Source organism: Populus euphratica, unplaced genomic scaffold (assembly GCF_000495115.2).
Source record: "Populus euphratica unplaced genomic scaffold, PopEup_1.0 scaffold9.1, whole genome shotgun sequence".
Classification (NCBI taxonomy): Eukaryota; Viridiplantae; Streptophyta; class Magnoliopsida; order Malpighiales; family Salicaceae; genus Populus; species Populus euphratica.
The window spans coordinates 489,842-551,172 of NW_011499857.1; the positions used below are offsets into that span (position 1 = coordinate 489,842).

The 61,331-nt window shown below is 31.6% G+C and overlaps 5 protein-coding genes across 13 annotated transcripts; 2 read left to right on the forward strand and 3 right to left on the reverse strand.

Annotated features, from left to right (window-relative positions):
* Positions 1-14,215: 14,215 nt before the first annotated feature.
* On the forward strand, positions 14,216-19,857 carry LOC105123550 (glutamate dehydrogenase 1-like). Of its 9 annotated transcripts, XM_011023179.1 has the most exons (12): positions 14,216-14,395; positions 14,732-14,805; positions 15,760-15,904; positions 16,784-16,909; positions 17,014-17,127; positions 17,346-17,567; positions 17,707-17,781; positions 18,089-18,205; positions 18,319-18,569; positions 18,759-18,834; positions 18,915-19,001; positions 19,302-19,857. In XM_011023179.1, exons 3-12 carry the CDS (start codon positions 15,803-15,805, stop codon positions 19,485-19,487), a joined length of 1,356 nt encoding a protein of 451 aa, XP_011021481.1. In that variant the 5' UTR covers positions 14,216-14,395; positions 14,732-14,805; positions 15,760-15,802; the 3' UTR covers positions 19,488-19,857. The 9 variants fall into 9 exon arrangements, with proteins under 9 accessions (XP_011021481.1, XP_011021483.1, XP_011021484.1 ...); XM_011023181.1 differs by lacking the exon at positions 15,760-15,904 and having other exon boundaries at positions 14,223-14,395; positions 16,776-16,909; XM_011023182.1 differs by lacking the exon at positions 15,760-15,904 and having other exon boundaries at positions 14,223-14,395.
* A 3,088-nt stretch (positions 19,858-22,945) lies between these two features.
* LOC105123553 (putative H/ACA ribonucleoprotein complex subunit 1-like protein 1) lies at positions 22,946-25,181 on the reverse strand. The gene is made up of 4 exons (XM_011023189.1): positions 24,894-25,181; positions 24,487-24,635; positions 24,272-24,387; positions 22,946-23,390 (listed from the first exon to the last, which is right to left on the reverse strand). Exons 1-4 carry the CDS (start codon positions 25,039-25,041, stop codon positions 23,225-23,227), a joined length of 579 nt encoding a protein of 192 aa, XP_011021491.1. The 5' UTR covers positions 25,042-25,181; the 3' UTR covers positions 22,946-23,224.
* Positions 25,182-26,491: 1,310 nt separating this feature from the next.
* Positions 26,492-27,824, reverse strand: LOC105123554 (transcription factor bHLH118-like). Its single transcript, XM_011023190.1, has 3 exons — positions 27,414-27,824; positions 26,906-27,202; positions 26,492-26,809 (listed from the first exon to the last, which is right to left on the reverse strand). The coding sequence occupies exons 1-3, from the start codon at positions 27,621-27,623 to the stop codon at positions 26,699-26,701; spliced, it is 618 nt and encodes a 205-aa protein (XP_011021492.1). The 5' UTR covers positions 27,624-27,824; the 3' UTR covers positions 26,492-26,698.
* A 10,219-nt stretch (positions 27,825-38,043) lies between these two features.
* On the reverse strand, positions 38,044-46,791 carry LOC105123555 (uncharacterized). Its single transcript, XM_011023191.1, has 17 exons — positions 46,335-46,791; positions 44,823-45,280; positions 44,369-44,494; positions 44,207-44,280; positions 44,013-44,082; positions 43,874-43,929; positions 43,642-43,713; positions 43,427-43,521; positions 43,175-43,241; positions 42,972-43,101; positions 42,639-42,857; positions 42,416-42,555; positions 40,818-40,992; positions 40,628-40,718; positions 39,278-39,435; positions 38,798-38,986; positions 38,044-38,471 (listed from the first exon to the last, which is right to left on the reverse strand). Exons 2-17 carry the CDS (start codon positions 45,222-45,224, stop codon positions 38,412-38,414), a joined length of 2,124 nt encoding a protein of 707 aa, XP_011021493.1. The 5' UTR covers positions 45,225-45,280; positions 46,335-46,791; the 3' UTR covers positions 38,044-38,411.
* A 7,267-nt stretch (positions 46,792-54,058) lies between these two features.
* Positions 54,059-58,292, forward strand: LOC105123556 (probable galactose-1-phosphate uridyltransferase). Its single transcript, XM_011023192.1, has 3 exons — positions 54,059-54,634; positions 56,105-56,395; positions 57,192-58,292. Exons 1-3 carry the CDS (start codon positions 54,062-54,064, stop codon positions 57,456-57,458), a joined length of 1,131 nt encoding a protein of 376 aa, XP_011021494.1. The 5' UTR covers positions 54,059-54,061; the 3' UTR covers positions 57,459-58,292.
* The last annotated feature ends 3,039 nt before the right edge of the window (positions 58,293-61,331 follow it).

The window sequence follows — 61,331 nt, forward strand, 5'->3', positions numbered from 1 at the left end:
CTTATATTATTAGATACATTATTATAAAACATATTTTAGTTAAGGAGTTATTGATACTTCAAGTGCAAAATGATGATATAAAACCATGATAAAAATGCACTTTTAAGTACTAATCACACCCCCCAACCAGCTTATTACTAGTCCCTAGTAATCAAAGCGTAAACTAAGTTTATTATGTCAAGGTGAAAAGGTTACACTAATGGTGTAAGAATAAGTATAGTGTAAACATAACATGGACTTTAATGTTTGATACTACATGTTTTGTATTTGTTATCTTGTTCACTCTTTAATACTTTGCTTGTTAAATGACTAATCTTGATTTATGTTGTATAACACTTGGTACAACAAATGCTTGGCACTTTCATAGCCCATACTGTATGGTATAACCGACACCTGAGCTATGAAAGGAACTTAATTTGTTGTTAACATAAGTTATAATCATGAATGCTTGAGGAGATTTACAAGTATTAGCATTAATTGAATAAGATGACTAATGTAATCATGTTAACAATCTATAATCTGATTGGAACCTCCTTTGTGTGTGGTTTTTAATTGACTAATAAGAGTTTATACTATACTTGTTTGACATACCATTAGTGAATCCTCTAACCTTGACATTTATTATTATCGTTGTTAAATCTTTATGTTAATATTCCATCTCAAAGTTCTCATCTTCTTCTTCTTCTTCTTTTTCTTTATTATTATTATTATTATTATTATTATTATTATTATTATTAGTATTAGTATTACTACTACTACTACTACTACTACTACTATTATTATTATTATTATTATTATTATTATTATTGTTATTATTATTATTGTTGTTGTTGTTGTTGTTGTTGTTGTTGTTGTTGTTGTTGTTGTTGTTGTTGTTATTGTTGTTGTATTATTGTTATTTATAATTTGTATAATTCACATTCTTGTGGTTTGACCCCGGTCTTTCCGGGTTATTTATTACTTCGACACTCCTGTACTTGGGAGAAGACATCAATCTTTTAGTCGTGTCAATAGTCTATATGAAAGTTCTAGTAAATTATCTCAGCTTTCCAACAAAAAAAGAATCAGTGCATTTGGACTTCTGGAACTTGAGATATGGGCTGAACAATGTCTGCGTTGCAGGACAGATTTAAACTTCTTTTTTTATGCTAAGATTTGGACTTTCAAACAGAAAAATTGAGTCTTGAATTCTTCATGGATGTTCATGTCTTAGCTTTCTAGCAATATAAGCCAAACTAAAATCGAAGATCTACAACTCTAGATATGACCTAATGATTGAACAATGTTCCAGTTTGGATTAAATCAGCATCTCTTTTCTAAGCTTAGCCCTCTCTTTGTCTTCTCAATTTATGTAGTTAAACTCATCAATCAATCCTTTGATTTATGTGATAGGTCTGCATTTAATATGAACATTTACTATAAATTAAAGATATCTTATATTATTAGACATGTTATTATAAAACATGCTCTAAGTAAGGAGTTATTGATACTTGAAGTGTAAAATGATAATATAAAACCTTGGTAAAAATAAGTAAGCTGATGATTTTGCACTTGAAGTATCAATAACTCCTTAACTAAAGCATGTTTTGTAATAATATATCTAATAATATAAGATACCTTTAATTTATGGTAAATGTTCATTTTAAATGCAAGCCTATCATATAAATGTAAGGATTGATTGATAAATTTAAGAACTGAAATTGAAAGGATAAAGAGATGGCCAAACTTAGAAAAGAGATGTTGGTGCAATCCAAATCAGAACACTGTTCAGTAATTGGGTCATATCTGGAGCTATAGATCTCAGATTTAGGTCTACTTTATATGGATGGAAAGGTAAGACATAGGTCTACAACTTTCATATGGAGCCCAAGATCTAAAAAGACCATTTTCAAGTCCAAATTGTTGCAACAACAAAGAAGTCCAAATCTGTTCTCCAGCCCGAGCACTATTCAGTGTTTGGCCCATATCTGGAGTTCTAGAAGTCCAAATGAGCTGAATGTTTTACACTAGAAAGCTGAGACAATTTCCTACAACTTTCATGTTTCAAGTGGTTCCAATTTTGACGTTATCAATGACGTTTTGGGCAAACAAGAGAAGATAAAGATTGTCACCAAGTCAACAGTTGGTCACCCACTCATCAATTAGTCATCAAATCAATAGTTCCCAATTTTGGCCTATAAAAGGAGGCATTTGTCATGGATTTAGGCATCTTGGTTTCCAGATCAAGATCATGCTCTTGCTTTCTCTCTTTGTATTTTTTTTTAATGTTTTTGCTTTGCTTTCATTAATATCAAGTTTATACCTTTCATTTCCTTTCATTTACTTAGTTAACTTTTATCTTATTTATGTTCTTATTTTGTTTATTTATTTTTCTTTCTTTCATTATGTCTAGCTAAGTTTATTATGTCAAGGTGAAAAGGTTACACTAATGGTGTAAGAATAAGTATAGTGTAAACATAGCATGGACTTTAATGTTTGATACTAACACGTTTTGTATTTGTTATCTTGTTCACTCTTTAATACTTTGCTTGTTAAATGACTAATCGTGATCTATGTTGTATAACACTTGGTACAACAAATGCTTAGCACTTTCATAGCCCATACTGTATGATATAACCGACACCTGAGCTATGAAAGGAACTTGATTTGTTGTTAACATAAGTTATAATCATGAATGCTTGATGAGATTTACAAGTATTAGCATTAATCGAATAAGATGACTAATGTAATCATGTTAACAATCTATAATCAGATTGGAACCTTCTTTGTATGTGGTTTTCAATTGAATAATAAGAGTTTATACTATATTTGTTTAACATACCATTAGTGGATCCTTTAACCTTGACATTTGTTATTATCATTGTTTAATCCTTACATTAATATTCCATCTCAAAGTTCTCATCTTCTTCTTCTTCTTCTTCTCCTTCTTTTTCTTTATTATTATTATTTTTATTATTATTATTATTATTATTATTATTGTTATTATTATTGTTATTGTTATTATTGTTATTGTTATTACTATTATTGTTGTTGTTGTTATTGTTGTTATTGTATTATTGTTATTTATAATTTGTATAATTCACATTCTTGTGGTTTGACCCCGGTCTTGCCGGGTTATTTATTACTTCGACACTCCTGTACTTGGGAGAAGACATCAATCTTTTAGTCGTGTCAGCTGACCCGGAGTAGCCATTGCTTCATGCCTAAAGAGCTAAGAAAAGCTAAAGGCAAGGAAGTGATAGATTTTAACAAGGAACTTATGGTTAAAAAACTTGTGATTGAGGAAGAGTTAAATGAATTCTTAAAATTGATAAAATATAGTGAAAACTACATAGTAGATCAATTGAAGAAAACTTTGATTAGGATCTCCCTTATATCTTTGATACTCAACTTCGAGCCACACTGAAATGCCTTATAAAAAGTGTTGAACGAGGTTTATGTGCCTCGAAAGATTGAGCAAAAAATGATGGAACATCTAGAACGGAGAATGCTTGCAACTAATCACCTATATTTCATAGAAGATGAGATGGACATTGGAAAAACTGGATGCAACTAGCCTTTATTCATCACTATTAAATGCAAAAATTATCTTATAAGCAAAGCGTTGATTAATAATGGCTTGGCCCTTAGTGTGCTACCAAAACATGTACTGAAAGAGATAGTTGTCAATGAATCACACATGAAACCTAGTACCATAATGATAAAAGCGTATGATGTCTCGTCCAGATAGATTATTAAAACCCTAGAAGTAGCACTATATGTGAGGCCATAAATGTTCTTGGTGACACTACAAGTGATAGATATCTACCCTTCATATAGTATGTTATTGGGAAAACCTTGGATTCATACGGCTAGGGCATTAACTTTGTCATTGCACCAATATTTAAAGTATATAATGAATAGGTTGCTGATGACTGTCAAGTATGAAAAAATAATTTTCATGGTAAAGAACATGGTTGTGTCATTCATTGATGCAGAAGAACACAATATTAAGAAGGCTAAAGATCTCAGAAGTAACAAGGATGGCAATTAAATGCTTTTTGAAACATGGAATTCCATTTCAATATAACCCTAACACTGAAATGCCAGAAAGGATCAATATGATGAAGGTCAAATGTGCTGCTCATAGATTCAACCTTGGATATAAGCCCAAAAAAAAGAGGATTGTTGATGGGTTACTAGTATAAGAAGAATGAAGAGAATGACCAAAATTAGTGATAGAGAGTTTGAAGAAAAAGATATGACCATCCCTCCAATCAGGGTTTCGTTTCCAAAGGTTGCATATATGATACAGCCTAACAAAGGAATGAGAAACCTTGGTAAAAAACTCTCTATAATGGATATAAATACCTTGAAGAAAGACAAGGTCAAAGGAAATGACAAAATTACAAAGCCTGAAAAAAAGGATGAAGTGCTATCATAGCTAACCTTCTATACTCTGAAAGAAATCTCACCCAAGACCTTTATATGAAAGCTAGCTAAAGGCGAGAGTTTTAAAACTAGATGACTTGGGAAGCTCTAGTGGTGTTTAAAATGTAAACCAACATTACCTGTCTCAAAATGCTTTTATCATTGCTTTTATTTGCCATTCTTTTCTTTTTTGAGTTAAGAATCAAGGCTGAAGATATCAAGTAGGTTTTATCTTTGTTATCGAGCCTTTGTTTAAAAAAAAAATAATGAGATCATGTATTTTCTTAAAATTATCTCTTTATTTTACTTGTGCATTTACATCAAACAATTTTCGCTTTTAGAAATCTTGAAACCGGATCTTTCATAACACCACATGCACCTAGTAACGAGAATGAATGGCCAAACTATAACGATTATGTGGTAGCTATGGAAGAAGAAGAAAAAGAAGAATATGATGAAAATAATATTAGGGAATTCATAAAATTAATAGAGCACCATGAACAGGCCTAAAAACTCGCTATAAATGAACTTGAAACCATAAATGTGGGTGATGATCAAGTTAAAAAGGAGCTGAAAATAGAAGCCTTGATTATTCCCGAGGAAAGAGCAAAAGTAATTGCCTTATTACAAGAATATATAGATGTTTTTGCTTAGTTGTACAAGGATATGGTTGGCTTAGATACAAATATCATAATACATAAAGTAGTACTAGTGAAAGGATGCAAACCGGTCAAACAAACATTGAGGAGAACCTACCCAAACATCCTGATCAAAGTTAAGACAAAAATCAAGAAGCAATGGAATGTTAACTTTCTAGAAGTAGTTCAATATCCACATTGGGCATCTAACATAATTGTTGTACCAAAAAAAGATGGGAGGATCATATTCTGCATGGATTTTAATGATTTGAACAAGGCTAGCCCCATAAATGACTTTCCTTCACCACATATACATGTTTTAGTCAGTAACATTGTATTTAGTGCCATGTATTCCTTCATGGATGACTTTTTAGGGTATGAAGAAATAAAAATAGCTCTAAAAAATAAGGAGAAAATGATCTTTATCACGTCATAAGGAACATTTTGCTAGAAGGTTATGTTATTTGGGTTGAAAAATACAAGGCCACTTACTAAAAGGCCATGATGACTTTATTTCATGATATGATACATTAAGAATTTGAGGTGTATGTGGATGATATGATTGCTAAGTCTAAGAAAGGAGAGATTCATGTCTAGGGTTTAAAAAAGTTGTTTGAGAGATTAAAAAAGTACAAACTTAGGCTCAACCTTGTAAAATATTCATTTAAAATTAGGTTTGGAAAGATATTAGGATTCATGATAAGTGACAGAATGATAGAGGTGGATCTTAATAAAATAAAGTTCATTCAATCTATATGATCTTCTAGTATAGAGAAGAAAGTAAGAGGATTCTTAGGGAGGTTGAACTATATTGCATCGTACATATCCCAGCTAACAAGAACATATGAACTTATCTTCCAACTACAAAGGAAAAGAATCCTGGAACTTAGAATGAGAAGTGTCAAGAAGCCTTTAATAAAAACAAATAGTACTTACAGAACCTGCCTCTACTTGCTCTTCCTGTATCAAGAAGGTCTTTGATACTATATATAATAGTAACTGAAGCAACTATGAGATGTGTACCATACCAATATGATGAAACCAGAAAGAAAGGAAAAGTCATTTATTATCTACGTAAGAAGTTAACAAATACGAGTCCATATATATGACAATAAAATAACTATGTTGTGCACTAGTTTGGGTGGAAAAAAAATTGTAACATTATATGTTGTATCATACTACATGGTTGATTTCAATGGTGGATCCTTTAAGGTATATTTATGAGAAGCCCTATCAATCAAAATGAATTGTAAAATGGCATGTTCTGTTAGTAAAATACAATATAGTGTATATGAAATGGAAAGTTATGAAATGGAGCGCAATTACTGATCATTTGGCTGACAATGCCATTGAAGATTACAAGCCATTGAATTTTGACTTTCCTGATGAAAATGTATTATTAATCGAGGAAGAAGAAAAGGAGACAAATTAGTATTGTAAGATAGCAAGTTCTGTTAGTATAATACAATATAGTGTATATGAAAAGGAAAGATGTGAAATGGAGTGCAATTGCTGACCATTTGACTGATAATGCCATTAAAGATTACAAGCCATTAAATTTTAACTTTTATGATGAAAATGTATTGTTAATTAATGAAGAATAAAAGAAGAGAAATTGGTGGATCATGTATTTTGATGAGGCAGTAAATGTTTATAGTAGTTGAGCTGACACGTTAATAATCTCTCTTGATAAAAAAATAAAATCCACTTTTGGTTAAGTTGCATTTTGAATGCACTAACAATACAACTAAGTATGAGGCTTATATCCTTTATTTAAAAGTTATATTGGAGCTAAAAATAAGAAAGATAGATATGTACGGTGACTTAATATTTATTATTTACTAGGTGAAAGGAGAGTGGCAAACTAAGAAAATAAAGCTAAGATGCTACTAAGAGTATCTGTCCACACTGGCATAATAGTTTAAAGAGATAAGTTCACCCATCTAGAATGGGAATGGAACCAATTTGTTGATGATTTGGCCACATATGTTGTCATGGCTAGAATTGACTTCAAGTATACAGAACAACTAGTAGATATTGATATTAGAAATTTCTCAACTCATTATTGTTTGATTGAAAATGAAATAGATGGAAAACCTTGGTACTATGATATCAAGAATTTTATGCAAAATCAAGAATATCCCTTGGGAGCATCCAAAGTTGATATAAAAACCTTCAGAAGATTGGCAATGGACTTCTACTTAAATGGGAAGGTCTTGTATAAAAGATCATCCGACGGAACCTTGCTAAGGCGTTTGGATGAGGCTAAGGCCAGAAATGTATTGTAAGAAGTATTTACTAAACTCATGGTAAGGAAAATATAGAAAGCTAATTATTTCTAGATAAAATTAGAAATAGACTGCACTAATCATGTCATAAGTGTTAGGTGTATAGCGATAAGATCAATACACCTTCAGCTACTCTATTTAATCTAACATCTTCATGGCTATTTGCGATTTGAGGAATTGATATGATTAGGTTTGTCAATGCAAAAGCTAACAACTAGTAAGTTTATCCTCATAGCTATCGATTACTTTACAAAATGGATAAAAGCTAGTTCATATGCTCATTTAACATGGAAGATGGTGAAAAGGTTTATAAAAAAAGACTTCATTTATCGATATGATTCACCAAAAAAGATAATGATTGATAATGCTTATAAATTCAATAGAGAGATGATAGTGGAGCTATATGCCAAATGGAAAACTAACATTCCAATTCCTTACCATACAAGCCAAACATGAATGATGTTGTAAAAGTCACCAATAAAAATATCAAGAAGATTATTCAGAAAGTAGTGGTCATTTATAAAGATTGGTATAAGAAGTTACCATTCACCCTTCACACATATCGCACTGCAGTCAAAACTTTAACATGAGCTACCTTATTTTCTTTGGTAGACAATGGAGACAATGGTGTCTTTAGAAGTGGAAATCTCATTATTAAGATTCTGAGCTATAAGAGGCCTAGTGGGCCAAAGTTAGACAATAACAACTAAACCTAATAAATGAGAAAAGAATAGCTATAATTTGTCATCACCAATTTTACGAATGGTTAAAGTATATGACAAGAAGGTTTGAACTCGAGTGTTCTAGGAAGGAGATTTAGAGCTAAAGAAAATACTATCTTTATAAGGAGAAGATCAGAGCAAATAAGTGTCCAACTACGAGGGTCCTTGTATAGTGAAAAAGACTTTCTCAAGAAATGCTCTAAGGTTTTCTAGAATGGATGAAGAAGATCTAGCTAGACCTGTAAATTCTAATTTTGTTAAAGATATCATGCATGATATATTCAGTTTCTTCCAAATCAATAAAGTGAAGTTTGGCCATGAATTTTTCATGTAAAAAATATTTATTTATAAATTTCTTGATTTCACAACATTTAAAATCCTTTTCCAAAAAGAAAGATCTTAAAATTACTTGTTCTATACATAATCATGAGAAATGAATCATAAAATGCTTAATAAAGGCTTTAAACAATTCTTAAATAAAAGGTAACAAACCAAACAAACTAAAGCTAATTATGAAATAAAACTTGTCTTTGAATGACATTTTAAATTACATGGGTAAATGGTTGGTAATGACTCTGTTATCACCCGTATGTTTTTCTAGAAAAGGATAAAGTTTTTCAATACTAATGACATGTGTTTGAAATGAGTAAATACCATTTTTTTTTTATCCCTCTACTTTCTAAGTATATAACCTTTGTGATCCCCATTTGATTTTGAATAAGTTTTTTTTTTATAAAAACCCTAACTGGGATCACTTTCCATACTGAGAGCAAGAAGGAAATGTAAGCAAACTACCCAATTGCTCATATTGATTTATGAAAGTCAGAAATCAATACTTGGAGCATCATCTTAAAAAAGAAGAAAAGAAAATAAGAAATATGAAGGGAAAAAAAAGGAAAAGGAAGAAGTAAAAGAAAGGAAAAGAAAAGAAAATTATGATTTGATGATGCTCTAATTAGTACTTAAAAGTGCATTTTTATCAAGGTTTTATATCATCATTTTACACTTGAAGTATTAATAACTCCTTAACTAGAGCATGTTTTATAATATCATGTATAATACTATAAGATACCTTTAATTTATGGTAAATATTCATCTTAAATGCAGGCCTATCACATAAATAAAAGGATTGATTGATGAGTTTAATTACTGAAATTAAGAAAACAAAGAGAGGGTTAAGCTTAGAAAAGAGATACTGGTTCAGTCCAAACAGGAGCACCATTCGATTATTGGATCATAACTGGAGCTATAGAACTTGAATTTAGATCTAGTCTATATGGATGGAAAGCTAAGACATATACCTAAAACTTTCATAAGAGTTTAAGATTTAAAAAAGTTGTTTTCAAGTTTAAATTATAGCAACAACAAAAAAGTCAGAATCTGTCCTACAGCTTAGACACTGTTTAGTATTCAACCCATATCTCGAGTTCTAGAAGTCCAAATACATTAATTCTTTTTTTTTTTTTGAAAAGCTGAGACAATTTCCTATAACTTTCATGAGGATTATTTGTTCAAATTCTGACATTAGCAATGATTTGTTTTTTTTTAGACAAGAAGATAAGGATTGTCTCCAAGTCAAGATGTAGCCACCAACTCAATAATTAGTCATCAAAACAATAGTTCCAGATTTTAGCCTATAAAAGAAGGCATTTGTCATACATGTAGGCATCTTGATTTTCAGATTAAGATCATGTTCTTGCTCTCTCTCTTTATAGTTTTGTAATATTTAAGTTTTTGTTATAACATTATTATATCAAAAACATCAAAAATTAAAAAAAAAATCAATAAATAAAGAAAAACAACATTGAAGAGGTGAATACAATATCACACACACACACATACACATATAAAATAAAATTAAAAAAAATTCAATAAATAAAGAAAAACAACATTGAAGAGGTGAATACAATATTGTTTAATTTAAGCAATGCATGTTTAAGCAAGGAAGTTCTTTATGGTTGTACTAGGTCTGTTCATGACCAAGATGAGTTTTGAAAACCAATTTTAAATCCATATTGCATGAATATGTAATCGGTTTTAAGTTGATAGTTTTTTATTTTGGTATTCAATACTTGATTTTGATGTTTTGATGTTATTTCTTAGTTTTTTTTATTTAAACATGGTTGTGAATGGTAGTATGACTTATTGGATTGAAGAAAACATATTTTAGAGGTAAAAAATACCAATTTTTAGGGCTTTCCAGTGGTCGACTTTTCTAGGCATATTGCTAGCTTTTCTAGGTAATGTTCTTCATGTTCTTAAAAAAAACATTGTCTTAACCCCAAGATTCGGACTAGTTTTGGTCCATTTTTTTTGCACAGACACCTTCATTATGCATGATTAATAGATAATTTAAGGTTTATTTGCACCAATAACAAGTTTTTTATGGAATTTAGTCATAGGGTTTTGGTTTTGAATCAAAATCTATTTTGACCAAATCATGTGGTTTCTTTAATAATCAAAGTGAATGGATGTTAGATTATTGATCCTTGTATGATTTCTAACATATAGGTACCTTTTGTTTAACCATATTTGGTCTAATTTGAATTTCAAGCATATGCATGCACCCATTTCAGAACTCTTAGAAATTAGAATTTTGTAATCTTTTTCCCATAAGCTATTGAATCATCAAATTTGACCATGTTGTAAAAAAAGCTAAATGGCATAGGGTTTTTACTATTGATCATTATGCTATTCACCAAGATACATATTATTATTGTTTAAAGTAGTGCAATGATATAATTGTCCTTACCAAAGAAACTTGTTAAGCATGCAGTTATAAGTGAAATTGTCTTTTCTATAGGACACATTAAGCATTGAAAGAATGGTTGGTGATAAAATGATCCGTTGAGATTTTTTGGGATCTAGCTTTAGGGAATAACATGGTTGCTAAACACCTACCATTAGGGTTAGACATGTCTGCCAAACACCTACCATTGGGGCTTTAGGGAATAACATGGTTGCTAACCCCCTCCCATTAGGGTTAGACATGTCTGCCAAACCCCTACCATTGGGGCTTTAGGGAATACCATGGTTGCTAAACACCTACCATTAGGGTTAGACATGTCTGCCAAACACCTACCATTGGGGTTGGATATGTCTGCCAAATCCTAGGCACTCAAACTAGACCTGCGTCTAGGTCTGTAAAAGCACCTAGGTCTATGGACCCCCGCGTCTGGGTCTGACATCACACATGATTGTTGTTGTTGTTGAATTAAAAAAAAAAACATATTATTACTATTGAAGAGAAACTAGATATTTGATTTAAACTATAAAAACTTAGGTCACACATTTTTTAATATTATTATTAATATTATAAATATTATTATTTTTATTATTAATATAGTTATTAATAATTTTTTTCAAATATTATTACTATTGAAAAAAAACTATAGATTTGATTTGAATGGTAAAATTAATAATAATAATAATAATCATTATCATCATTAACAAATTTGAAAAACAAATATTATTACTATTGAAGAAAAACCATAAATTTGATTTAAAGTGATTAAAAACTATAAGAACTTGAGTTTGATAGGGACGCTACACGTAAGTTATTTGGGTTTAGAAAGTGATGTCATACTCAAGTAACTTAGGTTAGGTTCAGCCAGATCCCAAAAACTTGGATGTGGAACGACCGAACCCTAAGAGTTAGGGTATGTCAAAAGAGTCAAACCTAAGTTACTTAGGTCTGGAAGGGCATGCCATATCCAAGGAACGTAAGTGTTGTTATTGTTATTGTTGTTGTTATTAAATTTAAAAAAAAAATATTATTACTGTCAAAGAAAAACCATAGATTTGACGTAAAAGGTAAAATTAAAAACTATAATAACTTGAGTTAGACATGTTTAATATTATTATTAATATTGTAAATATTATTATTGTAATTATTATTAATAATATTTTTTAATTATTAATAATTTTAAAAAAAATATTATTATTGAAAAAAATATTAGATTTAACATGAAGGGTAAAATTATTAATAATAATACCCTTGAATCTGGCGGTCATACCAAATACTCTTGGTTTGAATGCCAAGCTTAAGGATAACAAGTCTTACCGGTAACCAGGTTCAAGAATTTTAAGTTTGATTTTAAATTTTTAGGTTGTTATTTGCATATCTAAAAGAGTTAGATCTGAAAATAAATATTAGACTTAACTATTTTGAATTCAATATGATTATTAGATATTCAATATGATTATTAGATGTAATATTTTAAAAAAACATATAAAAAAATTATTACTAACCCTTTACGAGATACAGTACAATAATAGTTCATGTTAATGCTGTGCAGGCGAAGCCTGTTTTAAGCTTTCTAAAGGAATTGCATCATTGTTTCTAATTTATGCAGGTGTGAGGTTTATACACTGACAAATTAAAGACAGTCACTCTATGATATGTCATGGGCTCATGGATTTTATATTACGCCACTAAATCCTCTATCCCAGATGCACCCCCCCAGCTCCATGCGCTACCCCTCATTAAAAGAAGAGGTGAAGCCACCACGACATGGAGCATGAGTAGAAAAACAGCCATGTCTAGCAATAAACAATTGACAAAAATTCATGGTGAGGCTTGTCTGTATAGGCACATTTACAAATTCGTGACGCCTCATACGTGACGATGGCCTTTGGGCACCCTTTTAGTCAGCCGGGAACACAAATGAAGGCCATTGTTTTTCATAACATTCCAGAATCATATGAGAGATTCCCTTCCTAATTAAAGCTATTTTGAGGTCCATCAATTAAGTGCTTCTGAACTAAATTATTAAATTCTCAATTTAACTTGCGGCCATCATGTATTTATTTTACATCAATCATGCTGTTTTCTTTTTCTTCTTCTTTTTAATTCATTGGCAGCCAGTTGGGTCTTTTCTAATACAATAAAAGACATAAAGGAAAGATTACCTGACCATTTTATATATTTTTATAACTCTAGTTTGTTTAAATGGTAAAAGTTTACATGTTTGTTTGAGTTCAGGAAAAAATACTGAAGGAACTTGTCTATCTGCTGCTCATGGTGCTGGGGATTGGATCATGACAATGAGATTGATATGGCTAGTGGGAAAATAACTATGCAAGTCAATGTAATGAGTGATTCAATATTTTTGGTTGAGAGGCTAGTGACCAAGTCTTTAAATTCTCCTTGCAAACCCCTAACACATAATGATTGAATTAGTTCTCCAAGGTAACTGGTCTTCCAGCGACAACAGGCTCATCAAAAAGGACTTGGCTTTTTGTTAATAATATAATCTTCTTGTCTTGGTTCTTGGAAGGACTCGTGAAGTTGCATAATTTGTGAGTTCAATAAAGATGTAAGAGATTGTTCAAGAGTTTGCCATATATTTTGTGATGTTTGACAGTCAAGAACCAAGTGTAGAATCTCAGTAGATAAAGCACTCATGATCAAATGATCTTTTTGTTTCCATGACAAGAACGCTGGATTAACCATAGGAGCAACCATGATTGATGAGATAATATGAAAAGGAGGGCATGGAAAAGAACCATCAATAAAAAAAAAAAATCCTCTGGCCTAGTAGATAAGGTTTTATCTGCATCCTCCAATACAAGTAGCTCGTATGAGACATTTCTAAAGAAATATAATTTTCTATAATTCAGCAGTGTACTTTATAAGGCAAAATGCAGTTTCAAACCTTTTATTTTTTTTTCAATAAGAATCTTGAACTCATTACCCAGCTCCATTTTACCCAATCTTGAACTGGAATGAAAAGGAATAATCATGTGTAAAAGAGGGAGCAGCTGGGAGAATATTACTCATAGATGATATATATGAACTAGAATTAGTATTTTCATGCTTGAGAGTTTTTCAGACATTAAATTATCAACTATTAACAATTCAAAGTGTATTAAAATTCATTAAATTTTGATAATTCCGAGCTCTCAATCACACTGCCGTCGCTATATGTGGGAAAAAAAGAAGAAGACGTGCACCTATTGAAAAGAAAGATCATACCATAATTTCACAAGAAACTGAAACTTTGATCTTTAATTTGTTATAGTTTAATCATGTTCTTCTCCATTTCCGTTCACTTTCCTCTCTTTATGCAATCTTTCTGGCTGATAAATGACTATACATGAAAAGCAAAGATTTAAATAACCTGTAATGGACACTAGTCTTTCTATTTCACACACCATCATGATCACGATGACCAAAAGCAAAGCCAGGCTTAGTAGCAGTACTTAATTTCTCTATAAAACCCCCCTACCTGGCAAGCCCCTGATAAATCCTTTCAACAGCATTAATGATGGGTTTCGCGTAGGATTCACGTTCATGCAGTAAAATCTTGCCAAAGTCGAAGATTTTGTTTTCCACGTATGATGATTCTCTCTCTCTTTCTCTTACTTTCTCTCTATCCTGAAACATTCTCTAATGACGATCACCAACTGTGTGTGTAACCTGTGACAACATTAATTAATGGATGCTGAGTGGCTTGATGCTGTCCTGAGCACATACTAGGGTATCATATTCCTCCATGAAAATGCTAGCAGCATGTTGGAGACACACCAACTGGGGCTAATTTATATATATGTTAGCAGAATTTAGATTTGGTTGCCAAGTACTTGGAGATAAAATCTTCTTTCTTGGATTCTTAAGGAATTCGATTCCCATTCTGTTCTAGTTTCTTTATGTTACACTATTTATTCGTAGATTTGGTGCTTAACTTGGATCATCGTCGCTGAATTTGGGAGGAGATCGAGTTGTCTTCTTCTCTACATCTTGGGGTAAGACTTTTCGTTAACGTTATCCTCTTTATGTGTCTTGTGATTTTGTTATGTTTTGCTGGTTCAAGAAATGCCATGGAGTTCATGTTTGGTGTACCCTCACGCAAAGGAAGATGACATATGGTTGGTTTTTTGTCACTTGGCCATTTATTAAAAAGGAAGCCAAAAGGGCTAAAGTGTTGAGAAAATTTTGGTAATTTTATTCCCCACGTCCCTGAGCTTATTAATTTGATGCGAGGACTAGGGACGTTGGAGAGGACTTTGAGTTTAGGTCCTCTCTATTTTACACTTTTTTGCCTTTATTATCCTTATTTTTGCCTCTCTTTTTTTTTTTGGCTTTGATTATTTGATGAAAACAAGGCCCCAGCCTCATTAAAGAAAAAAAAAATATTCATGAAGGCTCCTCTTTTGGATGGCCATAATTTTGACAACTTAGTAGAAATGATTTTGACGTTGATATCAAAGAATAGCACGGCTATTTGTAGTATTTTCTTTTCTGTTTTCCATGAACACTGTATATATTGATGTTTGTGCTTATCTACCTTGCAACCATATCAGTAAACATTTATTAATTTGATGAACCCAGCCCCAATGACGTTGCCCGAGCCTATCAAACACAGAGAATTACAAATATTTATAATCTGGTACTGTTCATCATTATTAATTTCCTTGTAGCCCAGCTCCAAATTCATCCCTTTATGGTGATTCAAATCAAAGAACTCCTTCTCCCTCAGCTTATATATATATAATGAAGCTTGCTGTTTTTGCTTTTGATTAATCACCTTGGAGTTTTGGCTCTGATAACTCTCACTAGTCAGCTCCATGTAAGCAAGCCGTTTCTTTGTTGTTTAATTTGGTTATCATTAACAGTATATGTGACTCTGCAAAGTTAACCAACATCTTAGAGCTTGTTAGCCGTGAGTTCTTTACTAGTTCAAGATTGTCCTTTTCCTGGTGATGATGGTGATAAACTTCTAGAAAAACTCAACGGTCTAGAATGGTTGTGTGCTTGCATAGTCCAAATAGTTTATTGTGTGTCAGCATCGAAGCCAGCCAGACAGGTTGCGATAAGGTTATTTTTGGAGGAAACATTAAGAAAGTATAAGAGTTTTTACTTTTCCACGGCAGAACTGATATGTTACTATCTAATAGACAGTGTTTTAATTATTAGCAAAGCTAATTACCAACTACTTTGTTTAGCACCCACACCGATCCCTTTCCCCACACGCGTTTCTTACTTGTAGTAGATGATGATAGGGATGGCACTTCGGATACAGATCAGATTCTCACTAGGTTAACAAGCAAGTATGCATTTTCACGAAAGTTGTTGTAATCAAATTAAATCACATTTCAAGGTTGCCATTATTGTCACCCTGTGCCCTTTCATATCAGAGAGGTGGATTTAGTTTTGGTCCTGAAAGCTGGATGATTAGTGGCACACATACTTCACAGTATTTTTTTTTGTCTGAAGAGGATCTGTTAGTGGAGTATGTTTGAGCAGTTAAGGCTAAGTCCAGGTTTAGGGTAAACTGGTCATAGATGTTGAGGAGTTGGGATCATGGCAAGATTAATTGCCTAATGATTTTGAATGCCTTGTAAGATACACATATATTCATTGCATGGGATACTTCAGATAAACTCTTTTTGACCATGATATTTAACCCACAGCTTATGTCTTCTTTTGTTAATTTGCTTATAGTTCTGGCAAGTAGACTATGACTATAAGATGTTTATACATGTCTGAGGAAGATGGATGAAACTTACTAGTCAGATTAAGAGACCGAAGAAAGATTTTTGCCTGCTTTGCCGGTTCCTCGTCTCATATTCCATAATATATTCGAACTGTTGTTTTAGGTAGACTTTGACTGATTGCTTGATATACCTCCCATTTTCTGTTCTTGTGGGAACCTATAAATTGGTATATTTTCCTCATATTTATCCACAAACAAGGGACTAACTTCTGGGATTAGCTCTTCAGAAAGCTTCAGGAGCAACCATGAATGCGTTAGTGGCAACCAACAGGAACTTCAAGCGGGCAGCTAAGCTGTTGGGGTTGGACTCCAAGCTTGAGAAAAGTTTGCTGATTCCATTCAGAGAGATTAAGGTGATTATAGAAGTTGTTTATTATCACCTTTAAATAGCACATCCAAAATGATTTATTTTTGTACGCCCTGCTGTTCTAATGGACATGGATAAAAAAAATTGCAGGTTGAATGTACCATACCCAAAGACGATGGCACTTTGGCGTCTTTTGTCGGGTTCAGAGTTCAGCATGACAATGCCAGAGGTCCAATGAAAGGAGGAATCAGATACCACCCAGAGGTAGCTTAAATTCTAACTAGTGTAGTCATGGCGTTATTTTGATATAATGCCAAGAAAAACCTCTCTGTTTTGCAAAGTATAGCATGTCTACGAATGCCATATTTTTCCTTTTTTTTTTAAATCTCAAATAAGTTTATGGGTGGACTAGATAAATTTATATACCAAGATTACTAGTATAGTTTGAGCTCCAGTTCTTATGATCGTTCGGGTTATTTTAGGTTGATCCAGATGAAGTCAACGCGTTAGCGCAACTTATGACATGGAAAACTGCAGTGGCAAATATTCCCTATGGTGGGGCTAAAGGTGGAATAGGGTGTAATCCAGGGGAGTTAAGTGTGTCTGAACTGGAACGACTTACCCGTGTGTTCGCTCAAAAGATACATGATCTAATTGGAATCCACACAGATGTTCCAGCTCCTGATATGGGAACTGGTCCGCAGGTTCGGCACTGAAAGCATTTCTTGTTGCAAAGGATATGGTATTTAGTATCATGAAAGTGATGAACTGAAAAGAGTTTTCAAGTGTGTTTTGAAGACATTTCTGAATCTATTAAGATATGCTTGTGTTTTGGTTAAGCAGACTATGGCATGGATACTGGATGAGTACTCCAAGTTTCACGGCTACTCACCCGCTGTTGTTACTGGAAAACCAATTGTAAGTATACTAAACTCTACATTGTAATATCTGTCATTTCCTGATACCTTCCGCTTTTTCTAATTTCTTGAACTCACAATCCTGCTGTTTGCCAGCAAATTCAGGAGTTCCTTCTGCTTTGCTCATGGTTTTTCGCATTCAATCTAATGCATTAAATAATCTATGTTCTTGTTTCTGATGGGAGGGATACACAAGGTTTTAGCATTGAAATATTTCTTACTGCTGAGTTCCTCCCAGTCTAGCTTGTAAATTCTAGCAGTAATATCACAGTCCTTTTGGTTTTTCTACTTGTCTGTTTCAAATCTAGGATCTCGGTGGATCTCTAGGCAGGGATGCTGCAACTGGACGAGGAGTGCTCTTCGCCACAGAAGCCTTGCTTAAGGAGCACGGGAAGACCATATCAGGGCAACGATTCGTCATTCAGGTGCACTCTGAACTCTATTTCAGCTTAGCAGATCATTCACGCAGAGACTGCTTGTCTTGGTATTATTTCACGCATAAAAGTTCACCTGATCTAAATGGAGGTGCATGTCTCAGGGTTTTGGAAATGTGGGTGCCTGGGCCGCTCAGCTAATCAGTGAGCAGGGTGGGAAGATCGTTGCCGTAAGTGACATCACTGGAGCTATAAAGAACAGCAAAGGGCTTGATATTCCAAGCCTACTCAAACATGCCAAGGAACACAAAGGTGTGAAAGGATTCCATGGCGGGGATCCGATCGATCCCAAATCAATACTAGTAGAGGACTGTGACATTCTCATTCCAGCAGCCCTAGGAGGTGTCATCAACAGGTTTATTTTTCATAACAGAAGCTTCTCTTCTCATCAAAATATTCAATCTCAAGGATCTTTCCTCTAAAATATATTTTAACTTGCAAATGAAATAATATTTCTTGGGTAATTAATAATAAGATGCATTCCTTTTCCTTTATATTATTGATCTTGAAATCCTGAACTAACTGTTCTCTTGTCTGATTGAAGGGAGAATGCAAGTGATATTAAATCCAAATTTATTATTGAAGCTGCCAACCATCCAACCGATCCCGAGGCTGATGAGGTTAGTGCCAGGTTTAGAGTTATAGATGCCCGCCTAAGATTTTGTGAAATAATAGTTGTTTTTTTGTTGTCTTTCTACAGATTTTGTCAAAGAAAGGTGTTGTTATTCTTCCAGATATATTTGCTAACTCGGGAGGAGTCACTGTTAGTTACTTTGAGTGGGTTCAGGTATGAAATGCCAAAATGCTCTGTGATAACTACTAGCCCTTCTTTCAGCATGGCACCTGCTAATCGTTCTACTCGCATTTTCTGCTGTGATGCCTTCAAGCTTGCATGTCTGAATGATCGAGAGGAGAAAACAGGAACTCCAAATTCTACGATTGTTTTCCCTATTTTCTGACATTATTTTGCTTCTTACAAGCAACATTGAATCGGGACTTCCTGCAAATACCATTACTGTTACATTTTCCATAGTGGCTTGGTGAAAGTAATAAATTTTTTTCTTGTTTTGCTGCTCGCGCATTGCAGAACATCCAAGGATTCATGTGGGACGAAGAGAAGGTGAACAATGAACTAAAGAATTACATGACCAGAGGTTTCAAAGATGTGAAAGAGATGTGCAAAACCCACAACTGTGATCTGCGTATGGGAGCCTTCACTCTAGGTGTTAACCGCGTTGCACGAGCTACTGTTCTTAGAGGTTGGGGAGCCTGACATGTTTGCTGCTCTGAATAAAGATAGGCTTCAACGAGGCCCCTCATACTCGTCGAGATTTCTCTTGCTTATGGGAGTTTAAACATCTTTCCTGTCGTGTATTGCCTTAATTTCCACCTCTTAAGGTGTTTCTCGTATGAACTGCAAATTCTCTTACAGGAAGTAGGGAGGAATTGCTGAGGTTTTATGGCCTAATAAGTGTTTTCTTTTAGCTTTTTGGTTTCTTTTGAGGTGGAAAGATTTGATCTTGGATACCCTCGAGGCTTTTATCACTGCCCAATTCCTCGTTGGCAAAGTTTATTGTAAGGTGGAAATTGCGTCATGGGTTCTTAATAATTTGAACTTCCTATTCATAATTCCACTTTTCAAATATCTTTCAATAATTTAGAATCCTAATTATAATTCAATTTTAAGATCCGATGTTGGTATCATTCAATTTGTTCACACGAATTAGGCACAAATATGTTTGCATTGTTCCACTAAACAATGTAATAATAATAAATTTACCCTTCACACAAGAAATATTGAGCTGGTTATTGGTATTAAGATCTTTTTATAAAACATGCTAGTATTGTAAAAAAAATCTTTTTTTTTTTAATTTTGAAAACTTAGGAAAACAATAAAAATGTTCTTGAAAACAAAAATTTTAAAACTGATAACTAAGAATTTTTTTGTATTTTCACAAAAAAAAAATTATTATATCAGGTAAATAAAGAGACAATTTGATATTTCATTAAATATAAAAAAAATAAAAAGCACAATGAATTAATCAAAATACTTTTGAAAACGAAAATTTTAAAACTGGAGTTCAATGTTTTTTTGTATTTTTAAAATGATTTTTTTGTTATTATTAAGTTAGTTAAGAAAAAACTTGATATTTACCTAAATATAAAAAAAAAAATCACAAACAAACAAACAAAAAATGGTTTGCATGAACACCAAATATGTCATCATATAGATAGTGTCTGTTGCACCTCCTGAGAACAAAAATCTATATTCCACCGTGGGATGCTTGCGACATCCTTTTTATTTTGAAATGGAGTGTGTAGTTGGTGGTAATATTTTTTATCACCACCAATGCTTTCCTCCCTCTCTTTTTATTTTTATTTTTCCCTCTTGATTTTCACACTAAGCAAATAGAATTTCAGAGTTATTTTCTAATTTATGAATTTTTGCTTTGATTTTTTTTTTAATTTTTTTTCTTGGTATTTTTTAAAAATCTTAATTTATTTTTAATTTTATTATTTAATTCTAATTTATGATATGTTATTATTTTCAATTTGATTATTCTTTTAATTGATATTTTTTTATCTTTTTATTAAATTAATTTTCTTTTCAAATTTATCCTTCAATTAAAAATAAAATTTATTTTGTATTTTAGTTTTTATTTTTATTTTTTAATCGTTATTTTTTGGTTTAAAATCTATTCTCATATTAAAATAATTAAAAATTATGGGAAAATGGTTAAAAGTTGAAACAACATTTCTCAAAAATTTCAATTCTTTTTTTAAATTAGTTTGATATACTAAAGTAAAAAATATTTTTTTATAAAAATATATTATTTTAATATATTAAAAAATAATTTAAAAAACAATTATACTCGTACATTTTTACACCTTCTTACTTTCAAATGAGAACATGCGGTGCCACTCGTGTTATTGCAATTAGTTCGAGGCTTGGCAAGCTGAACCTATTTTTATTTTTTAATTTGTTTGAAAAATATAATAATTGTTATTTTTTAAAATATTTTTATATTAAATATATTAAAATAATATTTTTTTTATTTTTAAAAAAATTATTTTTAAAATCACCAGATAAAAACAATTTAAAATATAAAAAACATTTAACAAAAAATTAATTTTTTTTAAAAATATAGTCTACACGGCATTTTCAAACGGTAACTTTGTAGCATTGGTAACTTAACCTAAAAGTATATAGTTTCGTGAACTTAAAAATAGCCCTAATTCACTTCATTATTTTATTTTTAATTAGATGATATTTAAAAGTTTAGAAGCAGTTATTTAAAAAAAAATTAAAAATATATTAAAATGATATTTTTTATTTTAAAAAAATTATTTTTAATATTAATACATTAAAATAATTTAAAAATACTAATAAAATATTAATTACAAGTAAAAAATAAAAAAATAATAATAATTTTTTAAAAATTATTTTTGAAATGCAAAAAATCAAAAACAGGTCTTAAACATGCATTGAACTTTCATCACCACCCTAACTTACTACTTCCATGAAACAAACTCTGAAGGCAGTAATAGAATCTATCTTGATTTTTCTCCATTATATTTAATCTAATCTAATCCAGTGAACCGATGATGATCCATTTCTCTCTCTTTCTTTGTTGCAGAGCCCTTGCCGTCGATGATTGCTCGGAATCTGACAAAGATGGACCCAAAAAACCCACACGCACGGCACCCCACCGTCCCCACATCCGTATATTCTTTGCCCAGTTGGACACCAGTCATTTCATTAACTTCTATCCTATCGGAACAGGGGGAGCCAAGGAGTTCATCTCCCTCCTCTCTCTCTTTTTTTTTACTTCTTCTTCCTCTTCTTATTGTGTTTCGAAGTTCTCTTTTAATATTTTATTATTTTTAAATTAATTTTCATAATCTATTTTCATTTATTTTTTTATAAAATTATCATAATTTTAAATAAATATATCAATATTTAGTTGATTTTTCATGTAATGAGCTTTTATTTTTATTATCATATTATTAAATAAAAAATAATTATTAAATAAAATTATTAAATTTAATGAAATTCATAAAAATTTAAAAGGTTAAACCTAAAAAACCAGATTAATTAAATATATCATCTCAATATTCACATAATAATAGATTTTAATTTTTTAAGTCAAACCATACTTTTTACATTCAAATTATTTTTAAACTTGTAAAATTAACTCATATCAAGATAACTCATATATTTATTAATTTTAAATATGAATTAAATAAAAAATCAAGTTATGATAATTCAAGATTGACTAGTTGGTTCATTCCTTTTTTTTTATCTTTTCTTTTTAAAAAAACCATCTTTTAATTTTTGTTATGAATTGATTTTTTTTTCAATTTAATTATTTAATAATCAATTAATTTATAATTATTCTACATAATTTTATTTTTAATATTTAATTTTATAAGCATATTATAAAATAAAAATATAATTAAAATAATTATGAATTCAATTGGTTAAACTATAAAACTTGATCTACTCATATATTACTATTTAAATATTCAAAAAAAGAAACTTGATCTACTTTTTACTTATGATTAGAATTTATTTATCATCTTAAATTTTTTTTAAAGCAAAAATACACCTTTTACTTGTCATTAAAATTTACTTATCATTCAAATTGTTTTTGTACATGATAATTAACTAGGCCATATAAAAATAATTTTTACACGAATTAATTTTAATTTTAAACACCAAGAAAAGAGTGAAATCCAAAAGTTTCAAGATTAATTCTCTAAACAAATTTAATAGTTCCCCACAAACGAACCATCTTTTAGCATTACAACTTTTTTTATCCAACCCGTGCCGTAACTCCAAACAAGTAAAAACTAGTTTAAACTAAAATATATATGAGATAACTAGTGCTGCATAAAAGCCTAAACTCTTCAAGGAATCATCCAAATGTTGATTCTTGTTTGGCCACTGCATCTTAAAATTACAACTTAAAAAGCATAAGAGCAACAAAATTATTACACAAAGTTGTTCTATCCTCTCCCTCTCCCCCTAAAACCACCACGACCAAAACCACCACCTCTAGGTGGACCTCTGCCCCTTCCCCTTCCGCTGAAACCGCTGCCTCTACCACCTCTACCACCTCTGCCTCCTCTTCCACCACCACGGCCACCTCTTCCAGCTGCTTGTGCCTGTCCCCTGCATTAATAAAACACAACCGTTATAATTTGATCAAAACAAACACAAGATTCTAAACACAAAGAATAGCCAGGCCAGATAACAGGACAGGTGATAGCAAATATCCACCAAAGGAATATGATTTGAACAATAGAATCTCTATATTAAACAGAATAACACCAGGGGCTGAAATCCACATAATTAAGCAGAAACTCAATGAGTCAGCATAGAGCAAAATATTAAAGTATTTAACCAATTCCCATTAATTTTTTTCAACAGTTAACATATTAAATTTGCAAAAGAATCATCGCAAATAGTATACGAAGCTGCAGCAGTAGTAGAATGACAATCATCTTTCGCTTACAGACCAATGCCCCTTAAGGTCTGAGGTAGAACCATGCATAGAATTAGCTATCCTCAATAATAAGACCAAAGTTTATATGTTTCCTGACCAAAACTACAAACAAAGATAAATTGGGTATAGCAGGTTTACCAGCTAACACAAACAAAGAATATCACCTGAACAAACCAACAATAAATTATACTTGCTAAAGAATTAAAAAAAAGCTACCTGTAATGATCACATTATCCCACAACTTTTGTCAGTTTATCTCTGCAGCTATATTCTCTTGTACAGATGCCTTAACCGATATAGATAGCAAAGTCATGCCAAAGCATGTCATGTATGTTTCTAAATAATTTCACAAGCAAAATTCTGAAGAGAAATGACTCTTAATGAGCTAATGACTATGAGATATAGATTGAAATTTCACATTGTCCAAGTCAGCTTGACTAAAAACAAACAAAAATACAAGCAATCAGAAAATGGTAACTAGAATCCATCTAAATTAGGCAAACCAAAGGAGTTTTACTGATATTGTTGAAAAGACCAAGAATCATACTTAGGCTGTGAAAGGAATCTTGCAAGAGGCAAGAGTTTATTCGGGTCAATATAGAACTTGTCCCCTGGTGCATACGAAGTTGCCACAATTCCTTCCGTCATTTTTATAGAAAAATGCTGCAATCATACGCACCCAAAAAATCAAATTATTAGACTGAAAAGCTAAGAAAGCTACCACAATATATTAATAACAGAAACACAACTTAGAGAGCTTACAGATTCATTAATGGGGCCAAAGATTTCATCAACTTTCCCTATCTGGGTCTTATTCTGCAAAAAGATTGGTGCATTGAAGTATGGTATTTTCTCATTGGTTAGCTTTGTCACTGCATCACCCTCACAGGCATGAAGAAACGATGCAACTTCTACAAAACACAAAACCCATCAATCAATCAACAACAACCAATCCCTCCTTAATCTGATACTATCAAAAGTTGTCATCTTTTACTCACTCATCAACTACCATCCCGTACATTTACAGATAAATTCCAACCATTAGCTTTCAAAATTCAAAACTTTAAAACACATTTATGCATCATTTTTTCTGACTCAAACAAGAAATCATGTACAGAAAAAAAAAGAAAAACAAATTCACTAACGGAAGAGAATGAAAAGAAACACACCTACTACTTCAGAAGGAGGGCCTTCATCACGAAACCCACCACCACCAAATCCACGTCCACCACGGCCAGGACCACCGCGTCCACCCCGTCCACCCCTGAAACCGCCGTCTCTCCCTCCTCTAAATCCGCCGCCTCTTGGTGGCCTCATTTTTTGCTGTTTATGACGAGAAAAGAAGTGGAGGGTTTTTTTCAAACAGGGTGGGGAAAGTGAGGTTTTGGGCTTTATGGTCTCGGGGTTAAGAGCTAGGGTTTTGGGGGGTCCTCGTTTTTGTGGTGCAAACGACGAAATCACCCCTTTACTGTGCTAGTAATTATCCAATAGTAATTAAGTGGGGGTTAATGGGTAGAGTTGACCACGGGCCTTGCCTTTCACCTTACGAGCCTTTTGAAAAAGCCCAAATATGGCCCGATAACTGCCAAGACTTTGAATGTCCAAGCCCAGCCCATAATAGGTAGCAAACTATTTAATAATAATTTTTCGTTGCAAAAAGTGCATTTAAGAGATGGAGTAAGACACAAAACGAGGAAATATTCGATACACTAAAAATTGTAACCTTTTATTTTATATTAAAAAAATATGAATTACTACAATAAAATTATTTTACTATCCTTTTTACAACTATTAAAAAGAAAAATGATTTTTTAACACTCATTTGTTATTATTATTTTGATAGGAGGTTTATAAGTATTTTTTAGATTTTTTAGCATAATAAAATTATTAAATTACTCATAAAAATAATATTAAATTAATTAGAGTTTGTTTAATATTTTTATTTTAAAAAAATATGATAAAATTATTAAGTTAACCTTAAACAAATTCTTTAACTTGCTTTCAAGGTTTTTTGCTCTCATGGTTTTTTATTAAAAAGGTGTTTAAAATATTTGAAGAAGCGAGAAAACCAAAAAATTTAAAAATAAATTAACTAAAATAATCAAACTAAGGGGAAAAAATAGAAAAAATTAATTTAAAAACCATAAAAATCACTTGATATGGTTCCATTTTGGATATAAAATCTAAAATTGATTGAATCAACTAAACTAGACCTATTTAACCAAATTTAAACTAATATAAATAATAAGATCTGTTTGTTTCTTTATTTTAAAAATACTTTTAAAAAAAATTAATTTGTATTTACTTCAAATTAATAAATTTTTAGTATTTTTAAATTATTTTAATATACTAATATCAAAATTAATTTTTAAAAAATAAAAAAATCATTACTATATATTTAATATAAAAAATTATTTAAAAAATCATCGCAATCACACTTTCAAATAAATCAAGTAATTAAAAAAGCCCTGCCCTCTCTCTTTCCAGGACCAAACAAGAACGAGGTTTATAAATAATATTCATCTGCATTGGCTAGACCTAGAACTTGGCTCGGACTAAACTTAAAAGAAATGTTTGGAAATTCATTCGGCAGACTGATCAAATTGCAAGTTAATATTATTTTTTAAATTTATTTAAAATAACATTATATAACTTCAAAAAATTAAAACAATATCAATTTAATTCATTCAATTTAATCCAAATTAACCTAATTAATCTATGATCCGAGCCGGGCGACCAGATTTAGGGATGGCTTTTATCACTATACTAGACAGAACAGGCATTACATATATATAAAACATTCAGTAGCTACTAAATTTGTTACACAGAATATTGCCATGCGTATGTAAACTTCTTTCTAAAATCTCTGTATCTTACATATTCCAAGAAAGTACACACAGATTCCAAAATATAGTGCCAAATTTACCAACTTTGGGACTTCAGTACTGTTTAGAATTCCAAATTAGTCTCAGGATTAATCCCATTGCTCTGAATCCAACTCTAATTCACATGTGGATCCATTAATAAGCCTATTCACTCTCCCAGTTACTCTTGCAGCTCCAAGACCAACAGCAGATTCCTTCATCTGCACAAAATAAATTCGAGTTGATCTTTGAATTGTCAAGAAAACGTGTTGCAGATTAGAAAAGAATCAGCATAATTGATCAAATATAACCATTACCTGTGCATGGACTACATGGAAAAAGGAATCTCCGAGAGCTTGAGAATTAGCACTAACAACTTCTACACCTTCTTCATGCAGAATGCTGATGATCTCGTAAAACAAGAACTGATTATCTAGCCCACATGTAAAAACTATCTCTAGAGCAGATCCCGTTTCTTGGATTTTTAGCTTGGGTGATTTTGGAGTAGCAAATGTTAAGCTTTCTTTCTTTTCCTTGGTTTCCTCCAACTTTATTTCCAGACTCTTTATATAGCTTATTGCCTCATCTATCTGATCAGGCAGAGGTTGTTTTTCCTGCAAATCCTCAACAAAAGGACAAATATTTTCAATTCAAGAACAAGAAATATCATCCAAATGCAAATTATAAATCCAAAATCTTTCTAATCCTCTGCAAGCATGATCAGAGCAAGGACGGCTTGGCCTCCTCATGGAAGGTGCAAGACAGCAAGCTAGAATGCAATAACATGAGGAGACATAAGTGTAGAGAGGGTGAAAGATAGATAACCGTGGATTTTTTATCAGGGAGGAGAGAATTGAGCTTGGAGTAAAGGGTTTTCATTTGATATCTCCTATTTTTCTCATTGACTTTTCTCTCTGTTTTTGTAGAAGAAAGATTAGACCTCCCTCTACTACTCTCCATTATTGTCCTTCCAGAGCTTGCAACCATGACTCCCTGGGAAACCTCGGAACAGATTTGTGAAGATGGCGGGTCCATCCACTTGACAAATCTTCATATACACACCATCTAAACAGGGACCGAAAAGTCAATAAAATAAAATGGGCTGAGGTAATGGAGGCAATCGTCACGTGATCGACATCACCCTCTCTTGTCACTCTATACAACATCAGCTGCCAATTTGGAATCCTAGAGAAGCTTTAATGGAAGGGAGTTTTGACTGATTTGATGATGTAAGAGAAAAACTATTCAGAATTGTTAGATGAATCAAATCAAATCATATTTATTTTAAATTAATTTCTTTTACACCCAACCCAGATAAAATAGCTGTCAGTCGGGTCCCAGGTGAGCATAACTGTAGTCAATTCTTCAAGTTATAAACAAGAGTAAATGATTCTTTGGTGCTTGGGATAGCTACATAAAATCAAAGTCAAAAAAAATTGAAAGATCTTTTTGTATTCTTGTGAAAATATGGACGGCGGTCAGGAGAACGAATTAATAATAGTGTTTGTGCGGTTACTATCACTGGAAATTTCGCGTTTGTCATTGGAAAATGAAAGCTTCATTCTATAATTGCGAGCCATGAGACAAAACCATGGTTGGGTATATTTAAAGGATATTCCCATATTGGTTTATACCAAGAACTCCTTTGCTTCTAGCAGAACTCCAAGTCTCACTCCACAATTTTTCACTACTGGTCCTACAGATGCTAGCAAACCTCCCACAGATGAATTTTTAAACTCCAAAAGCTACTACCCTTAAGTTTGTAAGACGGCACCCATGCCACCTACAGGGATTTAGAAAAATATATAGTTAAAAAATCATTTTAATTCAATAATTTAAGTTATTATATAAGATTTTAAGATATTATTATTTGATGGATTTTTATCAAATAAATAGAAATAGTAAAATTCAAATTCGTAGTTGCTTGCTCATTAAAATTTTGATATTATGTTAAAGAACCATCTCAATCTAATATTTTAAACTGTTCTGTAAAATCTCAAAATATAATTTATATTATTTTTTAATATAAATTACATGTTTTTAGGTAATTTTTGGTATGGTGGATAAAGATTAACAGGACATGACTCCTTTTTTTTCCTGAAATTGTTGATGCATCTTTGTGCAGTATAAAAATCAGCTTTTGTTATATTGAAGGCTGTTGTGGTAGAGGAATTTTTATCTTATTCAAAGGATTGGGATAAATTTATCAAATTCTCTGCACAAGAAGTAAGCTAATTAGGACATTTACATGACCAAAGGCAACATTTGTGAAATACTCCTATGGGGTGTACCTGAAAAGATTAAACATTATAATATTAAATTAATTTTTATTAAAAGTTAAACACAGAAATGGCATTTAATTCTTAAATAAAACCCTCATTATATACGGTCCTTGATGTATTCAATGATTATTCCATTTAGGGGTATTATATTTGGGTTCAATCCCTTTCATGCATTCCTAAATAATTTAACACTTCCATTTAATATTAATATTCCAAAGATCATCATCAATCCTATTAATTTCCCTAATTAATAAACCAAATTTAAAATTGAGGTAATAAAGATTTTTTCTTCAATTTCCTTTCTTCCACCCTATTAAGACTTACAATTAAATATTATGTCAACCTCTACTTCTTATATCCTTAATCCTTAACTTATTAATCCCATATTTCTTTTCAATTACTATAAATAAATAATTGTTTGACAATTTTGCCTCCATTCCTTGCCATTACCTTGAACCAATCAATTCCACTTTTATTCTCCATATTGTTTATTAAACTCATTCCATAAAAATAAAGTTTCTATACACAATTATGGGCAAATTAAATCAATTAAATAGGCTTGGTTACAATTCAAACCATTATGCTACCACTTTAACCAAGTGATAGCATTCTATGGGGTTAGGATTTTTCTTTTGATTTTATCCTAATCAACACTCAATTCATCATTTAACTAAACATTTATAATGAGTTCCTACCAATAACTAATCAAATTAGTTCATCATTTCACACTACTCTTTGTTGAAATTCCCCTCCTTCAATAGTCCCTTGATATTATCTTTTCTAATCTTCATAATTAAGACTTTACTCATTAATTTATAATTACATGCAATTTCCACAATGATTTCCTTGATCAATCCCAACTCCTTTATTTTAGGTTTGATTTTATTTTGGACATGGAAGCTCCATTACAAGACTTCCTTTTCTGCATGTTCTAGCTTTATCTATAACCATTAAAGTTGGAAGATAACTAAAAGAAATTGCATCTTCTGACTCATTGATCAAAAAGTCTCTTTGTCATTTTAAGGACCAGATCCAATTGTCTTAAGACTGTGTTTGTTTACGTGGTAGTTTTCATGTTTAGGTGCCTTTCATAATTTTGATGGTTTGGTTAGTTACAAACCATACATTTTAACTGTAGAACCCACAAAAACATGCATTCCAACCACAAGCGTAGCAGAAGCTAGTATAGCTTACTTAATGTGGTCGTTGTTCAGAAAACGTGCATGCTTTATTTTATTTTTTTCTCCAAAATCCAAAATTAGCCTTGGTCTTCTCCTCTCATCAATCTTTCATGTTGTCTCCATTGTGCTTCCCTCTCTCAACCTCACACAGGGCGCAAACCGTCTTTTTTTTTGTTAGCAATCGAAGATCCCGGCCATCTTTGGGAATAGTTCAGTCTATTGACAGATATGCCTTCTCCTTTCATCGATCTCTCCTTACTCTCTCCACTATGCTTCCTTCTCTCATGCCAAGCTCACACAAACCTCACACACTCACCTTATTTTGTAGTCAATTCTCTACTCATACTATTGTTCTTCCTTCTCTCATTCCAACCTCATAAGACCAATAGGGAGAGATAAGCAAACAAATATAAACAGTGACAGAAATGAAGAGGGAGAGGGACCAGAGAATACGGATAGAGAAAACAAAACTGAAGCAAAGAACAACCAAAGGGAAAACAAACAAAAGAGAAATAAAGGGAGCATCATCTGATACACCATTATTTTCGGTTTCGTTCTCAGCTACACAGGTAAGCTTTCATTTTCCCTCCCTTTAGAAATATAATTACCTTGTCACAGTGATCAATCGGGTCACTGGTCTAGGCTGGGCCTGAGGAGCTCTCAGACCCAGCCGGCTTAATCTATTTTGGGCCAAGAGTGTGTTTGGCAAAACACACATTTATATCAATCCTTTTTATTATTCTTTGTTTTGATATTTGATCAAACAAGCCCTTTAGTGATATTAGAAAATTTCAAAAAAATTCATAGACCTTTTTGAATTTATTTATGGGATCCTTTTTTTTTAGGTATTTCACTATATAACTGATCTATGAATTTTTCTATAAAATACAAATCTAGTGTACAATTCATTTTTTCCATTTTAAAAAATACAAAAAGAAAAAATATGCATGCATTGATTTTAAAATGATTTTACTAGTTATTCACTAACACCAAAGTCAGGAATACCATGCTTTTTTTTAATACGTAATATTTACCAATGCTAGAGTTAGAAGTATCCGTAGTTAAATATTCACTGACGTCAAAGTTAGGAACATTACAAGCAAACCATCATAGTATAAACCAATAAACTCTTAACATTTTAAGATAAATCTAACAATGTAGCCTCCCTCAGGCAGGACGCTTGAGGAGTGTTAATATCTTTCTTTTTCCATAACCAGTCTCTCACTATAGAATCTTAGTTGACTAGTTAGGGTTCCTAGTGATCATAATATTAGGTGACGACTCTTTAAATAAGATATTTTCTCATCAAAGAACTAAATGCCAGAAATATATTATTTTCATTGAATTAATTTTTTAAGGCCGCCACGATATTGAGTGCGATAATTATTATGTCAAGAGAGAACTCTATTGTACATCTTACTGGCAAGATGTTTGTGAAATGGAAGAATTATGCCAATTGAAAATTCTAGTTATGGATGTTTGTGAAAGGAAAAGAGTTATAGGTTCATTTAGATGGGTCTTTTATGGCTCCTATTGGTCTTAAAGAAGTTAGTTCATAAAAAGATAGGGATGCTAGAATTGTTTCTCGGGTCATTATCTTTGTTGAACCTCATATGATCAACAATCTTCATGGGTTCACTATTGCTAAGATGATATGAGATTACCTTTGGAAAATTATTATCAAGATAATTCTACATGAAAATTTCAATTGGAATTAAACATCAAAAACTATTGCCAGGGAAATCTCTTTGTTTAGCAATTTTATTCTGACTTTAATAATTTATGAAATAATTATTATGAGTTGGTGTATTCTCAAGTTTCTAAATAAGCTTTAGCAAAAATACAAACAGTTCACTTAGAGAGCCATCAGAATCAGTTCTTGATGAAGCTTCAACTTGAATTTGAAAATGCATGAATTGGGCTAATTAATTGCCAACATGTTCCATCGTTGGGGATTTGCTTGTGTGAAATCTTGCGTGAAGAAGAACATGTCACCTCACAATTTAGCCTTGCTCAATGTACTGGTGATTCTGATATAATTAATATGGCCTATGCTGCTCAAGGAAAAAAACGATCTAGATCTTTACCACAGTGTTATAGTTACAAGGAAATTGGGTATATTATTGTAAGAAATTCTGTAATTATTGTGAGAATGAAGGCCATATTATTAAAGATTGTCCTATTTGCCCTTAGAATTGATTCGTCTTTGCTTTTCATATTGGTGTTCAATCCACCTTGTGCCTACATCTTCTATGCAATATAAAGTGAAGCATGAAAATACTTTAATAATATGCATCCTTACTTTTCAGGTGAATCAAAGAACATAGATCTTGAGTTATGTACAAATGGATTAAATCCATATGGGTAAATCGTTGCTTCATATTCTTGTTTGTCAGTTATACTTACAGTTTACAACTTGTCACTAAGGATGTGTATGAGGCCAGACTTTATTTTTTATATACGATTATACCTTGTCCTATAGTCCAAGTTGGAATATAGATGTTTGTCTTTGACCATTGATTGATAAGTTGATGCAGTTAAGGTCCTCTTAAGCTTTGATTTATGATGTATCGACAAAACATAATTTTTTAATAAGGGTAACTTTAAAAACATAATTTTCTAATAAAAGCAATCTTGATATGGACTATAAATAATTTGTCAGCTTATAGAATGGTTTCTGGTTAGAGCACGCATGGAAAACTAGCATATCCATACTGTATAAAAAATAACAAGGCATTCACACTAACAAATTAGGGTAAAGCATCTTTTTTTTACTGCCACCAGTGTTTCTTGCTAACATATCACAAGTACAAAAGGAACAAAAAGGATTTTTTATTGGAAACCTCAAAAAAATCTGGAGGATTTTAAAAACAAATTAGTATAAAATGAAAATTTTAAAGTAAAGTTACTATGTGAATCACTGACATAATAATTTAAAATAATAATATTTAATATTCCATTTATGATCCCCTTAGTTAAACATAGTATAAAACCCAATAAGGACACCAGAACTTTATTTTTTTCTCTCATTCTCACAATTACTCTCACTCTCTCAAATCCTAACCTCCTCCAATCATCTCCTCAATTGTAATAAACGTAGTAGAATTTAAGGATTTTTCTCTCAACACAATTAACATGTATATGTGATGAATTTTTTTGATGTATTTTCTTCTTATTTTTCTTCTTTTCTTTAGGTTATTAACAATTTACTTTCTTCTTCTTCTTCTTTTGTATTAAATGTAGATAAACTTTGAAAGTAAGCACACCGTTAAGGTAAGAATATTTCATTCCTAAAACCTATATTTGTTTTTGAATTTTTTTTGGTCTATTGGTTTGTCCATATTGCAATAATATTTTATTATTTTGTTGGATTTTAACTATTATTGTCAAATTTATAGTTTAAATTTTAACTAAATATTTAGGATTAAATTTAATTACAAATAATTCTTTTCAATTTAGGATTAAAAACACTATCATGTTGAAAATGAGATGAAATTGAATAATCCAAAAATTTTGGTAGAAATAAAATAAAATCAATTGGTTTGTGATATATTTGTTGTATATTTGCAGGATTGAAAATTCTAAGTAGTTTCGGGAGTTGTTGCCAAATGTTTTTAAGAAAAATCAAAAATGATTATGCTAATATTCATCAAATTTATGTAGATACATAGGGGAAGAACAATTGCATGTTGTGAGCACATGATCACAGCTAGTTCTTTTAGCAGTTATGATGACATCAATGTGTCATTAAGTTCCAACCAAGAGAAGGCACCTACTTCGACTTACGATGATGCCTCTTTGAGTGTGACTCCACAACGTAGAGGCAATGTCCCTTCACAGCATGATCCATACACCTGTAAGTACGAGGCGCATAGAAATAACAACCTCTTAATATAAGTTTGTTTTACTTTGAGTTGGTTTGCATTCAATAATTTATGAACAAATAATATTTCTTTAAATTTATTGATTTTCAGGTTCACAAGCATTAAGGCTACCCAAGTAATAACATCGATGTTTAAATCATTAATAGGAATTCCATTGTTTCAATGGAGTTAACCAAACATCTTGATTGGAAATCTCATATCGATGCATGGTTTACAAGTTTAAGGTTAATGTTAACTTCAACTTTTAATTATTTTTTTGTTAATTCCTTTACTTTATTGAAATCATTGACTTATTTTTTTATAAATTTTTAATGCAAGGCTAAATTTGAGATAGGGCAAATGATAATGTTGTGAGGAGTGTTTTGGAAAATCACATTGCAACTAGGTAACATCAAAAATAATACGATAATTTTTTTAATTTTAAATATTAAAATTTCATTTGTTATTAACTCATATAAAATACGTTTGTATCATAAAGGTTGTGTGATTTTTTGTATGAGATGCATAAAAATCTAAAAAAATATACCAGAGAAAACGTTCTGTCAAACTAAAATGACATGGCGGTTTAAAAGGATTTCAGGCCGCCATACAATCAGGGAATATATAAGTAGAATATATTCAGCATGTAACATCAAAGCATTTCACATGATTCTCACAGTTCGGTGTGACAAATCGTAGCCAGCAAATTTATAATTCAGTTACCACGCACACCAGCGGCTTTGTTCTTTTCATTTCGCATGTAAAACGGATGGTAAGATTAATTTTAATCATATATGTCTTTAATTAATTTGTTATTATTTATAAATATATTTAACTTGCATCAATTTTAGTCTACGGCTCTTGGACATAAGCAAAGCCTAATTGATCTTTTTATGGAGACGCACATGCAGAATGAAGATCACCAAATAGAGGTACAATAGGTCTTCAACAACCACACTCAACACTTTGTGGAATATTTGTTCAAGAAATTTTCTTTTGTAAGTTATTATTTTTCTTGAATTGAATTTAATAATTTTATTTTTTTATTTCTAGAAGACATATAACATCCAGTTGAGGGAGAGATAAGTAGATGATCCTTCGACCCACCTAGATTTTTATCCAGATTTGTGGATGGATGTAGGATCATCTGGTGGACCTGATAGAAATCGAGTGTGTAGACTCTACAACACTATGACAAAGAACTTGCAGGCTGCTCGTAATGACTCAACTGTTGGGAGCTCGTGATCGACATCGAGCACCTAGTCTCAAGAATTTGTGGCCTTGCAAGAGCATACGACTTATCTCACTGAAAAATATTAACGACTCTCTGTGGATTATGAAGAACTTTGTCTAATGAACATGGATATGAGATCACAAATAGATGGTACGTGTACAACCTCTTTTTGACCCTATTGTCCCAGGAATAACTAGCCTCTCCACCTTCTCCTACTCCAGCATCACCTTTGTTCTATTTTAATTTTATTTTAACATATAAATTTGTAGTGAATATTTGACTTTTATATTAATATAATTTATTTTTACATACTTGAATTTTATACAATTTTTTAATTATTTTCATTTTTTGTTCAATAGATTTTTAAAAATTATATATATTTAATTATTACATACAGTGTTACCAACTGATTTAATTAGTCAGTATATTTTAGAAAATTAAAACAATTTACTGCATATGCCACTTCAATTGTTACATCACCAACAAAATTACTTCGTCAGTGTTTTAGAAAGGGTTGGAATAGAATTACTACAAATATCATTGCCAATCACTAACGGAATAATTATATCAGTATATTCTAGTGGGTAAAAAAAATTTAGCATATATTTTCCATCTATAAAACCACCAGGGTTTTTTTTTAACCGACGAAAATGCTGACAAAAAAACAATTATTGACAATCGTTTTCCGTCCATGAATTAGTAAGTAAAATTCACGCCAATGGAATGGTAGGGTAAATACTGACAAAATATTTTATTAGTAAAATTGTTAAATGTAGTAGTGACTTTTCTCACCTTTCTCTTTTTTTCGTAGAAAATAAAAGGCATAGATTTCTATTTATAGAATAAACTAAAAACCTTATAAATAGAACTATATTGGCTTTGTTAAATCATTTTAGTTATTAACATTACATTTATTAATTCTTTGAATAAGATTTTGAAATTTTTTTCAAAACTCATTCTATGGATTTTACAATCAATATTATTTGAGAATAAATAAAACATTTTTCATAATTCACGTAAGGTGATAAATCTCTTTTTTTATTACTCAAATACCTTCATATAGTTTATGTCATACTCAATATGTGCTTGTTTGTTACCCTTCATTAGGACAATATGTGGTCAAGATCAAAACATAACACTCTTTATATAAGATAACTTAATTATCTCAAGTCTAAAGATTACTTACACAACCATCACAAAAATATTTGCATAAGCATAGATGATCTATCCAAATAGAATTATCTTATAACATGTAACAGATACTTATATATTAGTGTCAGGTAACGTGATGATAAAGGACTTGAGATCTACATAGCAAGTCTCGAATTCGAGTTAGGGCTTGCACCTCTTGTAAGAGTCTAAGACAGTCGGGGTTTTACTCGCTCATTTGGGCCCACAAAATTCGCTTTTCGAGAGTGGGGTTTCATCGAATCCAAAAAAAAAATCTCTCATACCTTAATTTACGAGAGCAATTATTTTTTTTTATAAAGAAATGAATATAATATGTATCATTCTCGACAGTTCTAACTGATATCTAATTTTAATAGAATATTGACTACAAACATTTAAGAATAATACTTTAATGTAATAGGAATCTTATAATTATAATAACTTTGTAATTTTCTTTGCAAAATATTTTTTTTCTTGTGAACTTTATCTCTACGTTAAACTCATTAATTAAATATTAAATTCATTGATAAATATAAATGAATATTAAAATAAAATAAAAAATTTTATTAATAATAAATATATTCTACCTAAATAAAATCAGTATAACATAGAAACAACTAACTAGTTAAATGGCATATTCACTAACACTTTTTTCTTCTTTCCTAAGTCTCAATCTCCTCTCTTCACAACAACTCTTTATTAAGACTAACAGCATGGCAATAAAATTACAGGTGAAATCCCAGCAATCTTCTCTCAAATCTCTCCTATTCGTATTTCACATCTTAGAAATAACTCTATTGAAGGGCCGATCAAGTATTGAAAGTCTTCAAATACTTGATCTTTCAAACAATAGCCTTACTGGACAAGTCCCTGCTAGTTTAGGAGAACTCACTGGAGTGATTCATGAACCCAGCGATGAAGATATCTTTTCCTTTTACCTACTATACTTTCTTACTTACAAACCTCTACTTCACCCTGACAAAATAATTAGAAAAACAAAACAAATTATGGCTGTTATCTGGGAAAAGGCACCTTCCCTTCCAGCACCTCGGCAGATACATACTTTCTTAGATCTATCAAAGAATCAATTATCAGGCGATGTTGCTGATAGTATTGGAGGTCTGAAAAGCTTGAAATTGCTGAGCATTTCCCTTGGCAAACTCTCGGGAAGAAAATCAATCGGTTTCGGCGACTTGGAGAGCTTAGAAAGTTTTGATTTGTCGCACGGCACTCTCTCAGGAGAAATACCACAAACGTTCGAAAAGCTCTAGCGACTTCCTGTCTTGGAATGTAGTAACAAGAAGCTGAAGAGACGCATTCCGAACGATCCTAGGATACAGTCAACGATCAAAGTTCTTATGCTTATGTAGTAACAAGAAGCTGAAGAGACGCAATCCGATCAAAGTTCTTATGCCTGGGGGCTCTGTGGAATGCAAATTCAGGTACCATGTGAGAAGGAATCGCCGAGGATGATATTGACAGAGCCAACAACGAAGGAATGTGACGGTAAGGGCACATGGTTTTCTTGGAAAATGATGGGGATTGGATTTCCTTTTGGGTTAGTCTCAACAATTTCAGCCATGTACTGTCTCTGGTTAGGTAACCTGGAAACCCTAAATTCTCTTTTCAGCTCATCCCTCTAGCAGAATAAGGGGAAAAGGGCAACAATTTGTTGTGCAAGCACACCCTCTTGTGCTCTTTCTATCCATGAAATAGCAAAAATAACAAACATTTTTTTAAATTATGATAAATCAAGGCAGAATAGCAGTAATAAAGCACAACAAGGCTGCAATAGCCAATAACATTATATAAATGTTTTCAACTGTTGCCCCACCGGCTCATACTTCAGCTCATGGTCGGGGAACCTGTCCTCAAACTCTCAATTCATTTTTTTTTATTTCTCTCTTCTTTTTTTTTCTTTTCTTTTTTTACAGTCATATATGAGAAAGATCCTGTACCAGAAACCTGGTTTTTCTTTAACATGCGGCTGAAAAGCTAACCACCCCGTTCTGAGAATCATATTGAAAATAGCATCAGCTTCAAAATTTGAAACCATCAGATTCTTTTGAAGAGGCCCGCATGTACACCAAAATCTAGCAAACAGTGCGCCCATAGCAGATTGAAGCAATGTAGAGATTTTTGGACCATTTTTCCTGCAAGAAGAAAAACATGGAAAACTGAACAATTAATATTTTCATTATGAAGCTGAACAAAGCCACCACCTAAACATAGACAAAACATAATCACGCCAAATTATAGTCTATTTAGTCATGCAAACATTTTTCAGAAAAGAGAGTCCAACTTCAGGTGGGCTAAATTTTGCATCTAGATTGGGTGAGGTTACCAATGAGTTGCATATATGGAACTAAGACGGCTTGTCTGGTTAAACTTTCTTCAGGACTTTGCGAGCAACAACTCAGTACAATTTAAACTGAATTTTACTAGATACTTAAGGCAGAGAAAACATGCAGAAACCTACCTTAACATGGGTGCTCGGGAAGGCAGAGGTGCGCAGGGTTTCCTGAGTTTCATCCACCATTTTTCGTTTAGGTATGCTCAATATGAAGGCTGCTTGATCAGCAGTGGCAGCCATAGATGTTATCCTGAAACCACTCTCCCATCGCCGATGGATCCCTTCGCTTGGATACAAAAAGTCAAGCTCCACAACCTAGTCCCAGTAAAACAATAATGAGGAGGACAAATCTGATAACCAGAAGGTAAAAGGGAAAATAAATGTGCAGGATTACCAGTGCATAAAAAAAAATCACAACCAAAATAGAGGACAAATCTGATAACCAGAAGGTAAAGGGGAAAATAAATGTGCAGGATTACCAGTGCATAAAAAAAAATCACAACCAAAATAGAGGACAAATCTGATAACCAGAAGGTAAAGGGGAAAATAAATGTGCAGGATTACCAGTGCATAAAAATAAATCACAACCACAATAGGAAATCATACCTGATCAGAATATCCAGCATTCCTGGACATAACCACACCCCAGCGACTGCCAGCAGTTGTCATGGATGTGACATGAAAACCTTCTTTCCACTTTTTATTTATCCACTTGAAAGGAAAAGATTCACTCACTTTGTAAGACTGCTGGGTGTAAGGAGTTCCTACATAATTGCAGAAACTTCAGAATCTACTTACATAAAAGTTAAGCCATTGGATCCTTTGTAAAAAAGTTATTTCGATTAAACCGCCATCGGATCCCTAGTAAAAAAATTATTTCGCTTAAACCACCAAGAAACTGAGAAAGGCTCGATTCCAATAAGAAACATGAATGAAAATTTTCACAGCACTCCTGAAGAAGTGGGACGCCCTTTCCAGGCTTACTTTAAGATTTTTACTTCTCCCGTGTACGTGATATAACTCAAATTTCAAGTCAATTTGACAAACATACCCATTTCATTCATGAAAATCTACGTAGCAAAATCCTAATTTTAATAGCTAGATACACCATACTGTGATACACATGCCGGTACACATGTTCTATGCATGGAAGACTCGTTCCACCAATCAGCTTGGCAAAATGATGCATCTCAAAAATGAAAAAGAACAATATGTAAGTTGCTATTTGAAACCTTTATGTGTTCTATGCATGCCATGATGGCATGGCACAACACTTTTAAAAAAGGCAGGCTGCAAAAGTGCACCTCAACTAGCATATGCAACAAATAATAAAAAGCCAAACTAAATCACTTTACATGACCAGATAAAGAAAATATCCATAGAAGCAAATATCACTTCAGACAATACTAGGACCTGGCAATACTGCAATACAAGCCTTGCCCAGTTCCACTTTGTAGTCAGAAACATAACTGAAAACTTACAAAAATCATCTGTTTTGCAGATGACAGTTAGCAATTCAAAATCAAGGTGAGTTCAGAGTCCAACAATAGCACATTACTCCTATTTATTATAGTTCTTCTAGCTGGCTCCCTGCTAGCAAAGTAAAACTATAGAACCTGCCTAAGCACAAATACATTAGTCATGCTCACACGCAGACAGATAATGCCTTTCAATCATACTTGATGCATCTCTTCTTTACAAAAATTATCAAAGTATCTTTGTGCTGACATGTAGAAACTTACCTATATACTTGATTACAATAAAATTAATATTAAGTACAAAAACAAGCAGAATTAGCAGATGGCATAATGTAAAACAGTACAAGGCTTCAAGTAAGGATCTTGGTAGCTTCCAAGTCCTCAATCATTTTTATAAATTATGAAAACAGAGTTACCAATCTTCATGTACTAACATATATAGCATGCAATTCTTTATATTGCGGAAACAGTCACCAACCTTTGGACATAACAACCAACGAACTTCCATTACTTGCACCAGCTATAGAACTGATATAGTAATTTTTTTCCCACTGTTCCATAATCCAATCCTGTTAACAATCCAAACAATTTCAAAGATGATCATTAGTTCCAGTCACACATGACTGCGCGGCAAAAGATGATGGCAATTAATTTTCTTGAATTAATACCTTGTGCAGGAAGAAAGCTGACAATTCATAAACCTGAGATGTGAAGCCTGTTCCAGCATCCATGATTAAGGCCCAGAGATTAGTTGAAGAGGCAACACAGCTGATATATAATCCATCTTCATTACCCTTGTCTACATGCTGGCGCAGCCTTGCATCAGCTACATTGTAGTGGTATCTACAAATCCAAGGTAAGAAAACAAAATGATAATGCTGGAACAAGAAAACTAGGACTATTAGGAGTAATAAGTTCAAGGAACAAGAAAACTGATAATTAGAAAAACCATAATGATGATTAAATTACTCTCTGGAATTTCATAATATAGTTCTGATTTTCAACTGCAAGAAGAATTCTATCTTCAACTTAAAAATTATAGTATTAAAAACAAAAACACAAAGGACATGTAAATTTCACAATTTGGACATTTCAATGACTGCCAAACACTATAGCCCATGAAGAACAATACTTTAAGATATTAATAGGATGTCCTATAGATGGCTATATTCTACATGCCACACTCCTTAATTGAAAGCAATGCAGAACAAAATGTTTCTTGGATAACTTTGAGCGTTTTAGAGCCTCCCTCAAAAGTCTTCTTAAACCCGCACGCGATACTAATTTCTCTAGCACACTTCTTTTAGCCTTTTCAATGAAAGAAGTCAATTATTGTCACCAAAATATCTGGATTTGTTCCATCACCATTAACTACTACATGCTTCTAGGAAAATGAATTGACATTTCCTAGTTAAGAATGACAATTACCTTAATCTGATTATATTTTATTACTCAAATTGTCATATTAGTTGAGATCACATTGATCAATGGCATGGCCTCTCGCTATCATAGATCTTCGCAAAAAGAAAATTACTTTTCAGCCATACAAGACTAGTGTTCTAAATTTATCAATCATTGGAAACACAGGAATATCCTTGAATCCTTCACTTCTTTATCCTTTGTCCAGCTAATCTGACAATGTTTGTTGCGACAAAAGAGAAAAAAGTTTAAGAATCACCTCATTTTTTTAATTCTTTATATTCTGATGTTCCTTGCAAATTTAGTCTGTTTAGAATTTAAAATCAAAATATTAATGCGACTACATAGAAATTATAGCTTATTTAGGAACTAGAATATTTTCTAGGAGTTTACAATTATGAACATTTCTTTTCCCAATTAGCTTTCAACTTTTAGTGCCTATAAAAGGAGCATGTATTCTCTGTAACCATAGGACTTCAATAATAAAGTATACCACACCTAAAACCTGGAAAAAATCCATAGTTATCCTGCATCAACATTTCCACCACATTTAACAACCATATCAAACCTAAACCTTCAACTTTAATCTCCTCCCCCCTTGACTCAATCCCTCCCCCAGGAAACATGAACACAAGAACCACAGTTTGAAGCATAAAAACATCTTGTCATAGCAGGAATTCAAGGACAGACAAACAACCAGTAGCAATTTCTTTCACACCCATAGCAAACGATAAAACCAGCTCAAATCAACTTACAGAGGCAATGCTCTGTGAGCACAGAAAATAAGAATTGTGTGCATGTAAGAGTACAAGCAAGTGTTATATGACCGTGCCAGAAATAAATATACCTCTGCTTCATAGGTCGACGAGCATTGTAAACAGAAATCCACTGTGTAGCAGGACTACCTAATCGTACTTTCTTTTTTGGTTGCTCATCCTCTTCCAAGTTTATAAGCAATCTTCCACGTTTTTGTCCAACCTGTCCAACCTGATTGTTTAAAACAATAATAAAAGGTCAGCAGGTTGAAGCATCCTATCAAGCTCAGGAAAAGAAAGGGAAATCAAAATTGCCTTCAGAGCTCCGTCAATTCTAATTGGCCTTAGAGGAGTGCATGGTTCAATAAGACTTTCAAAGAAAGATATCAGCTTGGAATAATTGGGCTCCTCATCAAACTTCATATTTGTAACAGCTTCAAGGAATTGTTTGAATGGGGGAGGACAAAAACAACACATCAGCTCTGGAGATGTACCCATCTTTTTCTTACAAACAAGAAAGCTCTTGTTGTCTCCCTGGGCATTTTAGCAAACAATCAGATAATGTAAAAAAAAAATAAGTGGGGTAAGAAATAGAATGAAAAGAGCATCTTAAAAAAAAAAAAACCTGAAATGACAATGTAGACTAACCTGATAACCCTGCCATGGCAACCTTCCTTTTAGAAGAAATATTAATGTATATGCTAAAGACTCAAGATCATCCCTCCGACTTCCAGTCCGACCTAAATGTGCATGTACACTTGCATACCTTATTGTTCCCCTGCCAGACAGATGCGTCAATATTTGAATATTTAAGTATAAATTGTTGGGCATAAAGGAAAAAAAATCCACACCTGAATACATCAGGCCTCTGATCATAATCAACATGCTGACCAGAGGAAGCATCTTTCCATCTAGATGCTGAACCAAAAAACATTAAATTCACCAGCAATAAATACAGATATATAAATAGCATGTAGTACACCTTCGACCACATAGAGAAGAGCAAAAATTTCACGTATAAATTTAAAAATAAATGTAAGTTGTTATGATATGTAATCATGGTTGACACTCAAGGATAATAAGAGAAAGGAAAAACAACATACCCAAACCAAGATCAATAAGATATAGCTTTTTCTCATCTGCGGTTCCAGGTTGACCAAGTAAAAAGTTCTCAGGTTTGACGTCTCCATGCACGAACCTTGTTTGAGAAGAGAACAAATCGTGAGCAGCAGTACTTACACTCTAATCGAAATTACTGAGGCAGGTCAATAAATAAGAAAGTCAAATCCTGAACCCATAGAAACAAAAACGGGCCTACCCCTTCATGTGAAGCTTTTCAAGAATTGATATAGCCTCCACAGCAATGCAGGCGGCCATATTTGGTGACATCCTGTAGCATGTACTTGCATATTAAACAAGGAAAAAAAGTGATCCCTATAATGTAGACACAAGGATGTCATGCACACATCCATGATCATGGTGTCAGTGAATGTGTGTGGCTGTGTGTAGGTGTGAGGGGGAGAGACAGAGATAGGGTTGCTCTTTCTTACGATTGGCCAAGGGAATTCCAAACATCCCAAAGACTGGGACCAAGCATGTCCATTACCTGAAATATATATTTGATTTCTTTCAGACACAATAAGCAGGTTTAGAAATTTAGATATGGAGGAACTCATAATCAAACCTCACCAGAATATAGAAGTCTCCTTGACGACCCTTGAAATGTACCCAAGGAATTCCATAACATCCATTTAAGGTGCTTTACAATTCAAATAGAAAGGGAGCAGATCAGTAAAGAGTGAGGATCAGATGATAGATTTCAAATCAGTTTATTATTACATGATTTTCATATTTGAATTCAGATAGTGAAGGCAGGTGCTTACTTGTACACTTGCCACTCATAAGGAGGGCCATAATTGCAACCTTTACTATTTCTGTGCTCAAACTTTAGTGCCACCTGTAAAAGAAAGGGAACGGTAAGCATCAGACTCAAAATGGTTATGTTTTCAACAACCTAGGATATGGAAATGAGCCATCGGTCATACCTCAATTGCATCCGGTCCAGTTCTATCACTGCCACCACTAACTCTTCTGCCAACATAAACTTGGCCAAAACCACCCTTACCCAACTTCCTTTCTACTTTGTACACAGGAGAACTACCCACTTGCACCTGCACCCATTAACAGAAAAACTATCTATTTGAGATAGGGATTAACTATAGATAAACTACTACAAATTTTAGAAAGAGATTATTTTTAAGATCAACTTAAAAGGAAGGACATGCAAACTGTCCAGCTTAATTTCATTAATATTTTTCAAAATGATTATCATCCAAATATTTTCAAACAGCTTATTCCACATAAGCTGAAGCAGTGGAGACGGCAATTTATTAATTACAAGGAAAGGATCCCAGAAGAATACTAATTAAGACGGTTTTATACAACTCTGTGATGCACACAAATAACCATGCAAAGATAGAAAGGCAAATGGATGGTTACCCTCTCAGGAACTGGAGTAGTGCTTCCTTCTTCTTCGACTCCCACTACCTTTTCTGCACTTCCACCCTCCATTGCAATATCTTTATCTGCCACAACCTCTAATCTATTATAACCTAGTTCAGCAGCTCCAACAGCTGCAGGTTCAACCTGACAAGGTTCTGGGTCTAAATCTATCAACCTAACACCCCGGCCTCTACCGGCAGCAGTTGGCCTCGTTGCTGGCGAAGCCCCTTTTGCTACACCTGCAGCATTCCCACCCCTTCCTCTACCACCACCAGCTCTCCTCCTGGTCTTGTTTTGAACAGGCACCGTCAAATTCTCTGCCTGATTGTTTGGTTGTTGGGGAGGCTGAAGATCATCAAGGCGCTTTGATCTCCGGGCTCCACTTCTCAATTCTGGCATCCTCAGCCCATGCAAATCACATTCCACTTGATTCCGCCAATATCCCTTCGAATCTCCTGTAATGGAAAAACCAGATACTCATGATTTACGGCATACATGCGCACACGTGCAGACACATAAACTGCAGTGGGAAATACAGAAACATTTGAACAATCTAATAGAGCGCGTTTCACACGTGTTTTTTACAATAGACACATGCAGCTAAACTTACACATCAGTGATCAAAAAAGGAAAACACATAAACTGTCCATGCATACCCTTCAAAACAGACACGTATCGGTAAAGAACCGGTTCAAATGCAACACAATCGGGCGCCCAGAACTGATACATACATGGAAACCCCCTCAATCAACTACAATTCAAACTTTTTAGCAAACCCTTATCAAAACAAACCAGCTGATTCAAGTTTTTCTTTTTCTTTATCACAACATTGTATAATTCCCAATTTCACAACAAACACCACTCTCAACAACAAACACCAACAGAAAACAGGGAACACATAAACTAATTCTCATACACATATGCATATATCAAAACACATATAGAGTAAGAATGTTCAGTTGGGTTGCTAAAACAGATTAAATCTTCATAGACATACATTGACAAAAGCAAAGGTGGCTTACCTTAAAAGCAAATACAACATGAAACGATGGTATTTTCATGTCCTAAAACACGAAGTAAATGGTATCTTTTATATCCCAGGACATGAAGCAAATGTAGCTAGAAATACCCACAAAATCTAAACAATTGCTTGTCATTCCATTTCCAGAAAATGATGTTTTATTATTTCTTTTCCATTTACTCACTCACTCTTACTTTATACCAAAATAATATCGTCTTAAAACCAACCAACCAAACAAACATATCTAAACACCAACAATTGAATCCATAACAAAATAAAAAAAGCTAAGTTATTTTTCATCTTATTTCAAAAAGTTAAAATCTTTAACCATTTAACAAACAATCTGCAGCCCGATCATCAAAAAAACTTGAACACCCTTTTGTTTCATAACAAAAACAAAGCCGATCATCAACAAACAAGGCATACAAAGAGATTAATATCATCAAAAAAGAAAACCCACAAAAGAAAAACACAAAAAAAGCACTCACAGATCGATCTTCGATACAAACAAAAACAACAACGATCGGAGCTATGAAAAATAAGCAACCGATTGTTCCTAGATCGCCCCTTTATTTTTCAGATGAAAAAAAAAAAAAAACTTTTTTTGTTTTGATAGATAAGCGGTTGTTGCTTGGATAGAAAAGCAAGAAGCATAGAGAGAGAGATTTGATTTGATTTGGGCAAAGACTCTCTTTTCTGGTGTCTTGAGTTTGTGTTTTCTCTTATTACAATGTGTCTTAAAATGATAGAGGGATGGTGGGGGTGGTGGAGTTCTTGTTGTGTCTGGATGTATGTGTGTTTCTCACTCTAGAAACTCTCTCTTCCTTTCATTTCTTTTTGCCAAGGAGTTAAAACCAAAAACTACTCTCTCTTTCTCTCTCAAATGCTATCTAGGAAGGTACTCCTATCTACCACATAATGTATATTTTGTATAAAGAAACATGAGGTATGCAAATGTGGCTTTCTTCTAACCAAAAGGATATTCTAGTGTGGAGAGAAGAAGGATGTGGCTGTATGGTATACGGGTTTGTGGTATACATGCATGTATTTGAGGTGTATGTACGGTGGTTTGGTCAAGATGCATGCAAGACATGGGTAGATTGTACAGATCTGTCCCGGTAATAAATCATCATGAAATTTCATTAAATTTCATGTTTCTAACTTGGAAAGGGTTAGGTTTGAATTTTGAAATGGTGGGTGAGTGTAGAGATGAGGAGTTGCCCTAGCTAGCTTTATGTTGATTCAAACTTAAAAATTATATTTGTGTTAGCTAATTTATATGCGTGTTTAGTGTTTAGTATTAGTATTGTTATAGTTTTTACGATTATTTTTTTAATTTATATTCTAAAAAAGAATTTTTCAATATAATTCATGTAAAATTGTATTATATGTTAATTAACTAAATATTTTCAAAATCATAATTTGAGCAAAATGCAATTTTAATAACATTGCATTACACTCCTGAATAAATCTTAAGTTACAAATGAGGTAAAATATAAATTTTAATTGCATTTTTTTTTCTTATCATTGTGAAACTAATTTATACCTTAATTACTTATAGTTGGTATGCTTTGAATCACGAATCCAAGAGTCTATAAACTTTCATAATTATAGAAAAGAAGAAAAAAAACACAAGCTTTGTGATGTTCAAAAGAAAACGTTGTAGGTATTTAACCTAAAATCTCATAGATATACTTATAAAACTAATGCAATAGTTGTATGTGTAATATGCTAGCATTACACACTACAAAATATCATATTAAAAGTTTATGACATTATAAATGTATTAATTTTCTATCTTTATTAGTGTTTAACTATCATAGTTTACCATATAAGATTAATAATTTATCAACATTAAAATTTTATAATATGCATGAACGCATATATGTTGACATTGAATTATATAACGGTTTGCATGAGAATTGGTAGCTTATCATGTTAAAAAGTAATGTATTAATTTTTTGAACACGTGTGAAAAAAATATATAATTTTTTAATTACAATAGTTTTATCTATAAAATGCTTAATACATATAAATATATAAAATGCTTAAATATATAACGGTTTGCATGAGAATTAATAACTTATCAAGTTAAAAAGTAATGTATTAATTTTTTGAACACGTGTGAAAAAAATATATAATTTTTTTAATTACAATAATTTTATCTATAAAATGCTTAATACGTATAAATAATTTATAAGAATTTTGATTGCATTCTTCTTCCTTATAATGCTACAATTAATTTATACCTTAATTACTTATAGCTAGTATGCTTTTAATCTTGAATCTAGGAGTCTATAAACTTTCATGATTCAAAGAGGAAAAAAGAAAAAAAAAAGACACAAACATTGTGATAGAATATTGAAAATGTTGGACCTAAAATATAAATATACTTATAAAACTAATGCAATAGTTGTAATATGTTAACATTACATAATATAAAACATTTTATTAAAAGTTTATGATATTATAAATGTATTAATTTTACATATACACACACACTCATGCGCTTAATAGTACTACTTTTGTTTTTAGTTTATTTTTAAAATATATTTATCTTGAAAAAAATATTAATTTGATATTCTTTAGTATTTTTTAATGAATTTGATCTTTTTCTATTAAAAAATAAAATTATTTTAACATGTTTTTAAATAGAAATAATTTTAAAAAGTTACTATTCCAAACATAAAAAAATTGTCATCAGCTCTATTTAAAATTTTTTAAGTAAGAGATTTTTACCAACCAAATATAAATGATAAATTTAAAATTTAATCTAAAAAAATAAATTTAATATGCAAAAATCTGTCACGGTATTTCGTGGTCATCGGATCCCGCTAGGGATGCTGCTGTATTTTGAGTTCTACATATGTACGACCAGGAGCCTGGCCAATGTGAACATGGTATGGTATACAAGTATTGCACGTATATCAATCCCGCTAGGGATGCTGCTGTATTTTGAGCTCTACATACGTACGAGCACGAGCCTGGCCACTGTGAACATGGTATGGTATAAAAGTATTGCACGTATATCCATGGGGTATCCTCCGTTTGTGCATCGTTTGGTCAGGGTGCTGCATGTATGCATGCATGCATGGGTGTATACAGATGTATGCATACGGTATACAGATGTATACATACGGTGTACAGGTGGAAAAAATGGAAGTTTTGTTTTTATTCGCATGGGTACCAGTGGTCAAAACTCATCGCACGTTATTAGTGCTGTTCTTCGGACTGTCTGGTAAGCATAGCTAACTCTTTTGTTTTTTGTTTTTTTATTTGAATTATTTTTTAAAAAAAAATTTAATATATTAAAATAATATTTTTATATTTTATAATTTATACCAGTATATCTAAAAAATTTGAAAAATAACAAAATATTAATCTAAAGCTGAAAAAATAAAAATAATCTAATTTTAAAATAATAATTTTAAAACATAAAAATAAACCGGTTCTATTTTTTTATTGGATTTTTTATTATCGTTATTTTATAGTTTTATTATCAGCATATCAAAATAATCTAAAAATTAAAAAAATTATTAAAAATTTAAAATTTAAAAAAATAAAATTATTTTAAAAATAATTTTGAAATATAAAAACAAATATAACCACATTTATTCCACTAGAGCTTTAACGCATGTAGTTGTTCAAGAAAAAAAAATATTTTTAAAACGATTATAATTGTGGCTATCAATTAAAGCGTAAAAGGGATGTTTTTGCAAGAATTTGATTTTATATATATATACTAAAAATTACATTTATAAGGGCATATATATAATAAATTGCAATTCTAAATGGCTCCAGCACCTCCAATATCATTAAGCTGTCTGGTGTGGGCATTTTGATAATTTTCATTTTTTAAAATAATATTATTTTGATATTTTTAAATTAAAAAATATTTTTAAAAATCACTTTCATAATAATACAAATCATACAATTAAATATAATTTCATTCATGGATGAGAAAATATCCAAGCATTAGTGGGGGAAAAGTCAAAAAAGAGACTATTTTTCTCTCGGTAATTAACCACCTTCCATTTTCCATCCCTCGCCCGGTCAAAATTACTGAATATAAATTTGTGACCTAATCCGATACATCAACGGCAATTTAACTTGTGAGGTGGGGATTTCATCAACTTCTCCCCTAATTTACATGTTTCTTTACGCTTAATAAATAAATAAATAAATAAATCAATAAATAAAGTGGATAATTTTCAACCAGAAACACGAGTCGGTGGGAGAGCAGGGTGACACGGAGGTGGGATGAGGAGTCGTCTCGCCAATACCCTTTGAAAACCAGGCCATGTTTATAATAATTAAAGCTGTCACCATCCATCTTTTACAGCGTGGCTTTTTTAAAAAAAATAAGAAATAAAGCTTTTTAAAATAAATATTATTATAGATTAAAATACTATCATGCCACGCGAAGAAGAGAAGATGAATTCGAAAACATTATATAAAATAATTAATAAAAAACAGCAAACTAGATGTTTTATTCTCACTAAATATTTCATATATAATTAGCCATAAAACAATTGATAACATTACCATAAAAATATATAATCTTGTTAAAATTAAAAAGAAAAAATAAGTAAAAGAATTTAAAAAAAGTAATAGGCTAAGATTCCTTTTAAAAAATAAGTTAATTGTTACTAGGTATCACAATTGTGCCTGTTTGACACTGTATTTTAAAAATATTTAAAAAAATAATAATTTATTTTACTTTAAATTAGTATATTTTTAATATTTTCACTCATTTGTCAACAAATAACATATATTTAGTCTTCCTATTTGTTTTCTAGCAATCTTGAATGTTTGGGTCTAAATTTTTTATGCCTAAAACTCAGCTTTCAACATGCTTTGACAGGAAAAAAAATTAAAAAAATTACATAAATCTAGATAAACTCATATCAACCTTAAAACACCTTAAGGTTACTTTAAAAACAAAACAAATCAAGCCATATTTAAAACAAAAAACTTCATGGCTTGATCTATTTTTTTTAGTGTATTTAAATGATAAAACTACCTCTACCAAACATTTTTTTTTTCTAAGAAACAACAAGATTAATATTTTTTATAGTTAAATTGTGGTCGACCAAATTGTTTCCCTCTCCTTCCTGTTTTCCAATGACTTTATCTCTCGGTTGCTACGGACTAGAATGTTAAAAGATAAAGTTTATCATCAAAATATAAAATCTAAAAATAATATTAACTAAGTATGCAAAAAATAAAACTCCAAGGACCAAACTAAAGTTTTTCATGCCTTTTTAACAATAAAAATAAAAAAGGTTATTTTTTTAATTATAAACTAAAATTTTATTTCATGACCCTATAGTTACTTTAAAAACAAAAAAAATCAAGCTATTTTTTTTATAAAAAAAACTTCACGTGACTTTATCATCAGTTTAAATGATAAAACTATCTTTATTAAATTCTTTTCTCTTAGACAAAGATGCATCCATCAATACCAAAATTGATATCTTTTTATGATGGAATTGTAGCCAATCAAATTGTTTCCCTTTCCTCCTCTTATTTTCCAATGACTTTATCTCTTGTCTCTCAGTAGCTGAGGACTAGAATGTGAAAAGATAAAAATTAGCATTAAAATGTAAAATCTTAAAATAATATTAACTAGATATGCAAAAAATAAAACTCCAAGGACCAAGCTAAAGTTCTGCGCACCTTTTTAATTGTAAAAATAAAATAAAAAGTTATTTTTTAAATTTTGATTTTTTTAATTATAATCTAAAATTTTATTTCATAATATTGATCTTAATTTCTACATATACATGTTTACACCATAGCTTTAAATAAAAATAATAGAATTTTAAAAATATAAATTTATCATTGATTAAAAAAATATCATGCCTGAGCATATAAAAGCTTTTTTTATATAAAAAAAATAATATAAAATAAGTAATAATAAAACAACAAACTAAATGTTTTATTCTCACTAAATATTTCAAAGCAATTTTTTATTTTAAATATGCATATTACATCCATATATAATTAATTATAAAATAATTAATAATATTACCATAAAAAGGCACAATCTTATTAAATGTTGTGGCATGGAAAATTAATTGGATGTTATCTACATGGCAACTTGTTTAGAAACAACTCGAATAATTAGTAAAAATGTGATTTAACTTTTTTTTCTTCAAAATAACATGTTTTTTCCTTCAAAAAACCAATGACACATTAAGTCAGCTCTTCAAACTTGTAGAACTAGTCATGACCTCTTTTGAGTTTAATAAAAAAAAATTTTATAGAACTATTATTTTATTTCATCATATAATACAAAAAATAGAAGTTTACAAAATCAAACACTAGCTTAATATTGAATCTTTTATATAAAATCTCAATAACTTTATAAAAAACAAACTAAAATAAATTACGAAGCTTATCCGCTTATCAATCCAAAGGAACCTGTATTTCAAGTCATAGACTCCATTTTTACGAAGCTTATCCGCTTATCAATCCAAGTGAACCTGTATTTCAAGTCATAGACTCCATTTGATTTAAATTTTTTTAAAAATATTTTTTATTTAATTACATAAATAAAATAGATATTTAAGAAATTCAACACCAACTAAATTTCAAGATGCTTGTTGAAGAATGTGATAAATTTATAAAAAACAAAACAAAATAAATTATAAAGACCAATTAAAAAGCAATTAAATATTGAAGAATAAAATTAATAAAAAATTAATTTTAAATAATAAAATAAACAAACAAGTAAATAAATAAATCAAATGAAATAAGTTGGGCTGCATATTAGCCTAGGTGGTCCAATGCGCATTAGCCTTTTAAAAAATATAACAAGTGACAAGTGACATGTTGCATGTTGGTATCTATAATTCAATTATTATTGTAATGACTGAAAAATTAATTTTTTTTAAAAAATATTTTTATAAAAACAAATAAAAAATACAATAAAAACCTCAAGAAACAACATACTAACCCTAAAACATCTTAAAAACAATCAAATAAAAAAAGAAACTAAACCTAATCTACTTTCTTATGCTTTTTTAGAGAAAAACATTATAACCATTAAATTTTTCTAGCCGAACAGGACTATTAGACAATATCATTCATTGACTTTTCTTCTTATTTGTTATTTTTAAATGCATTTTCTCTTTAATTTTGAAATAAAATAACTGAAATGTTAAGAAAATATACTTTTGAATCAAAATTAAAATTGAAAAAACTAAATAAATTACAGAATGAGAAAAAAGAAATTACCGTGGACTGGAAAATCTTTTAATAAAATATTTTTATAAATTTTTTAAATATACTTAATATCATCAAATAATAAATTATACTTGGTAATTTCTCACAATTTGGACTTCTTAAATAAACACTCATTATTTAGAAAAACTCTCTCTCTCTCTCTCTAATTTTTTTTATATAAAAAAATAAAAGAAAAAGGAGACACGCATTAGCATAGGAATTGACACAAAAGCCTTCTGCAATTCCACGAAAAAAACAAGAAGAAATATTTAAACTCTCATTGAGACTTTCTATTCTTCTTCTCCTCTCTCTCTCTCTCTCACACACACACACGCGCGCGCGCACATGGCTGTTCAAAGCCCACACGTGAATAAAAAGTTCTTATATTCAAACTGTTATCATCAATTCTAAAAAAAAAGATATTAAAATAAAAATTGTCTAGAATTTTAAAACCTTTGATTTTTTTTTTAGGTGTTAATGGCACGCTGAATAATCTAATTATCCCAATTTTTTTTGAGTTTTTTATGTATTAAAAAAAATTATCCTTTTTTATTAACTACCTTGTCCATCATGAGAACAAAACCTAATTCCCCACTTAATATTATTACAAACACAACTCTTATTTTATTTTATTTTTTTAAATCCCTATATTTCTCATCTAGCACAACTATTTCTCTTATTTTATTTTTTAAATTCTCACATTATCTATTTACTTTATTTTTTAGGTGTTTTAAAATTACAATTCACTTGAAAAAATATTAAAATTATATTATTTTAGTATTTTTAATAATTTTAATATATTAATATTAAAAATAAAAAATTATTTAAAAATATTTTCAAACGATAAACACCCTGCACCACCACAATCTTCAATAATTTATTTAAGTTTTAAATGGAAATTCAGTAAGAAAAAAAACGTGAACAAATAAAAAAGGATAGTTTTGTTTTCTAAATGATTCAAAGTGATAAAATTAAAAGAACGAGGATGAAAGTGATTTTCACGAGACACATGGGTGGTTTCCCACTCTCTCATGAAAACCAAAGCACCGGACATTTGGAAACCGGCACCCGGAAAGAAATGTCATCACGAGGTCAAAATACGGGTCGGAGGCCCGAGCTCAGGCACGACCCGGTAACAAACCGATGGGTCATTTTCTCACCTGCCCGTGCCAAAAGACCCACTGATCTCAAATCCAAATCCCCTCAAAACTCGAACCCCACCGACAACTCCTCATGCCCTTTCTGCATCGGCAACGAGCATGAGTGCGCACCCGAAATCTTCCGGGTCCCGTCCGACCCGAATTGGAAAATCCGGGTCATTGAGAATCTCTACCCCGCCCTGAACAGGAATCTCGAGGGCCCGTGTGATGAAAGGCAGGATATGGGTGTTCCAGGTCTGGCCATGGGCGGTTTTGGGTTTCACGATGTGGTGATAGAGAACCCGGTTCATTCGGTCCATCTGTGTCATATGGAGGCGAGAGATATTGGCCAAGTTTTGCTTGCTTATAAGAAGAGGATTCAGCAGATTGCTACTGTTGAATCCATTAAATACGTGCAGGTTTGCTCCTTTTTTTTTTTGCTGTACTTTTCTTTTTAGTGAATTTGTGTGTTTTTTTTTTGTCATGGGTTTTTTATTTAATTCATAAATATAGATTTCTTCTCGGCCATTTGTTCAAGTACGAGTAGATTCTTCAGTTTTTTCTATATTTTTGGTAATGGTTTTTTCTTCTTGAATCTTGAATTTGTAGCAAAACCAATTAAGCTGTTTTTTTTTTTTAATAATGCACTGTTGATATTAGCTTAAAGATGAATTTTTTTAAAAGCTTTGAATGAATTGATGATGATTTAGCCTAGATGACACACAATTTTCTGTGAACTTGTGATTCTATTGCTCCTTGAATGGGTACCAGGCGGGTATATTTTTGCTCATTTTGCAAAATTATATTTCGTTGTCAATGCTTTGGAAAGACAGGCTTGGAGTCTGTACTCTTGAAACAATGGTTTATAGCTTTAGCCTTTAGGAACTTCAGAGTTTTTCTTCATGTTCTACGGATATATAGTGAGTTTGATGGTTGAGTTTGGTGTTTTTTCATGCTTGTAGTCTTTCACTTTTTCGTGTTTTTGTTTTAATGGTTCTGTTAATTTGTCTATGATTATGTAACCTAGCGCACCATATATTCATTAGCTGTTGTGATTTATTTTTCCTGCAAAATTCTCTCTTTTTTGTATTTTATTTTAATTTTTTGCGTAACGGAAAATTTGGAATGCATCATTCGATTATTCAGGCTTCTTTGAACCCATAAAATATGTGTGCATGCGCATCCTCACAGTATTGCTTGCCTTTCAATTAAGGTGTGATTTGACCTGTCTAGGCTTTGCACTAGTAGCAACCTGAACCCAAAACGGTCTTGATTTCATTGTTAAGGTGTTCAAGAATCATGTTGCATCATCTGGAACATCGATGAGTCATCAACATGTTGGTTTTATTGATTAATGATTGTCAAGATATGAGCTTATTTTATTTTAGCTTATTTGAACATGTTTTATTTGTTCTTAATTTTTCATTTAGATAATAATTTATTTTATTTTATCCTTTTTCAGCAATGGGATTTTAGTTGATTCGTTAATGTGGATTTATGAAATTGGATTTCGTTCAAGTGTGTGTGGATATTTATGTTCCTGGGAGTTTTGAATCAATGAATACATGTAGCTTTGCTTTTTTGTAGATGGATTTGGAGAATTTTAGTTTAAAATGTTTGCGCTTATTGTTTTGGGGTATTTCACTTGTAATTAGGATTGTTTCACTGTCATGGAAATTTTCTGTTCTGCCTTGTGTCCTCATTTCTGCATAACTAAAAAGGAGGCTGCATTTAAAGTTAAACCCATGAGATTTGCATGCACATGTATGTGTTTTTGTGCAATCTCATCTGCTTTGCTTTCCTGTCATGTTAAATTGCATCTGAACTTGTTTCCCTGCTGCATTGATATGCAATTGAACTGACAATGGTCTTTGTTTTTACACTTTAAGGTGCTCAAGAACCATGGCGCATCTGCTGGAGCATCGATGAGTCATTCACATAGCCAGATACTGGCTCTTCCCATTATTCCTTCATCAGTTTCTGCTCGATTTGAGGGCATGAATGAGTACTTTGAAAAGACAGGAAAATGCCGTCTATGTGAAGTTCAAGCAAAAGAACTTTTGATTGATGAATCGACTCATTTTATCTCCATTGTTCCTTTTGCTGCCACATTCCCTTTTGAGATATGGATTATTCCCAGGGCTCACTCCTCTCATTTCCATGAATTTGATTGCGAGAAGGTAATTTTCAGTTATTGGTTCTGCAGATTGAATCCTTATTTTGGTCTGACAGCGACTTTATTGGAATTTTATAATTAATTTCATCCCTTTGTAAAGAGGAAAAGGGTGTGAAAATAGTCATTAAGACACCATGATATACATTTATGATCCTTAGGTTATTCTGTTAGTTACTTTAAATTTAAATCACAACAAAAAACGAGGGTAGTATTTCTTGATGTTGTTGGACCCAGAATTCATTTCTAAATGTTTGTGGCTTGAACTTGGGGAAGTTATTGTCCTGTACCAGTTTAGCCCTTAAACCTTAAAATTTGAAAAGAATAGCAAGGAATCATATGTCGAATGAGTACATTTGAAAGGTATGTTTGGATCTTCTTCATTTTTTATAATTATTTGTTATAATTTTGCAAAAGAAAATATCATTGTCTTTTCTTTTCTTTACTTTTCAGAAATAAAAAGAACCATGTTGGTACAGAGACAATTGTAAAGTTAATAAGGAGTCTTGACATTTATTTGGGAAAAGTAAGTTGCCATATGATGGAATAACTAAAAGTAAATTAATAAGATAAAAACAGATTTAGCGTGGTTGTGCATTTAAGGATGCTACCTTGCTACGTGAGGCTTAATATAGTGATTATGACAAAGCAGTGGACTGTAATAAGGCATGTAGAGTTTTCTCTCCACCTTTTTTCTCTGTGAAGCATAAGACGCACATTTTATTCATGTAATTCGTATAACCTGTAAACTATGTGACGCTTTGAGCCTTAGAAAATATCCTGATTTATGTGGAATACTGCAGATGGTTGATCTCGGTGGATTGCTGAAGCTCATGCTGAGGAAGATGTCTCTACAACTGAACAACCCACCATTTAACTTCATGATCCAGACCTCTCCCCTTCAGGTTAAAGAATCAGAATTATTCTATACTCACTGGTTTTTACAGATAATACCTCAGTTGAGCGGGGTCGGGGGGTTTGAAATTGGAACCGGTTGCTATATAAATCCTGTTTTCCCCGAGGATGCTGCAAAGGTTATGAGGGAAGTTAATCTGCCAGTGGAGGGTTGAACTGATCACATTCATACCATTAATATAACTTAGATTTACATGAGAAGCTGAAAAAGAAGGGTAATAAGGAGAAGATAGTCTCATCAACAGGAACTGTTTTTTTTAATGTTGTGTTTGTGCAAGGAAAGTAGAAGCATATTCATTTGAAGTGTGCGGGCAAAAGCTCTCTTGTGTCCCGCATGGCTAATGCTTTCTTTTTTTTTCGGCTGGTGCATCATGCTGTTGTTTATAACTTAATAATGCAAGACAGAGAGAAAGTCAAGAGAGCAAAACCTCTGAATGACAGGAAGAAATGGACTGTCATGATATAGAAAGGAGATCAAATCTACTCGAACAGTTTGGCATGACGGTATCCAATGCTTTCTAAATTCCAACCCTTTTCCCCTTTAAACCCTGCATGATTAAAGTTTTACATGATGGGTCAAAATTCCTTTGGAGGGAGATGTCAAAATTTCTTGGTGTTAACTAAACACCAAGAAAGAAAGTAGAAGACCAATGAAGAAGCCATCCTAATCTCTTTGCTTGATTACTCTCTCAAACCCTAGGGAGAAAGTTGAAAAGAGGAAGGGCTGAATCATCTTTGTCGTTTTAATTATTCGGTTTGAGCAAGCACGAATAAACTTTGGAGTTACGCATGCCCGGTAAGGGTGTGCTTTTTCTCCAATCCTATGATGTGCATTTTGCTTCAACCATTTTTTTCTTTTTGCTGTTTTGGACCCCAGTGATTTTGTGCCCATAAATATTGTCGAGTGTGGTATCGTGGGAGCATGTTGATTGTATTGCTTGTATAATTTGTTAATCAATGATATAAATCATGGGACTTCATCTAAAAAATTAACCTTTCAAGCTCTAAGCTCTAAGTTAAGTTGATTTTATAATAAGATATTAAATCTTTTTCGTTCAATAAAGTAAGCTATTTAACAAAAATCAACATTTTGAAAATAGACAATAACATGCTAATATAATAAATATAATAGGGTAAATATCTTATCTTACCAGATTAAATATTTTAATTTATATTTATTTTTTAATTTTTATTTATCATTTGTGTTTTTTTTTAATTTATTAATAAACATAATTTTTAATTTATTTAATTATATATATATATATAATTTTTTTTATTTTCATATATGATTTCTTTAACTATAAAAAGGTGTATATTAAATCTTTTTCGTTCAATAAAGTAAGCTATTTAACAAAAATCAACATTTTGAAAATAGACAATAACATGCTAATATAATAAATATAATAGGGTAAATATCTTATCTTACCAGATTAAATATTTTAATTTATATTTATTTTTTAATTTTTATTTATTATTTGTGTTTTTTTTTAATTTATTAATAAGCATAATTTTTAATTTATTTAATTATATATATATAATTTTTTTTTATTTTCATATATGATTTATTTAACTATAAAAAGGTGTAGAAAAAGTTTTTGTATAAATATTTTTGTTGAAAATAAAATATCTAATCTTCGACAAAACACGGTCAAATGTCTAGTATAGTATGTATTAGCAATTGTGTACGATTTCTAAAGTAACCCAATATAGAAAGAAAGAATAAAAGCACGTGTTTTTGTATTCCAATGTAAGTTGAATATATCAATACAAGTCTTCCTTTTCAGACGATTTTAAAAGTAGATCTCCTGCATCGAAGAGAAAGTGGACAAAAATCTAATGACTCCTTTTCAATGCTAATCTCTCTAATGTTAATTATAAAAAACATGTTTCAAACTAGAGGCGTTTTAAAAAAGATAGCTTATTTATAATATTTATATTATTTGATATAATCTAACTCGTTAAAATTAGATAATATAAATATTGTAAATGATAATGAATAAGGTTATGGTGCAGAGGCTGACATTGCTAAAGCTTGCTAGACTTGTCAAAGATATGATGCTAGCGAGGAAAAATGATAACAAGGTACAAGGCTATCACAATAAACGATGATGGTTTCTGGAGATGTTTGTTGATGCTAATTTAGGAGGAAGGAGTTGCGACTACTCGTCTGTCTATGAACTCCTTTCTTGTAAGGAGATATGGCTTGAGAGATAGACAAAGGTGGGGAAGGTAAAACAAATGTGTGTTTTTTCTTGTTTGAAGGGGAAAGAGAAAGCTGGGGAACCAGGGAGAGAAGTGTTGGTTGCCAAATGAGAGAGGTCGTGGAGGGGTGGTGAATAGACTGAGCATAGGAGAATGAACGCGGTGGCTATGGTTACAATTGCTGCAGGCCTATTGGTTTGGTACCGGGCTAGAAGAGAAGAAAGTGAAGGTGAGGCCTTTTCCTCTATGTTCTGTTCTTATAAACCGGGGAAGAAGAAAGGAAGCTAGCTAAAGGCTGAGGAGGGGGTGTTTAATAGCTGGTTCTGAGACTAGGGAAGAAAAGAAATAATGGGATAGGTTGAAGGAGGTGCGACGGCCAGTACAAGTTTTGCCATCCCACCTTTTTTTTTCTTTTTTAGTTTTGGAAATCTCTCTTGATTTTTTTCATTTTAGCCTCTTCTTTTAGGTTTTTTTTGTCTCTCTTCTGCATGTACTGAGATTTGTATTCATAGTGAAAGAGTCCCTTTGTGTATGAGAAATAAATTATCAATCACATTCATTCTCTTTTTTAAAGTTTGAATTTGATTAAAAATCAAATTTGAAAGCGAATAACTATTATTATCTTGAAGATAGAGATTATCTTCATGCTAAGGATAGAATGATAAAAATACATCGTAGTCCTTATTTTTTACGCAAGTTGACAAATCACACTTTTCATTGAAATTTATCTGATATTTTAATTTTACATTTTAAGTCCTGTAAAATAAAATTAAAAAGCTAATGGAAAAAAATTAGGTTACAATATATATACCTTAAGTTTTTAGTATAAATAATATTCTTCCTTCTCTCTTTTTATTTTTTTCCTCTCTTGCCTTTACATACACATCCTTTTATTTTCTTAATCTCTTTCCCTTCTCTCTATTCCTCATTTTTACTGAAATTATAGCTATTTCCTCTAAAGTTTAATACGATGAAGTGATAATGAATTCTACAATTCTAATCTTTTCTATCAAGGAACCATTAGAAAATAAATGAAAATTTTGAAAATCCAGATTGAACTTTTATTATTTTAATCTAATCATAAACTCAAAAGCACTTTATATTCTCTTCCTACTAGTTTGTCTTTGTATCATATTGCATCCTAACTATGTGATAAAGTACTTGACTATGATCTTTGTTTTGTTTTGATTTTATATAGAAATTGTGATAGTTTTTATGTTGTCCCTAATATATATATTCTAGCAATCTTATGCAGTTCCAACAGTTGCATCTAGATATTTTTCTAAGATTGTCGATGAATAAAAGAGTTAATATGCTTAACTCGTGTATATCTATATTATCTATAAAAGTTTTAGTTAAACTTGATATATCCAACATGCTTAGGCCAAAAATAAAATTTTGTTTTCTTCCAAGTAAAGTTTCATAACTCTATGTTGATATACTGAGTACAGAAGAAAGGTTTATTAATATCTTGGTTAAGAGATATTGAACAAATATATAAATTTAATTAGATTTTTTTATCTGCATAAATTAATGGAAGTTGAATGATGAATGCCTTACTTTGTGGAATTTGCAAATTATTTTTCTATTTTAACGCTTTGATTACTAGGGACTAGTAATAAGCTGGTTAGGAGTGTGTGATTAGTACTTAAAAGTATATTTTTATTAAGGTTTTATATTATCATTTTGCACTTGAAGTATGAATAACTCCTTAACTAAAACATGTTTTATAATAACAAGTCTGATTACCACAAGATATCTTTAATTTATAGTAAATGTTCATCCTAAATGCAGGTCTATCACATAAATAAAAGGATTGATTGATG

Excerpts from the sequence above, each read along its gene's own strand:
- LOC105123550 (XM_011023179.1), top strand. The coding sequence starts at position 15,803 with ATGGTTGTGTGCTTGCATAGTCCAAATAGTTTATTGTGTGTCAGCATC. Across the intron at positions 18,570-18,758 it reads CTAGGAGGTGTCATCAACAG|GGAGAATGCAAGTGATATTA; the intron begins GTTTATTTTTCA and ends GTCTGATTGAAG. Across the intron at positions 19,002-19,301 it reads GTTACTTTGAGTGGGTTCAG|AACATCCAAGGATTCATGTG; the intron begins GTATGAAATGCC and ends CGCGCATTGCAG.
- LOC105123553 (XM_011023189.1), bottom strand. The coding sequence starts at position 25,041 with ATGAGGCCACCAAGAGGCGGCGGATTTAGAGGAGGGAGAGACGGCGGT. Across the intron at positions 24,636-24,893 it reads CCCTCCTTCTGAAGTAGTAG|AAGTTGCATCGTTTCTTCAT; the intron begins GTGTGTTTCTTT and ends TGTGTTTTGTAG. Across the intron at positions 24,388-24,486 it reads TTGGCCCCATTAATGAATCT|CATTTTTCTATAAAAATGAC; the intron begins GTAAGCTCTCTA and ends GTATGATTGCAG.
- LOC105123554 (XM_011023190.1), bottom strand. The coding sequence starts at position 27,623 with ATGGACCCGCCATCTTCACAAATCTGTTCCGAGGTTTCCCAGGGAGTC. Across the intron at positions 27,203-27,413 it reads TCCCTGATAAAAAATCCACG|GAAAAACAACCTCTGCCTGA; the intron begins GTTATCTATCTT and ends GAGGATTTGCAG. Across the intron at positions 26,810-26,905 it reads TCCATGTAGTCCATGCACAG|ATGAAGGAATCTGCTGTTGG; the intron begins GTAATGGTTATA and ends TATTTTGTGCAG.
- LOC105123555 (XM_011023191.1), bottom strand. The coding sequence starts at position 45,224 with ATGCCAGAATTGAGAAGTGGAGCCCGGAGATCAAAGCGCCTTGATGAT. Across the intron at positions 43,930-44,012 it reads AAGGAGACTTCTATATTCTG|GTAATGGACATGCTTGGTCC; the intron begins GTGAGGTTTGAT and ends TATATATTTCAG. Across the intron at positions 43,714-43,873 it reads TGGAATTCCCTTGGCCAATC|GATGTCACCAAATATGGCCG; the intron begins GTAAGAAAGAGC and ends TACATGCTACAG.
- LOC105123556 (XM_011023192.1), top strand. The coding sequence starts at position 54,062 with ATGAAAGTGATTTTCACGAGACACATGGGTGGTTTCCCACTCTCTCAT. Across the intron at positions 54,635-56,104 it reads AATCCATTAAATACGTGCAG|GTGCTCAAGAACCATGGCGC; the intron begins GTTTGCTCCTTT and ends TTACACTTTAAG. Across the intron at positions 56,396-57,191 it reads ATGAATTTGATTGCGAGAAG|ATGGTTGATCTCGGTGGATT; the intron begins GTAATTTTCAGT and ends GGAATACTGCAG.